This window comes from Camelus bactrianus, chromosome 3, assembly GCF_048773025.1.
Source record: "Camelus bactrianus isolate YW-2024 breed Bactrian camel chromosome 3, ASM4877302v1, whole genome shotgun sequence".
NCBI lineage: Eukaryota > Metazoa > Chordata > Mammalia > Artiodactyla > Camelidae > Camelus > Camelus bactrianus.
Window position 1 is genome coordinate 28,798,184 of NC_133541.1, and position 60,948 is coordinate 28,859,131.

At 42.7% G+C, this 60,948-nt stretch overlaps 1 protein-coding gene across 6 annotated transcripts; it reads left to right on the forward strand.

Annotated features, from left to right (window-relative positions):
- Window positions 1-7,346: 7,346 nt before the first annotated feature.
- On the forward strand, window positions 7,347-59,349 carry OSMR (oncostatin M receptor). Of its 6 annotated transcripts, none has more exons than XM_074357299.1 (18): window positions 7,347-7,943; window positions 21,799-21,884; window positions 33,993-34,165; window positions 39,126-39,297; window positions 40,040-40,315; window positions 41,018-41,147; window positions 41,690-41,841; window positions 43,973-44,115; window positions 44,426-44,579; window positions 47,266-47,342; window positions 48,085-48,307; window positions 49,639-49,818; window positions 50,869-50,973; window positions 52,436-52,612; window positions 53,194-53,361; window positions 56,160-56,241; window positions 56,762-56,834; window positions 57,150-59,349. In XM_074357299.1, exons 1-18 carry the CDS (start codon window positions 7,384-7,386, stop codon window positions 57,723-57,725), a joined length of 3,507 nt encoding a protein of 1,168 aa, XP_074213400.1. In that variant the 5' UTR covers window positions 7,347-7,383; the 3' UTR covers window positions 57,726-59,349. The 6 variants fall into 6 exon arrangements, with proteins under 6 accessions (XP_074213400.1, XP_074213403.1, XP_074213419.1 ...); XM_010957113.3 differs by lacking the exon at window positions 7,347-7,943 and adding an exon at window positions 8,101-8,239; XM_074357302.1 differs by lacking the exon at window positions 52,436-52,612.
- The last annotated feature ends 1,599 nt before the right edge of the window (window positions 59,350-60,948 follow it).

Here is a 60,948-nt window from a genome sequence, read left to right on the forward strand (position 1 = left end):
AAAACAAATGGTAAAAATAAAACTAATCTGCACAGACAGGTTTAAATGAAAAGTACAAGCCTCCCTTACACACTATCCCCCCTTCTTAGACCCTCTCCCCAAGAACAACCATAGTCACCAGTTTCATTAATACCATTCAAAACATGCTTACATATAAAACCCACAAATAGCAGCAAGTTAAACAGACGCATGAACATACCATTTACACATTTCTGATTCTTACTTTTCTCACTTAATTATATTTCTTGGACACATTTCCAAAGCACCACATACAGCACGTACTCTCCCTGTATTTGAAAGGATGAATCATAAGGAATTTTCAGTCTCCTATTGCAAGATCTTTAGGTTGTCACTAGTCTTTCCTATTATAAACCATGTTTTTTTCCTACCGTGTCCCCATTCCCCCCACAATGTTCTTCTAGTGAGCATCTGTGCGTGTGTGTTATAATTTTGCAACTGTGCATGTAAGTCTACATTTCCAAGTAAGTGAATAATCTTTATTATTATTTCTTCTTTCTAAGAAGAAGGAGCATTTTCAAAAGATATTGTCTATTGTCATTCTTTTCCAAAACATTTATATCCTCATCTTTAGGCATCATGTTCCAGTAATTTCTAGGAAAACAAGTACTTGTGATTATTTTTGCTACAATCCAATAACATAAATTTCATAACATCTCTCCCCTTCTTACTATAAGTTTTTCATCTTATTCTAGTTTAGCTTGGTTATTTTGTGTTGAATTTGAATGAATATTACTACCTGACATGTTTCCCACAAAATGCCAGTGGTATGTGGAAATTACCTGAGTATTATTCCAAAGTGACTAAGTATCATCCGATAATATTTGATAATGGATAAAATAATTGCTGTTGTGTTAGAATTAAAGAGGCTACATTTAAGGAGCAGAAAAGACAGAATAAAGAAGGGAGTGCCTTTAAGAAGTTTTCACTTCAGTCTAGATGAAATTAATTTAAGCACAAATGGAATCACAAAGATAAAGCTGTAGCTTACTGTTAATTCCCTCAAATAAACTTTGCTTGTAGCATTTGAACAAAGTTCACAGGAAGTTCAAGGACTAGTTTGACCAATCCTCTTTTTTGCCTAAAACTCTTTTCTTAGTAGTATAGTGCTATTAATACTCATAAATCTTCATTCTAAGCTGCTGTTTAAGATAATAGATTAATCTTACATGATTTCAGCAGGTTTTCATCAATTATCAGATTGAAGTCTAAGGCAAATATATTTCAATCTTTTGAAAAACCGGATTGTTTCAGAAGAATATTTAATTAGAGAGAAATCTAATCTAGCAAAGAAAAAAAAAAAGAGAAAGTTCCTACTATTTTCTCCCAAGAACCCAGTCACTTAGCTCTTCAAAATATAGTGTAGGGAGTGTACTTCCAGTCACAGCTCCTATTAAACTGCCTCTCCTGCTTATAACAGTAAAAAAACATTAGAAACTAGGAAAGAACATTAAAAAAAAAAAAAAAAACCTTAAAAGCCATGGAGAATTGACAAAAGCACAAAGATTCTGGAGAAGAGTTAACACTTGGAAGAAGGGAAAGAGTATGGACTGAGTTTTCCCACATCTTATGGCCTTTAGCCCGAGACTACCCAAGTCTGCGAGTGTGGGGCTCACTAAAACTCAGAAAGTACACAATATTTCTGGCTTGAAGAACCAGAGGTCAGACTTTGAGGCAACCACATCCTTTGGCAAGTGAGGTGGGAAATAGCAGAAAAGAGAGAGCCAGAGAGGAAGAAGGTTATATTCTATGTTTAAACTCTACGTCATAATCTCTGAACCATGACTGTACAAGGCAGACTCAAAGTAGCCCACCTAAGGCCAAAAAAAAAAGAAGAAAACAAAAATGAATTTGGTTTTGGGGTGCTACTACTACAATCAATATCATTTTTGTAGTTTGAGTCTAACCACATTAATTACCCATTTAAAAAGAAAATCAATGTCATTGGAGGAATACAACAGAATCTGGTTTTTATAATGTAATATTTAAACATCCAGACTGTAATCCAAAATTACTTCACATCCAAAAATAAATAAATAAATAAACCAGGAAAATTAGATCTATTCTCATAAGAGAAATAACCAATAGAGACTGACTCTAAGATGTCTAAATGTTAGAATAACCAAGCAATGCTTTAAAAGCCGCAATTATAACTATGCTCCATGAGGTAAAGGAAATATAACCATCATGACCTAAAGGTTAGTAAATATCACTAAAGAAATAGAAAATATATATAAAAAGGAAAAGTTCAAGAGCTGAAATACACAGTCATGCAAAATGTAGTGGATGAATTTGGTAGCAGAATGAAGAGGAGTCAATAAACTTAAATATTGTTTGCTAGAAATTATCCAGCCTGAAAAACACAGAGAAAAAAGATTGAAAATAATTAACAGAGCCACATGAGTGTTTAGGGCTATATGAAGGAGTCTAACATATGAGTAATTGGATTCTCAGAGAAAGATGAGGAAAATAATGGGGCAGAAAAAAAAATTTGAAGAAATACTAGCTGATAACTTCTCAAATTTGGTAAAAGACAGATTTGCAAATTTAAGAAGTTCAACAAATGTCAGGCCCAAGAATAATAATAATAAAAATAATAATAATTTTTAAATCTCTAGGCACATCATTGTCAAACTACTGATAAACAAAGAGAAAATATTGAAAGCAACCAGAGAAAAATGACACATTATCTATACAGGGGAACAATTATTTGAATAATAATAACTGATAATTTCTCATCAGAAACAACGGAGGCCAGAAAACCATGGAACAACATTTTGAAACTGTTCGAAGGAATAAGCTGTCAACCAAAAATCTTATATCCAGGAAAAATATTCCTCAAGGATGAAATCAAGTAAAGACATTTTAAAATAAAAGGAAATTAAGAGAATGTATCTCCAATAGACCTGCACTAAAAAAAAAAAAATTCCAAAGATCTTCAGGGTTTGGGAAATGAGATTGGATGGAAACTTACATCTTTGGGAGGACTGAAGAACACTGGAGTAAAGGGAAATATGTAGGTAAATGTAAAAGATTGTTTTTCATCTTAATTTCTGCAAAATGCTATCAAATGCCAGGTTTACCTTGTCATGCATATAATACATTTTACAACTGTAATGTAAAGGGCAGGAGGTGTGGTTAAATGGACCTGGTAGATGAAATGGCACAATATTATCTCAAATAAACAATAAAAAATTTAAGTATATATATTCTACTCCACAGAACACACACCAAAAATCCTGCAAAGGAGAATAACAGAAACTCAAAAGGCAAATTGAAAATAAAATTCTAAAAACAAAACAAAACAAAACAAAACACATAATGTAATGTAAAAGAAGGCAAAAAAGGAGAAACAGAAGGACAAAAAGCAGAGGGAACAAAACAGAGAACATATAGTAAAATGGTAGGTTAAACCCAACCATATCAATAATTGCCTTAAAAGTAAGTGTGCCAAACACTCCCAATCAAATTAAAATGCAGAGAATGTCAGAATGAACTTTTTCAAAAAGTCCCAGCTACAGTCTATAAGACATGCTGTTTAAATATATACATGACTATAGACTTATTTTAGGTCAAGCTTAGCAAATCGTTTTCAAAAATTCCCGAAGTTCCCACGTAACTCTCACCCAAAGCACTTTCTAACTCGATTATTGTTCTATTCTGTAATATTAATTACCATAGTCATTTTTATCAACCATAATCATAGGCCAAGAGAATAAAAGCAGCTATCCAAACCAACTCATAGTCAACATCGTCCCTAAAGCTCATGCAGTGAAAAAAGAAAAAGAACTTAAAAAGTTCTCCCCATTGTCTGGTTTCTGATTTCTGGAATAAGGTGTGAACACAATCGCAATACCCAGGAGAGGGTGGAATGTGCAGAATCAATCAATTCATCAACCAATCTTCCAGGAATCTCTATTTCAAACAAGAAACTCCTTAGAACTATTAAGGATGATGGTACCCCTCCCTTAAATTCACTTAACAGATATTGAAAGGAAAGCAACTCAGACTCAAGTACTTACAGGGAATCCCCTGAAATTATAAAATGTGAAAGTTCCATGTGGCCCTCTAACACTCAACACCTTGCTTGGTCATTGTTGGCTCCCTTTTTTTGTTTGCTTTTGTTTTTAATAGATATATTTGAAAGTCATAGATTTCTCTTAACTAATCAAACTTTATGATATAGTTTAGATTAGAAACTTTTCAAAAGGCTTATTTAGTTTTTCACAATACAAGAATACATTTACAAAATAACTAATTTCCATTGATTCCTTAGAAATAATGCCAATATCACCAGCACTCATATGCACAGAAACATGCTAAAAGTGTATCTTTAAAATGTCAAATGTGGTAATACGCCAAAAAAAAAACCAGAGAATTCTTATCCATGAGAGTAATTGTAAAATCATCCACTACTTACTTGATGAAGCCTCTTTCTTCAGAAAACTCCGAATTCCTTCAAATCCATCAGTTTGGATACCAAATACTGCCAAACATTTAATTATAGATATTTGTAGCAGTTGAATAAATAGAATCATAATTATATTTCACAATTTACATAGCTGATTTCATATACTTATGCCTATAACTATATCCATAGCCATATCTATGTAAAGTTCCTGACATTTATAATATGATATTTCCCCTGAGAAGTCAGATGGGGTAGGGGTACATCCCACTCATGCCTCCCCTGTAATAGTCACACATATGAGACTTTTCTGGTGGAAGATGGAGGGAGGATGGATCAAGAGTCATTCCTGTTTTTTTTGATTTGGTATCTGAATTAAAAGATTGGGCTATTCACTTAATGTAAGAGAATCAAACTGGGAAAAGTGAAGAGTTTGAACTTGGACATATTGATTTTGAAGTGCAAATAAGTTGGTTTGGAGTTCAGATGAAATAATTGCAATGGAAAGTAAGATTCAAGGGTCATCGGCGCACAGGTGACCATGGAAATCAGGAGCATGGGTGTGATCACTCAGGAGGCTGTGTGGATTCAGAAAGGAGTGTCAAGGATGGAGCCCTGGGACATGTCAACATCTTGGGGACAAGTGGAGATCAAGAAGGGGACAGGGAAGAAAGGGAAATGGTGGGGGGAGTGGAGAGAGCTGTGCTACTGAAATCAGAAGGTACAGAGAACCTCGGGGAGGAGTGTGAAATGGAGCACAATAAATATGCATTTTTTCCCAACATAATCTTCTCAACACTAAGCAAGGAAACGCATTTCAGCCCTTAGCTTCATAATCCATTGTTATTTTCCTCTTTTCCATTTCAGCTATTTTCAGGCTAATTTTGGAAACTAACCTTCAGAATATGTATCACACACATACCTATATATCAGTTTGCCAGGGCTGTTGTAACAAATTACCACAAACTCGGTGGCTTAAAACAGCAGAAATCTATCCTCTCAGGGTTCTGGAGCCCTAAAAATCAAGGTATTGGCAGATGAGTTTTTCCTTAGGGACTCAGAGGGAGAATTGTTCTGTACCTTTCTCCTGGCTTCTGCTGGTTATCGGCAATCCTCGGCATCCTTCGGCTTGAGGCAGAATAACTCTAATCTCTGCCTCAGTAGTCACATGGTGTTCCTCCTAGGTATCAAATTTCCCTTGTCCTGTAAGGATAGCGGTCATTGGATTAATCCAGCCTGAGCTCATCTTAACTTGATCAAATCTGCAAAAACAGTATTTCCAAATGGGGTCATAGTCTGAAGTTCTGGGTGGACATGAATATTTGGAGGACACTAGTCAACCTAGTATACATCCTAAGGGTATGGTCACAGATTTACAGGTGCTATAGTAACTAGTCTCTAGAAACAGGAATACTTTCAAGAAATTAGAATGGTGCACAAAATAAATGAATTTTATGTGGGCACCCATTGGAGGAGGTCACTGAAAGGATACGACCTCCAGTTGACCCTAGAACCCCAGGCAGAGGCTCCTTACCCCCTCCCCTGTCCTTGAAATGTACATTCTGCCCACTGGTCCTATACCAGGAGCCACTTTCCAGGATGCAGCCTTGAGAGAGCAATGTGTCGTTGAGCCCATCTGAACTGTTCACATGACTGAACCCCATCAAGGCCTCTATGTAAACTTTCAAGATCGTGGCAGGCAGGTGAGGAGAAGTATTCATCGTGCTGCCGCTAGAGACAGGCCTCCTAGGTAAGTTCCCCGCTTATCAAAACTGCCACCTACCCATCTGAACTGCTCTGCCTCTTTCTTCAGTTTCTCCTTGACCTTTGTGTAAGGAGGCCAATTTAGAATTTCATGGGGTAGGGTGGGGGGGGGAATCCCTGAGGTTGTGAGTAAACCAACAGCGCCAAATTTTTTGCAACTTAGTTTCTTTCAGTTGTTATCAGAGCCCAAAGTAAGTTAAGACTCACCTTGTAGAAATTCTTCACACTCAATATTTTTTATTTGGCACCTCCTTTTCTCTAAGAGACATCCCTCTGAACTGTTTCTGCAAAGAAGAAATTAACTTTTTTCCCACCAGCGAAGTACAGAATCAGAAAGCCTTTCTGCTAACCCTCTAAGATCTGGTTTGACAGAAGTTCCATAGCTATGCAGATGGCTAAACTAATGGATCCTTTAAAACTCTCCAAGTAATGAGAGGTGTGACAAAGGACCATACATTTCTTTAGACAAAAGTACCTTTACTTCATTATTATCAGCTATTTACTATATGCACCACAGTCTTCGTGGCACCATGAGATATTAAGAGTTTTTATGCCTAAAAAGAATTCTTTCCCTGGGATGACACTGAAAGGAGCAAAAAATGTGGACAAACATGAAAGTAATATTTGGGCTGATTCTGACATTATTTGGAGCCATGCAGTCAATTCAAGAAGTAATTCTAAGATACAATTCATGGGTGATCCTTCTTGATCACTATTGGTTCCCCTCCATCCCAATCCTTGCCATCTGCGGCACTCTGCAATACCCGAACCCCACCAGGCTCAGCTGACCCGGAGCTAGGACCCATGGACATCTCTGCCCAACACTGGGGACCCACGACTCTCCTCTCTCAGTCCAGGGCTACCACGGTAGCAGCATTATTAAGATGGTTTCCATACCAACTCCAAAGTCGACATGGCTTTAGATAATCCATCTAAAATACGTGTTTCAAAGGTCCTGTAGTTGAAACATGTATTTCAAAGCCTGGGTGGCATTTCTCAAAGGAAAAGTAAGACGTGTTGCAGCACACACGGTTCTTTGTGAAACTAAGGTTTCAGGGCTGTTGCTGCAGGCGAAACTGTGTCTGACAGGACGTTTCTAGAGAGGAACGCGACCCAGAATCTTAGAACTCTACCAAACTCATTTTATTGCTCTGAACGCCAAATGCAAACAGTCCGAAGTTTGCCTAGGGAGCATGTCTTTTGCCCAAACATTTTCCTTTGGGGAGAGCAGAGATTCTGTCTCTAGGTTTGGGACAACAAGCTGCCCAGCGAGACCCCACCGGCCTCCGCGATCGCTCGGCTGCCCTCTGGGTCCCGCGGGGTGGCCGGCGGGGGCAGCAGCGCGGACAGGGGCGCGATGCCCAGCTGGCCGAGTTTTCGGTTTCCACTTTTCCTTCCCAGGCCTCGCCCACTTCCTTTCCCACCGGACCGCGCCAGGCCGCGGAGTCCAGGGGCCGCACCTCAGCAGGGTCCCGCCCGCTTTTCCCGTGGACCCCAAGGAGGCGAATTCCTGTGGGTCCAGGAGGGCCAAGAGAGCGCAGCGAGACGGGAAATTGCAAAAGTCCTCAGCCCTCTGCCCTCCCCCGCGGCTTTCCCGTAACTCCCGCCCCTGGGCGCGCGCCCCGCAGCTGATTCATAGCCCGGGCGCGGGGCCGGCCCTGCACGTCCACACACGCGTCCGCGGCGGCCTCGCACCCGCTGCTGCCGCGCCGCCGAAGAGTCGGCCCGGCTCGCGGAGCCCTCTGCCCGCTGGGTGAGTACCTGGCCGCCCGCCCGCCTGCCCAGCGCCTCCCCGCGCCCCTGCCGGCCGCGGCCTCCGCGCTCGGGCCTCCCGCGCCCCGCCTCCCTCGTTGGCTTTTCCGACGGCGAACCCCGGGGACACGGGGAAGAACCCTACACCTTTGCCGGCCTTTCCGGGCTGGACGCGGACCGGAGCTCAGCCGCCTGCTCCTCTGCTCGGCGCAGCCTCAACCCCGCGTCTTTGGCTCGGGGGTTCCCTCTGCCCGGAGACGGCGCTTTGAGGGGTCTCGCCCGAGGCCCGCCTACCTGGTGCGTAACGCAGGGATGCTAATTCTCTCCAGAGCGCACGCTGCCGGGGCCACCGCGGCGGCCCCTACCCTGCTTTTACGTTCGCCGCCCCACCGCCTCTGTCTCTGGTAGTCGGGGAATGTTTGTTGAGTTACAATTCCCATTTGATCAACTTTGGCCTCTCTCCCAGCACTCCACCATGGGAGTTCATTGCTGTCCCCAACCGCCTCCCACGCCCCTTCCACTCACCTGACGGAGCCACTCCTCTTGCAGTCGGCGGTCTCCTCCACCCCCTCTCCCCTTACACCTGAAGTGGGAGGCGCTCTCGCGCAGGTAGAGCGGGAAATCCCCGGGATGCGGGGGTGCCTGGGACACACTCCACGCGAATGGAAGGGGCACCGAGTTGGCCGGTTGAGCGGTGGGAGCCTTGCATTTGTAACCGCCCCACCCCTGACCTTTTTATAGACAAATCTCTCCTAGGCAAAAAGCACGGAGGGGTTCAAGAACTCCTCTGAGACCGTAGAGCTGGCCGAGGTGGCGCTGGCATCACGGAGCCCAGGGCTTTGCCCCTCAGAGAGCCCTTCCCAGCCTGTCCTTTATCCACTCACCCACGCATCCATCCATCCATCCTGCCTGCCTGCCTGCCCCTGTGATGGGAGGCACAGCGCTAGGTGCCACTGAGCGAGGACGCCTGCTAACCGACAAGACTCTGAACAAGTTTATTCTCCAACTCAAGAGGCGTCATCATAGGCAGAGGATACGATAGAATTGAATGTGGGAATTCTTCTAGCTCAAATTAAATAAGACACTTTGGGTCTTATTCCCAAATCTAAACTGACTTTGGGGTTAGGGTCAAGTTAATTTATGGCCTCAGGCTCCATTTCCTCCTCTGCAGAATAATAATGGTTCATACTTACTATGAACCAGGCGCTGTTCTAAGTACTGTACATATGCTGGGCTGTTTAAGCTTCGCCAGTTAGGTAGGTAGTAGTTTTGTCATTCTCTTTATCAGTGAGAAAACTGAGGCCCATAGAAGTCAAGTAACTTGTCTGTGGTCACACAGCTAGCATGGGACAGAGTCAGGATTTGGTTTTGGAGTCTGCTTATAATCTGTGTTGTGCCTCCAACTCAAGGACCCTTTTTGGAGTGACACCCACCCCCTTCCTGTGCTTCATTATTGTCCTAATTTGTCTCTCTCCTGGGATGCTTTAAAATCCACTCAGAGACTAGAAGCTGATGGGCCCCAAACAGTCATACTGGCCAGAGGTTCCCAAACTTCTGTGTCTCAGAATCATTCTTGGAGAGTTTCAAAGCACGAGACTCCAACCTCAGCTACCTACTCAGAATCTTCAGGGCATGCTTAGTTTGGCATCTCCCCTGATAACATTCAGTACTGTTAGAATGCCTCCAATGGCAGGAAGCTCACCACCTGGCATTTCATTGCTGGACAGAGCTCACTCTCAGCTGTAACTTGCCTCCTTGTGGTTCCAGTTCTGCCTCCTGTGGTCCCAGCAAATGTGTCTAAGCCTTCTGTATCAAAGGCCACCTTGAGAGAAAAGGGCTGGTCTTAGGTGTCCAAAAGGGACTGAAGCCACACTGAGGAGAACACTTACACACTGGGTTTCTTTAACCCCAAAGACCAGGAACCCCTACAGGGGTGCACAGAGGTTCCAGAGGCTCTGTTGTTTCTGGTAACCATTTTGTCCTGAAAAAGGCACCCCATCAGAAAGACTATCATGGTTTTGAAAGAGGGATGGGTGGTAATGCGATTTGACAAGAGGAAGGAGTGTGTTTTCCTTGCGGGAACTGGGCTGGAGCATTGTTGGCTCAGATAGAAGGAAAACTTAGTGAGTGTCATTTTGCTCACTTACGGGAACAGTGACCCCTGGCCCTCCTTTCCCTGGGGAAGGAAGTGCACTTTGATTTGAAAAACAAAAAATGTGAAATGGGGGAATATAAGACAAATAGAACACTGTGAAAATACCTTTCACTCCAAGCAGGCTTCCTGGTAGCTGCATAAAGCGAGTGCTTCTTTTCCAGCAGCTGTGTCCTTGCTTTCATGACCTGCTGTTGGTTTTCAGCATTAATTTACTCAAGGTTGTCTGTATTTTCATTTTACGCTTTAAAAATCATACAAATAATAAGCGAATATGTATGGAATAAAATGTAGAAGTACCTTGGTTCCACCTACTCCCACTCAGAAGAAGAAAGGTTCAGGTGGGCACCTACCATTCCCAGATATTTTTTCTTTCTATCCATTGGCATAATATGTATATACACTATGTTTTAGTGTATGCAAGTGAGATCTTACTATCATCATGCAGCTTACGTTTTCATTCCCAAGTCTTAGAGATCTTCCACGTCTGTACGTCCCTCTTTTGTTAATGGCTATGTGTTATTCTAAAGTAGAAATATTTATTCTTATTTAAAGTAGAACTGTTGATAAATCTTTTCCCTAATTGGTGGACATTTGGGTTGTTTAAAATCATTCAGCATTAGCAACAGGACTTCAGGAAAGAATGTGCTTTCATTTTTGTGCTTAAGCCTGAGTATTTCTGTGGAATAGAATCCTAGGAGAGATATTCTTGAGTCAAAAAGTTTGTCCATTCTTCATCATGATAGATAAAAACCCTTTAGCTTGCACCACTGACCCATCCCAGATACTAATTTAAACGCAGTGCATGAGAATCAGTTTCCCTCATCCTTCCTAACACCAGCTATTATCTTTTTTTTTTATTTAAGTTTTTAAATCTGGTACATGAATGAAGCCCAATAAGGCATTTTAATTTGCACTGTGCCGATTGCACTACTGCAGTTGAACATCTCTAAATGTTTATGGGTCAGGTTGTCTCCTGTGACTTACCTGTTCATGTCCTGCACTCAATTTTCTATTAGTTGCTTTCCTTTATTTCTATTGATTGCAGAAGCTCTCTGGGTATTCGGAATCTTCATCCTTTGTCTGTTATAGCTGAAGCAAATATTTTTTCCTAGTGTAATTCTCTTTTTTCCCAAATATTTTGTTGTGGTAAAATACATAATATAAAATTTATCATTTTAATCATTTTAAGTGTACAGATAGATCTGTGTTATTAAGTACATTCATATTGCTGTGCAACCATCACCACCATCCATCTCCAGAACCCTTCATCTTGCAAGACTGAAACTCTGTACCCATTAAACAGTAACTCCCCATTCCCTTTCTGCCCAGCCCGTGGTATCACCATTCTACTTTCTGTCTCTATGCATTTCGCTACTCCAGCCACCTCATGCAAGTGGAGGAATCGTATAGTATTTGTCTTATTCTGACTGACTTACTTCCCTTAGCAAAATGTCCTCAAGGTTTATCCATGTTGGAGCATGTGTCAGAATTTCCTTCCTTTTAAAGGCTAAATAATATTCCATTGTATGCATATACCACATTTTGCTTATCTATTTATGATGCTTTTGGTTTTAACTATCTTTGGCGGCACAGAAGTTTTAAATGTTTGTGTAATCAACTTTGCAATCTCATGATTTCTGTGTTTTGTCCAGCTTAAGAAGGTCTTTTTCGTCTAAAAATTATTTTTTAAATTATCTTATTTTCTTCTAATACTTCCATTATTTTGCTTTTTACATTTAGCTCTTTAAAATATCAGATTTTTATATAAAGTAAAAGTAAAATGTAACTTTTTTCTTAAGTTTTAAGCAGTTGAGCCAATACCGTTTATTTAATCATCCATCTTTTTTCCAACTCATTTGAAATTTTGTTTCTACAGTAAAATAAATTTCTATTTATACAAGGGTCTGTTTCAGGACTCTGTTCTGTTTTGTTGGTCTATTTTATCTCTTCTTCTGCCAGTACCACTTGTGTTAAATGCTGCAGCTTGATGATGTGCTCTTACATCTAGTAGTATATATTTGTGCTTTTTACCCCCAGAACATTTTTTGAAATGGTACTCATACATTTTCTTTTTTGTATAAACGTTACACATATCTTGTCAAGTTTAATAAAATCCTGTTGGGATACTAACTACTGTATGTAAAATAGACAGACAACAGGGTTCTTCTGTAGAGCACAGGGAACTACATTCAATATCTCATAGTAACCTCTAATGAACACGAATATATGTATGTAATGTGTATGACTAAAACATGATTCTGTACATCAGAAATTGACACAACATTGTAAACTGACAATACTCCAATAAATTTCAACCAAGAAAAAAAAAAAAGAATGATGGGAGAAATGGGGAAAAAAATCCTGTTGGAATTTTTCTTAGGATTTTCTTGGATTTAAAATTGTCAGTAATTTATTTATGCCTTAATGTCCATTCTAATATGAGCTCCACCCATGGAGAAAGAAGTGTGATGTGATTGGGGAGGGACTCACTTGGTTTCAAGCTCTGGATGTCAATGTGGACAAGTTACTTATTATAGCCTTTCTTAGCCTTAATTTTTTTTTTAATCTTTGAACGAGAATAATAATCGAATCTCTTTTAGAGGACTGTTGTGAAGATTCAGTTAATAAATGCATGTAAATCACTTTGCAAAGCACCTTGCCGGGAGTTAGCATCCGGTACATGCTAGCTGGAGTGGTTTTCATTTTTTTCTTCTGTCCTACTATGGGCTCTGCAGTGTTTCTATTTAGAACAGCACCCAGTAAATCTTCTCCTTTATGTATCGGTAGTGTCCTGGGAGACAAGAACATGTAATAAATATAGAATATAGTGGAGCTTCTCAAACTTCAGTGTGTGTGTGCATGACCTGGGGATCTTGTTTAAATGCAGATTTTTATTCCACACTTTGAATATATAGTCTCTTACTGGCATTTAAAATTATGCTGCTAGTGATAGTATTTCCTGTTGGGGTAAATGTGACTGGTATAACTTGTAAATTGCTTTCTTTTAATATTATATACTAAAGAACTGAAGTATAGTTTTGCTGTTTCCTTTCTTCCTTCCTCCCTTCTTTCTTTTTCTTCTTTTTCCTAAGGAAAGAGGGTTAGTGAGAGCACCAAATATAATAACAAATTCTTAGATCTGAAATCACTGAGACAATGAACTATGTGGATTATTTAAAGCTGTTGACTTATAATGAAGACAGCCCCATAAAATATATTCAGTCTGAATATGAAGTGTAAGTCAACTAATGGGAAAGCCAAGATTACAAGTGTCTTAGCAAAGAGAAAAACATTAAGACATAAGGAACACTTGGAAAACGTAAGATAAAAAGAACTCTTGGAAAGCATGGAATGTGGTTCCACTGTGTGAGAACGCAGTGCGTGCCAGCTCTTGAGAAGGTGTAAATCATCAGGAGCTACGCTCTCCTGTGAGTAAATTGCACACACATCACGTTATCTCTTAGTCACATCTTTCTACTCTCAGTCTTCTTAACAGGGGACTTTGAGCAAGTTAATTTCATAATGCCTAGTGTGCCCATCTGTCCAAAAGGACATTGGTTACTTTCTGTGTTTGAAAATGCATTAGTAAAGTGCCTGCATTTTCTCAGGACTTGAGAGATCACACTTTTTATAGAGAAACACATAACCCCCTCATGGGGTACTTAACAATACCTAATACAATACCATGCTACAGTACCTAAACAATACCAACCTTTTTGCAGGTCCATGTGACAACTATGGGCAGATTTGAATCACAAAAACACTTTGACTCCTTTAACCCTGTTGGAATATATGACTTAAGTGCAGAAATAATGGAATCGCCACTATTTTTACAAGACTGAACCCAATATATGTAAAACACACGTGCTTTAAAGAAGGCTTTACGTGGCAGAACTTCTCGCCAGAGTTATCCATAATTTCCCTCATCCTGTTCACCCTCCTTCCCCTACCCACGCTTTGGTAACTGTTTGTAGTCGGTTATGTCTTTTAGGGCCAGTGTGGATCCTTCAAATAGAAGGAAGAAGGAAGCAAGGTAGAAATAGATGTGCAAGAGAGCTTTGGGGAGAGCACTTGTGAGGGATAAAGGGAAAAAGGAGCAAGAACAGGCAGAGAGCACCTTCAAACCCACTGCAGGTCGGACCCCCGTGAAAGGGGATGGGAAAGAAGGAAGACTGAGAAGGAAGAGCTTCCAGCTGCAGGGCAGCTCTGGGAAAGTTTTGGCCCGGGACGGGGAGGCTTTGGTCAAAGGTTGTCTATGAGAGGATCCCCATGTCAGGTGGAGGAGACTTGGCTTGATCATTGGCTGGAAGCAGCCTTGGGGGACTGTGGGCTCTGGCGTGGATGTGCAGTGGGTCGGAAGGTGACAGTGGGTCAGGCTGTCAGTCAGCTGTGCTGTGACTCTGAACGGGAACTCTGAGTAGCACAGCTATACAGTTGCCACACTTCTCCTCCAGAGGTGGTTTTCTGCACACACTCTTCTGAAACTTACGTTTTCAGTCAACATTTTTTAGACATTTTTCCACATTAGCACATAATTCTAGTTCATCCTTTTTAACAGCTTCATAGTATTCCTTTATGGAAATGTGCCATAATTAAAGTTTCTACTTTCTTTTGATGGATGTTTAGATTGTTTTTGTTTTATCCTCAATAAAAACAACATTACCATGAACTGAGGACAAAATTACAGAAATAGTATCAAAGGTAACATACTAAAAATTTTAATAGATATTGCCAGATTTACCTTTTTAAAGGTTGTGCTTTTTGGCCATTAATGAGTAGCAATACCTATTTTTTTAGACTCTTACCAATGCGAGGTATTAAGACCATTTTAAGAGTCATACACAATTACTGTTTTAACTTGCATATATTTAATTGTTAGTGACAGTGTCCAGTTTCTTTTTTCTCTTTCTGGTTATTGAAGTTTCCTTTTTTTGTGTGAATTGTACAATCATGTCATTTGCCAGTTTTTCTACAGAGTTGGCTTGTCTTTTTAAAATTGATTTCTAAAAGCTGTTTATATGTTAGGGATTGTAACTGTTTGTCATAAGTCTTGAAACTATTGTTCCCAGTTGGCTTCTGGACTTATAGCACTAACATTTTTTTAATGTTTAGTTAATCAGTATAACAGTCTTTATTGCTTCTGGTTTCATACCATGCTCAGACAGATTACACAAATATTCACCTATGTTTTATTCTAGTAATTTTTTCTTCCATTTTTATTGAGGTATAATTGATATACAGCACTCTAAGTTTAGGGTGTACAACATAGTGATTTGACTTATATCCTTCATAAAATGATTATCACAATATTTAGTGAATATCCATCACTAATATAGATACAAAATTAGAGAAATAGAAAAAATTATTTTCCTTGTGATGAGAACTCTTAGAATTTACTCTCTGAATAATTTTCATGAATAGGATACAACACTGTTAACTCTCTTTATCATGTTGTTCATTATGTCCCAAGCATGCATTTATCTTATAACTGGAAGTTTGCACCTTTTGACTACCTTCATCCAGATCCCCCTACCTCTCCCCCACCCCTGGCCTCTGGTAGCCACAAATCTGACCTCTTTTTCTACTGGTTTGTTTGTTTTTGAAGTATAGTTGACCTACAACACTATGATAGATAGTCCATAGGACACAACATAGTGATCTGATATTTCTATACATTTCAAAATGATCACCATAATAAGTCTAGTCAGCATACAAAGATATTACAATTGTTGTAATTGTTGACTCTTTTCCCCACACTATACATTTCATACCTGTGACTCATTTATTTTGTAACTGAAAGATTATACCTCTTAGTCTCCCTCACTCATTTCTCTCCACCCCAGCCCCTCCCATCTGACAACCACCTGTTTGTTCTCTGCAACTGTGACTCTGTTTCTGTTATATTTGTTCATTTGTTTTATTTTTTAGATTCCACATGTAAGTTAAATCATATAATATTTGTCTTTCCCTCTGACTTATTTCACTTATTGTAATAACTTCTGGGTCCATCCATGTTGTTGCAAATGGCAAGATTTCATTCTTTTTATGGCTGAATAATAGTCCATTGTGTATATATATATATATATATATATATATATATATATATATACACACACACACTACATATTCCACATCCATTTATCTATTGATGGACACTTAGGTCACTCCTGTATCTTGACTTTTGTAAATAGTGCTGCAGTGAACATAGGAATGTGTATATCTTTTCAAGTTAGTGTGTTCATTTTCTTCTGGTAAACACTCAGAGGTAGAATTGCTGGTTCCTACGGTAGTTCTATTTTTAGTTGTTGATAATCCTCCATACTGTTTTCCATGGTGGCTGAGCCAATTTACATTCCCACCAGCAGTGCACAGGGTTCCCTCTTCTCCACCTCCTCGTCAGCATTTGTTATTTGTGTTCTTCCTGATGATAGCCACTCTGACGGTGTGAGAAGATATCTCATTGTGATCTTCTTTGCATTCCCTTGATGACTAGTGATGCTGAGCATCTTTTCGTGTGCCTGTTGGCCATCTGTATGTCTTCTTTGGACCAATGTTTATTCAGGTCCTCTGCCATTTTTTAATTGGGTTGTTTGCTGTTTTGATGTTGAGTTGTATGAGTTCTTTGTTTATTCTAGTAAATTTAATGGTCTTGCATTTGTATCTTTATTCATCCTGGACTTTATTTTGTTGACGGAAATGAAGCAATATCAAGAATGATCAAATTAACATTAATTGGATTTACTCTAAGTAGGCTCTCATAATCTCACTTGGTCCTCATGGCAATCCTGTGAAGCAGGTGATTTATTCTCAGCTTACAGAAAAGGAGACCGACGCCTGGGTAGTCTAGGTAACTTATTAAGTGCCAGAGTAGGGATTTGACCCTAAGTAGTCTTATGTCAGAGCCCCTGTACTTGACCATTACAGCATCTTTTTCCCACACATGTCTGGGCTAGTACATTATTCCAGGACCATTTTTGAGAATAATGTATCTTTTCTTAAATGATTTGAAATATCATCTTACAGTATTTACTGAATTCCTATGTATTCTTTGAGCCCAGAATAGTCTTTGGATCCAGGTTTTCCATTTTCTTCTTTGACTTCACACATCACTTAGAGACTCAGCTTTAATCCTAGAGGAAGTCACAAATTCCAGGGCTCCTTAATTGAATATTGCTTAAAAAAGGAAATTAGTTGTATGTGAGCCAGTTTGGTCTCATAAGCAGGACTGACCTTACAAAACTGGTAGAATATTTAACTGAGTAGGTTTAGAGAACAAGGAAGAAGTGCTTGGACCCGGGGCATCCCCCCCACCGCCCCCGTGACAGATACTTGAGGAGGAAGTAGTGGTGGAACAGCAGCGAAACCTTGTGGGTGATCAATCCTATGCTGTAATGGTGGAGGCCCTTTCAAAGGGGCTCCCGAAGACAAGTGGCAGAGCTCTTCAAAAAGAAACAAAACGAACCGAACCTGAGAAATGTGGGGAACCTCCAGGAAGTGACATGCAACTTTTGTCTGCACATAGAATTCTTTCACAAGGTGCACACAGCCGAGCACACGTCCTGTTTGAACAGCTTCTTTCTTCAAAATAGTATTAGCACATGACATCATCAGGGCACCCAGCCAGTTCTGAAGAGTTTGGCAACACACCCAAGTTCTTGGGAAGCAAGTGACTGATTAAGCTGCTTCTCATGGGGGTTATTTATGGTGGAGAAACTTCCCAGGAATAAATATTTCAGTAATGACAGAACAAGAAGTGCCAGTGAAAAAGGACAGGCTTACATCCTTTTCAAAAGCTGGGTTTTCATTACACAGGTAGTATTCACACTGAGGGGTGTGCCAGGGCATCTTCTTTTTGCAAAGAGACACTGTTTGAATGAGAAGTTCTACAAAATGAATGAGTGATTTTTCTTTTCCTTCCTCTCTTTTTCTCCCCAAAGAAGGAATATCAATGGAAGACTCTGACTTAGGCAATATTTGGCCACAGAAAAAGTAGAAGGTCCTGAAAAGGAATCTATTTGAATTAAAATAAAATTGAAAGCAAAGAAGAGAGAATGTAAGAAAATCAGTACAAGTGTTGATTCATTTATTAGATATTGACTGGGTAGCAGCATGTTCTGGGCAGACAGCGGGGAGTAAGATCCAGGCCTGTCCTCAAGCAGCTCGCAGTATGGTGGACAATGATGGAGAAGACCTGAAAAACAGAAGTGAACAGGTCTGAGAAAGGACCAAGCAGTGGTGCAGATGAGACAGGAGACCCATCTTTTCCTTTCTGAATTCTGCTGCTTCAGATCTCTCTGACTCCCTTTTCCTGCTGGAAATTGGACGTGGCAATGCTCCTCACTCAAAGTTGTGGAGAGAGAAAGCTTGCTGAATGAAGGAAGAGGCTGGGTGGCTTCTTCCAGGCCAGAAGCAGAGGTTTGGAGGAAAAACGCGCGTCTGGGGAGAACGTGCCACGTGGCCGGCTGATGCTGAGGGACTCACCAGCCCTTACCCTTCGGGTGACGTAGGAAGGCCTGGTCTAATCCTGGGCCAGTTTCAATCTGCATAATGGGATGTAGAGTAGGGTGTGGAGCACCCCAGAGTTTCATGCTTGGACCTCTCTCTCTTCTCTGTCTGTGCTCTTGGAGATCATCCAGGCCTATGGCTCTAAGTACTATACGTGTGCACTGAGGAAGCTGGGGTATGTACCCCGGCCAGGACCCCTCCCACGAACTCCACACTATGTATCCAGCGAGCTACTTGACATCTCTGCTGGGACAGCAAGTAAGCATCTGAAATATAACATGTCGTAAATTGGGTCTTGACAGAGCCCACTAAATCACTTTTCTGCTTCTCTGTTAATGGTGATTCCATTTTTCCAGGGGCTCAGGCCAAAATTCTTGGATCCACCTATGACGTCTCACTCTGTCACCACCCTGCACATCCTGCCAGCTCTGTCTCTAAAATCTCACTCGAATTTCACCACCATTCCCGCTGCCCTGCCGTCACCCTGGTCTAAGCCTCCCCTGCACTATTGCCGTGACCTCCACCTGCTGTCCCTCCTGCCACTCTTGCCACCTTCAGGATCTTCTCATTAGAGGGTCCTTCCTGTCCAGTATAAGTCAGACCATGTTACTGCTTTGCTTAGAACTCCCCAGTAGCTCCCATCTCACTCAGTAGAAGCCAAAGTTTCTGAAGTGTTTTCCCTGTCTGTTCTCCCTCCCTGTGTGCCCTCTGGTTCATCTCCCATCACTCACCTCCTGGCTTATGCCAACACCCGTCTCCATGTTTTTCCTTGACTGTGCCCAGCGCTCTGCCACCCCAGGATCTTTGCACAGTCCACTCCCTCACCTCTGTTCCTGGGAGACAGCTGCCGCACTCCGAGTATGATAACTCGAGGAGGACTGATGGAAGCGATGTGGGAGGGGCCACACGGGCTGTGAGCAGTCACCTGGGGCTTGGAAGCAGGTGGCTTTGAGCCCTTGGTGTCTGTGTTTTCCCCACAGCATCAGGCTCTGTGCCATCAGGAAACTGTTCCTGCAGCATTTCCCAAAGAGGGCTCCACGGGACTCTCTGGGATGTTCATCCCTCTGCTGACTCTCATTCTGCAGGTTTTGATGAACTTTATTGGTTTTACAGAAGGTTCTCAGACAGCAGCTAGGACTCGCAGGGCTTCTGCAAAAAGTCCTGAAGTGTCTGAGGCCTGAAACATCAGGAGGGCGGCTGCCTGGTCACAACACTAGACACAGTCACTTTGCTCTGTGCAGGCAGTGACCACTGTGTTCCAGCTGCCACCCATCCAGCATGTGTAAAACTGTGCCCCTCAGAACTGATCAAAGGAAAACCAGGAAATGTGAGTGGCTGCTGGAGCGAAGGTCCTCAGCCTCACAACCTGCCAGGGGTGAGACGGTGGGGAGGGGCCAGCTTCCAGACAAGACTGTTTCGGTGATGCTCAAAGACTGTCCTGAGATACCCAGACCCTAGAAATTCACCCCTCGTAAACACTCACATCTTTCAATTTCATTCTACCACAACTTGTATTCTGTAGTTTCTGGCTACCCTCAAGTGGTAGGTTGCCTCTAACTTCTAGTTTTAAGTTTCTCTGCCCCATGACTTGTTTAATTTTTGCAACATGTTAAGTATTTGATTTACTAGAATGCCACGTTTTTAGAAACATCTTAAATAGTCTTTCAGGCAGAGAACACGAGACAGCATGCATCTCACCCACTGAATCACCTGCTTCTGAATCAAGGGGATGAGCTCTCCTCACAGTGGTGGCTCTTTGTTTTCCTCGGGTGACATAAATTTCAGGAGGATGGGATGGATGTCTAAATGCACGGTGAATGTCAGACGTCTCACTTTGGATTTGCCTTTGCCCTCCCTTTGGTTCTGAGCAGAAACCATTTTCTCTTGGACCAGTTTGCCCTCCTGGCTTTGATATTCAGTTGTAACAGGAACGTTTCTGAAGTCGGCAGGAGAGATTTTAGCGCAGCATGAATGACCTGTCACCAAAAACAGAAGTAGCAGACAGCAGTGCTTAAAAGAACAGGAATAAAAGTTGTTGTTTGCAGACTTTGGCTCATATGTAAGCAGGTTTGACCACCATCCTTGAATGGCTTGATTTACCCTCTTCCTGTCTTCACTGTTGTCCCCATGTCTTGTAAAACGCTGTTTAAAGAAAATGGAGGGGGTGGGCAGTGACAGTGGGTGACCTGGTTCACTGAATTTCTAGCTTTTGATGAAGCCCAGGTGACCAGACAGAGGCAAAAGTTGACTTTGAATTTTTTGTTGCTTCTCTCCATGATGATTCAGAGGTTGAACTAGAAAAGTGAAATTCAGCGCTTCCCCTGACTAACACGTTTGTTGCTAAGCTGAGAACATATTAGCCTTCTTGAGGTCATCCAGGCTCATTCTTTGTGCCCTCAGATTGTCCCATGGTCAAAGGACCTGATGATTCAGTGAAGTGCTTTGGCCTGTAGTCTACAACCCTCTTCCAAGGCCAGGAAACCCGGAAATTATTTTGAACAATGAAACTGTCTCCTGAATGAATGTGCTCATTTTTCTCAGGTGAAATTTTAATGAGGGAAGAATGGAGATGACTCCCTCACAAAGAATTAGTTCAAATTTGGCTCTTCTGAGACTATGGCCATTTTTAAAAGTATTTACCTTGTGTTTGTCTATTTTCTCTTTCTTTACCCACCTTTGCTTGGTCTGAGGAAGTCAGTGGATGCTTTATCTATTGCCACACAGCCTCAGTGGCACATCTGGGAACATCTGCTCTAAGCTGGGTGTGGCTGGCTGCTGGCTGCTGGAGGCTGGCCCCGGGCTGGAGCAGCTCCGGTGACTCAGTTCTGCCTCCTGTGTTGCTCACTCTGCTCCTGGGTCCAGGAAAATAGCCCAGAAATGTTCTTCTCGTGTCAAAGTTGGGAACACAAAAGAGCGAAGAGAAATACATAAGGTGTCTTGAGGCCCAGGCTCCAAGCTGGAACCCCATCACTTCTGCCTCCTTTATGGGCCAAAAGCAAGTCAGATGGGGCAGGGGAATAGACTCTTATGGTGGGGGGCCAGGGGACTCCAAATTCACATGACAGGGGACATGGATGTAGGGAGGACGGGAGAATGGGATCCTTTAATGCCACTGTCTTCCACAACTGGTTCACAGAAATCTGCTCACAGCTAAAATTAAATAAAATTGTTCTTCTCTGTAATTTATCTTTTTCAGAAAACCAGAACCTATGGCCCTCTTTGCAGTCTTTCAGACATCATTCCTCTTGGCACTGCTGTCCTTGAGAGCTTACCAAAGTGAAGGTAAGATGTGGAAAGAACAGTAAAGAAAAAAAAATCACAAAGGGGAAAAACAAGGTAATTGGTGCTTTGGAGAAAGCTGAACAGGTCATTCTTCTTTGGAAATTACTTGGAATTGGTGAGTAGCAATGACCACCTTAGTCTTGACCTTCCTGATCTTGGTGGCTCATTTAACTAAGTTTCCCCTTAACCCTGATTTCCTGGTCAGTGCACTGGTCACTATGGCACTTGCCAGTGGACCTGATCCTGTAGAATTTCATGGTCAATCTATGGTACATGGCCATTACCAGAGGAGCTCCTTCTGTGTTTGCTGGGTAGCGATGGGGGATGCCTGACCAGTGTTAGCCGCAAGGTTAGAACAAATTGTGATGTCCCACAGCTACACTCATGGAGAGGCTATTACCTGCAAGATGATTAATGCTAAGTGCTGAAATGCTGTTTATGGGTAAAGAAATAGTATTTGTCACTTAGCTACTCCTCCAGTGAAGTTATTTTACCACAAATCAACTTCGTAAATAAAGTCAGTGAGCATTTAACACCATTAAAATATTTATGGGTACTTTATTCCTTTGAGACTTGAGAGAGTTCCTGTTGGTTTACAAAGTTTATGCCGCTCTCACCTGTGTTTGGTAAAGTTTTACATTTTCCTCTTTCTATGTTTATTCTTTGCTGTGTACTCCCTTTGTAACAGAGGCTACAGTCGTGTGCTCGTAGTAATTACTCACACAATTCCTGTCCATGGATTCCTGAAAATAATGTTTGCAAGAAATAGCCATAGGATTTTTCTACTTCCCTTGAAACTCTGTTGAAAAGCTATTTGGAAATAAAAGGGAGACTTTGCTCTGATAGTTCTGGTGGCTCAGTTCTGTCTGATATTCTTTGGTTCTGGGTTTATTTATTTATTTTGGTTCAGGGCACTTGAAAAGATGCTACTTTTACGGTTTCATGACTTCTCATTCTATTGACCTCACTTGCTAAAATCTAAGCATGACACAGCCGGGCTGAGTGGGTGATCTGTACCATCAGAATGTTCTGCTTCCCAGACAGACCCATGGCCCCAACTCCAGGAGACCCAGAGAATCCCAGACTTGCAACTCCAAGCTTTTGGCCCAGCTCACTTCCCTAATGAAGTCTCATTATCTGATCCAACAACTATTTACTGTGTGCCTCTGCTTAAAAGGGACTCTGTTCTCGGAGCAGGCTCTGCTGCTCCCCCTCTCAGCTTCCTTTTTCTAGATCAGACTTGCATTTACCTGTTTTTCTCTCCTCCAGTCTTTGTTTCTACTTCCAGCTTTCTCAGCTAAGCATGCCTGCTTTGCTCAGTAATCCCATCTTTTGCTCACCTGCACTTCTTGTCTCAATTTCTGCTGCATCTAACGCAGTACCTACTAAATGCCCACTTAAACCAGTGGGCATCCCACTCAAACTCCCAGGTCTGAGACGCCAGCTTCTCCCGACCAGTGAGACAGAGCCAAGACTCACTTCCCGTCAACCTTGGCTCACCTCTCCATCAGCCAGAGATCATGACTGTAGCATTTAGATGTGTTTTCTTCTAGTCTCTTGTGTGTATGGATGTACAGACAGAGACAGAGATGTGAATGTGTAGATTTTTTGTCTACAGAAGTGAAATTATACTATATATACTGGGAGTATATTAGATCATATACTACAATATAAGATACAAGTATATAAATCTTATGTAAGTATAATATATAATGTATAATATATAAATATAATACATAAATACATAAAGTTATAATATTATATACTATAATATAAAGTTTATATAGTACATAAAATATACTTTTACAGTATATATACTTAATACAGTATATATCATATAAAGTATATATATTATGTGTAGTATAATATATATACTAGGAAATTATAGTATATATTCTTATTAAAGTGTATATATATTAAATTATTAAACTGTATCTAAGTAAAGTATATATACTTTAATAAGTTTAATATATACTTATTAAGACAATCAGTCTTAATAAGACAATCACACCCATGATGTGAGTTTTTACCTTTGATGTTAAATGTTCTTCTAGCGATAACATTATATTTAATGGCTGCATGGTCTGCCATCTCATAATGGACCGCAGTTTACTTCTTTAAGCAGTGTTGGGACCAGACAGAGAAACTGGGTGGGGAGAGTAGGAGGACCATCCAGGATTAAACCCAGGGCTGTCTGGTTCCAAGCCTGCCCTTTTTGGCCACACTGTGGTACAGTGTTACAGAGACTTGGCCCAAGGGCCAAGAGCAGTGGGTTCTGGTTGGGTTGTGTGTCCTTGGGAAAGTCACTCCCCCTTTTTTAACTTCAGTTTCCTCATCTGGGATTAAACTGAACAATCTCCAAGGGCTCTTTACCTGTCTGCCTTTCCAGGGCATTCACAATTTCCCAAGGCCGTCCTAGGTTGCTTTTGACCCAGCCATCTCTGACTGCTGTCTATCAAATACCTGAGTCACTCGAAGCTCGCCGAGAGCATATGTCAATATAAAGAGTTCCCCTTTCATCTGAAGCATCACACAGTAGCTCTCTTGAGCTTCCAGAAGTCGAGTTGGTACACACGGTGACTCACTCATTCAGCACCAGTCACGGAGTGTCTGCCCTGTGACAGGTGTGTTAGTCTTGGTTTCCACGAGCTGAGTAAGATTTCGTCCCACCTTGTTCAGCCCACAGTCTGCGGGGAGGCAGCACAGGGCAGACTGGGACAGCATGCAGCGACCAGGGCTGAAACACGGGGGGAGGAAAGCAGCCGTGGGGAGAAGAGAACCCCCAAGAAGGACAAGCCGTTGGTGAACACCCTGGAGACTGCGTGGCGATCCTGCGCTGTCCTTGGATTCCCACACCTACCACGGGTAAGATGTGGCGCCAAGTGCTGGGGACAAGGGGCCATTCAAAGGTGCATAAGCCTCGGCCTCTGTCCTCCAGGAAGTTTGAATCTAGAGTGAGACCGACAGCAACAAACGACCATACAGGGGAGATGGAAGGAGGGCTAGGCGAGGTGGGGTGATTCTCCAGACACCCTGCTTTCTCCGGTGCTGCTGGATCCACAGTTATTAAAAAGATTTCACCCCCGATTCCATGAGGGATCTGCTCTTTCGTCTTTCCAAAGCTCCCTTTAGTCAACTGAATTAGGCTTGGAAGATACAGGTTTAGGAAGAGGATGAATAACACCTGTTGCCTTTAAAGAATTGAGAGATTTTATTCACAAAGGAGATAAAATCCCTAGCCAAATAACAATAGAAAATGACCACCTTGTGTGGGCTTCGAGTGTTCAGGAATTCCAACTTACTTCATTTACCTTCGAGTGAGTGGGGCCTGATAAATGATTCACTGTGCCCAAACTTGTTAAGAATCAGAATGCTAATTTATTAATTTTCCGTGGGAAGTGTAACTGGAATGATAACTAGGGACCCAGCCTTTTGGTGCAGATTGACTTAGAAGACTAAAGTATGCATTCTGAAGTGGCACCATGGTGAAATGAGTCAGATATCTTAAAGGAATATTTCTTTTAAAATCTAACATAGTATATGGTTCTGAAAGTATAACTGAGAAGGACCGGATGGAGCCTTCTGGGGGTGTGGGGGACAGATCCCTCCCCCACAGCCTCTGCTGTAGGTCATCTCTGAGTTATCTATCCAGATGATAGTAGCTCATGCATATTTCCTGAGGCTAAAACCATCACCAGATGGAAAGAATTAACTACCTGATGGTCGTGAGCATGTAGCCCCCGGACCTTCTGGCACCTAAGGATTGTTCACCTTCAACCGTCATCAACCAACCAGAGAATTGTGCACAGCTGATCACCTGCCCTGGGCCACCCCTCCCTCAATTGGCCTTTAAAAATGCTCAGCTGAAACCCTTCAAGACTTTGGGGTTTGTTTGGGCAGGAGTCTCATTCTCCTTGCTGGGCCTTGCGATAAACCTTTCTCTGCTCCAGACTCTGATGTTTCAGTATTGTTTGGCCTCACTGTGTGGCAGACACGCATGTTTGGTAATAATTCTAGCAAAGCCAGCCAGGAGTCTGTGCCCGCGGCAGATCAACCCCAGCCAGGGACAGCCCCTTCCCTGGGTCCCCAGCAGCTGCCTGAGCTCATTTTGCTCCAGGGAACTGGGAGGGACTATTCCTGGAGCACTGGCCATCCCAGGGCATGAGGCTTTTGGGAGCCAAGAATTGTTTGGAGCTGCGGTCCACATTTGGTATCACCTTGGCGTGAGTGGCTCCAGCTTGCACAGGCTGGGCAGTGAGCCGCTCTGGGCTCACTATGAGCCACTCTGGGTCGGGTTCTCTTTCGAGAGCTGGGCCAATCTGTTTGGAGGCTTCCCTCTGGGGGGTGGAAGTGGAATTTTGAGACTGCACATCCTCTGACTTTCTGTCTCAGTGACCGTAGCTTATTTGTTGTTAACGTTTTTGTTTGTATCATTTGGGAGCTAGCACAGCATAGAAAATTCTACCTCCTCCACCTGAGCTCATTCTCTTCTGGGAATTGAGCCATTCTGGGCTCACTGTGAGATACTCTGTGTCCATTCTCATTTGGGAGCCAGACCACTCTGGAAGCCTCCACCTGGGAGTGAAAGTGGAATTTGGGGGCTACACCCCACCTGATTCTTTGTGAGACCGTGTGTGTGTCTGTGTGTGTGTGTGTGTGTGTGTGTGTGTGTGTGTGTGTGTGTGTGTGTGAGAGAGAGAGAGAGAGAGTACTTGCATCTGCCCGGTGAAACATCTTTGGTGAGTGACAAGGCTAACCTGTGATGACACCAGTTTATCCTTCCCTATTGCTTTGGCTTTGCTTGTGTCAGGGCATCAAATGGGATTTTTCCTTTTAGGACTAGCCTTGGTCATTCATTCAGCTTCATCTCTGATGGAGCATTGTTTGGGGTTCTCCCCTTTTGGACTGACGGGGTATTTATTGGTTGGGAATCCTCCTTTTGGGGGCTAGGGAACTGTGACCCTCAGAGACTGTTTTGAATTGTTGTTTGCTTGATATTTGGTAACACCGGCTGTGCACAATCAAGTACGGATGATCAGAGCTCTGTTCCATCTATAGTCCCCCTAGGGTATATTTTGCAAAGCTGGGAGATCTTCAGCTGTGCTCCCATAAATGAAAGAAAATGTTTTTTATAACACTGTGTGGGCTCAGCACTCCCTGAGATCTGGAGAACAATAGCCCCTAATGGCGCTCCTATTACATTTAAGTGGGCCTTTTGCAATTGCTTAGGCTTTTATCTTGTGGGGGTGTGTCGGTACCTGAGCCCAAATTCTGTTCTTTCCTGGTTTTGCTGAAAGTAAGGCATGTGAATGTGAGCAAATAAGATACATATAGATATAGATATAGCAATATATAGTCTTTTACTGTTATCTCCTTAAACTGAAATGGGTATTTGGGAACTGAAAAAAATCGCTGAAAATAACCACAATGGTTGGGTTTTGTAAGAGCAGAGGAGGAATTTGCATTTCTCTTCCTATACCTTTGAGATGTAAATGATCTTCCTGGTCTCTCAAGGAAAAAAAGAAGTTTTTTTTAAAAAACTCAAGCATAAAAGCTATGAGCTCTCTGGTTCTGTCCGTTTTTATGTAAAAATTGACCTGTAGGTGAGCTTTATTTAATTGACTAAAAAGTAATTGCTTATAAATTAAATACTTCTAAGTGTAAAAGAAGCTGAACAGAACAAATTTCAGGCTCACATGATCTAGGAAATATTCAATATTAAATTAATACCTGATATTAAAGCTAGCGTAAGCTTGTTGGTATAATCAATACGGACATGTCTTCTGTTGTACCTAGAGTTACTGTCGATAAGTTCATGTGGTCTCTGTTGCAGAGTCTGTCAGCAGAGAGAAAAAAATTAACTTGGTATGATGAAATTCTTACAAGTGAATTAAATGCAAATGAGGTAAGAGCTTTTGGGTGAACTCTTTAGAAATAACTATGTTTTAGGAATGTCTACTTAAAATGATTCCTCCAGATAGTTGGTAACTTGAAATTTTAGAGTTGTGCTAAATTTGTTAAATGATGAAAATTTATTGAATAGTTGAATAGCTGAGTAGCTCAGTCATTCCCAAACAAAATAAGATACTGAAATAGTCACTAGAAATAAAGATTTTTAAAAGTTGAGAATTATAATTTGAATATGTAACTAAAAATGATAAGGGAAACATTTCAGTATGCAGTAGGAAAGAGGGAGTAAAAAAAAAAAAAGCTATGAGGAATGGAATTGCAGTTTGTTAAGGGGAAGAAAAAGTGATTTGTTCCTAGAGCTGGCTATTTCTTTTCTTTTGGGGAGGAAGAGGGAAGGGCAATTCGGCTTATTTATTTATTATTATTATTATATTTTAATGGAGGCATTGGGGATTGAACCCAGGACCTTGTGCATGCTGAGCACTCTCTACCACTGAGCTATACCCTCCCCTCTAGAGCTGGTTATTTCTAGATGGGAAATAATAAGGGACAAACTAATATGGAGACAGAAAGTTGTGCAAAGTTTATAGAAAGGGAGCCCTAAAAAGGAATTTTGTGCATGGTTGGGCTGTGATTAAACTTAATTAGGTAAGTGGATTTTGTTACTAAAAGTAAGCGGATGCAGGGCTAGATTTGGTTCCTCTCTGTTAAGAAAACAAGTTTACATAGAATGCTTCTGCTAACAGATTGTGTGAAACTTTTTGATATTTTTTACGAACTTTCTATCAAATTCCAGTTAAAGTTCTTTTGACTTCAGCTAACTTTGGGATGCGTCAGAGGGCCCCTAAGTCATCTCAGAGAAAAATATTTAACTAGGATTGGGTGCTATGTTAAATTACATGGGAAGCATTGTCAACTGAGTGATAAACCTCCTCAGATTATACGGTATGGATAAATGTTATTAACACAGCCGTTCTAGAAACTAAAGTTTCTGAAATTTTGATATGTCCTGGTATAATGGCTACCAGTCATAATTCTAGTTGTTGTCTTAATCTTGTATGTCACAGCATCTTAAGCTTCTTTGTCAAAAACATTGTAAATCCGCCTTTTTAAGTCTTTCTTCATTCATAGTTAAGCTGATGCTTTGCAAAGCTGCTTCATTGTCAACAAGACTCGTAAAGAGGACTTTTTGACAAGTACGCGTTTCTTTTAAATCATACTGCTAAGCTGAGTACAATGTCTTAATTAAAAAGTCTAATGAAAACTTTGATTTTATAAAATTGTTAGTAAAAAGATGAATTACATAGGGTTGAGTAAACTGAATATGGTTGCAATTTTTTGGTTCTGTCTGAAATTGTCAGAGTGTAACTACTCGTGATGTATAACAGTGCTTTCTTTAGGTCTATTGCTAAACGCACATGTACGATGCTTGTGTGACAACTGGGTATAAGTGATCAAATGCATGGCCTATGAAGTGTTTACCCATTAACATACCTCTGAGCCTGTTCACAACATCTGATTAGTTTTCCCTGAATGTGGATAACTGGGCAAATGTAAAGGAGGCCTAGGACCAAGGGACATGATCTAAACCTGGGGCGGGAGCCACCACCCCAGCATCGAGGGACAGATATTTTGATCATCAGTGCTTTCTACTGATGTATTTAATCAAAAAGGGAAACGATGGGGAAATCTGTACATTTTGAGGTATTGGGGAGTCATTCTGGCTTATTCATGGTTCGACTTAAACTTTACTGACCAAACCAGTCTGTTTTATGGCCTTTTGGATGTGCATTGTACATCTTTGGCCTTGAGGAGTAGCGGTGTTTCATACATCTTTTCAAGGTAAAACCAGGTGGCCATTGTGGACATGATTTCAGGCACACTCCTATATTGTTGAGAACTCGAATTTTCTGAGCTGTGTCACCCTCAGGATGCCACCAGCCATTCTCAAAGCAGTGTCTGCTGGCAGATGGCAGCTGCAACCTTATGACCTCAAGGTCTCCTCTTGTAGCTATTAAATTTTTAGACACTAAACTGCTTTAGATCAGATGTTAGCAGAAAAAAAGGAGACATGTATACTGGCCAATAGCCTTTGTTTTACACACATATATGTAAATACTACATCAAAAATTAAAACCTACTCAGATAAAAGTAGACAACTGGCAACAAGTTTCCCCTAGAGTTCCAGGTCCAGACTGGTTTTCAGGCTTAATCTCTTGAATTCCTCAGGGAATGAAATCTTAATTATACGAGACTCAGTTCCAGGACTTGGAACTTGGGAATATTTCCAACTTGGTGTCGATTCCCCAAATCGAGGTGGGACTATACCCCATTGCAGCAGGAAGTAGCCAGAGAGGTAATCACCCCATTCCCTGAAAGATTGAAGAAGGATTAAACAGGACTGGAGAATGAAATCGAATTCCTCTGCCAAGTTGATGGATAACCTCTCTCTCCAAAACGTCATTTCCCTTCTTGTCCAACACATCTCCTCAAGATTGAGGAGTATCAAAAAAAGGGGGGGGGGAATTATAATTGAGAAGGACCCCATGGGGTCTTCCTGAGACAGAGCCCTCCCCCATGTCCTCTGCTGTAGCTCCTCTCTGAGGTACCCAGATAATAATAGTAGTTCATGCATGTTTGCTGAGTGTTTGAGATGCTAAAAATCACCACCAAAGGAAGAAATTAACTACTTGATGCTCATGGGCACGTAGCCCCCAGACCTTCTGGTGCCTAGAAATGATCACCATCAACCAATCAGAGAATTGTGCGCAGCTGATCACATACCCTGGACCGTCCCTCCCTCAACTGGCCTTTCAGAATGCTCAGCTGAAACCCTTAGGTTCTCGATTTTTGCGGGGACAGGAGTCTCTCATTCTCCTTGCTCAGCCCTGCAATAAACCTTCCTCTGCTCCAAACTCCAATGTTTCAGTATTGTTTGGCCTCACTGTGGGTCGGGCACATGACTTAGCATTTGGAAACAAACGTAATACATGCTTTTTGAAGAACATTCACAAAATACAGAAAAAGCATAAAAAAGAAAATTAAAGTCACTCAACCTCACAATCCAGAAATAGTAACTGTTAACATTTTAGTTTTATTCCTCTTTACCACTTTTTAAAAATAACAGGTACTTCAAAAAATATAAAGTGGAGTGCATAGTTCAATAGGATTTTTTTCAAGTATAAGGAGAAAATCAAGAAAAACGGAGGATTAAAACTTGGCAATGGAGTGAGAGTGGAGTTGGTAGGATGGTGGGGACCCAGTTTCTGTATTATTTGAACATTTTTATCATGATCATGTATTTAAGAATAATTTGTATTGAAGTGAAATTCATATAACACAAAATTAATCATTTTATGGTTAAAGTGAACAAATCAGTGTCATTTAGTACATTCAGAATGTTGTGTAATGATTAAACTCTATCTAGTTCCGAAACATCTTTATTACCCTCAAGAGAAACCCAGTAACCGTTAAGCAGTTACTCCCGATTCCTCCCTCCCTCATCCCCTGGCAACCACCAATCTGCTTTACCTCTCTGTACATTTACTTATTCTGGCTATTTCACATCAGTGGAATTATACCATATGTGACCTTTTGTATCTGGCTTCTTTCACTTAGTGTAATGTTTTCAGAGTTCAGCTAATTTGTAGCATGTATCAGTTCTTTGCTCCTTTTTATGGCTGAATAGTATTCCATGTAATAACACTCCATAGGTACATACCATAATTTGTTCATCCACTCATCTGTTGGTGGACATTTGTGTTGTTTCCACCTCTTGGCTATTGGTGAATAGTGCTGCTACAAACATTTATGTACACGTATTTAAGTCTCTACCCTCAGTTCTTTGGGACACATACCCAGGAGTGGAATTTCTAGGTCAAATGATAATTTTATTTTAACTTTTTGAGGAAATCCTAAAATACTTTCTACAGTGCTGAAGCCATTTTACATCTCCATCAGCAATGTATACAAGGGTTCTAACTTCTCTACATCCTCGCCAGTGCTTGTCATTTCCATTTTTTAAGTTATAGCTATCCTCGTGAGTGTAAGAAAGTGTCTCATTATGGTTTTGATTTCCATTTCCTTAATGGCTAATGATGTTGAGCATTTTTTCATGTGCTTGCTGGCCATTCTGTATGTCTTCTTTGAAGAAATACACATTTTAGTCCTTTGCCCATTTTTTAATTGAGTTGTCTTTTTGTTAAGTTGTAAGAGTTCTTTATGTATTCTGGATACTAGGTAAGTGATTTGCAAATATTTTATCTCATAGGTTGTTTTTCACTTTCTTGACAATGAATGTTCTTTGCAGAAAAAAATTTTAATTTTGATGAAGTTCAATTTATCTGTTTTTTATTTTGTTGCTCATGATTTTGGTGTCATATCTAAGAGCTCATTGCCAAATCCAAGGTCATGGGAGTCCATACTGAGATTTTAGTTTGTACTCTAGCCATCCCCAGCATCACATGTATAAAACATCACAAGAGCTGGGTAGATAGCCATTGATGGCTAATAATTTGCATTTTATGGACACTCTTGTTAATCTCACTTCCATACAATGGATTTTCTCATATTTTCTTCTGAATTCTGAGGATAATGCCTTACTTGGATCCTGAATCTGTCTATCATGTGGACCATTGACATGAAGAACTTCATGCTTGCATCCACCAGGGATTCTTCTCAGCTCATGTGGCTCCATCCAGAGCCCCATCCTTATCGTCTGTATCCTGAGCTTGGCAGGACACTGTGGGAGCCATGCAGCATACTTCTCAGACATTCCATTCTATGTGACCTTTGATTTGGCAAGATGTTCATGTCTTAACAGTTGGGGGACAGTGCATTAAAGGGGAGCACAGGTTTTGGGGTGAGAGAGATCCATACTTAGACCCCATATAGCTATGTGTCAGCTTATTGAGCTTCAGCTTCCTTATCTGTAAACAATTACTGTCTCAGTTTTACAGTGGGACCTGAGACAACATATGCAAAGCACCCAGCGCTGTGCCTGGTAACTGATACGTGCTCAATCTCATCCTTGCTGTCACTTTTACCTCCCTGTGAGAAAAATTGCACATGTACAATGGCAGTTTGGGAACATTTTTTTCAGTACTGGAGATGACTTCCATGCTAGTCTCCACAGGAGGTAACCCCCTGACCTTTTAAACTAGGTGCCAGAGGGTTTCAGATCACTAGGCGAAATTCCCAAAGAACTAAAAAAAAAAAAAAAAAGAAGAAGAAGAAGAAGATAAAAAGATAATATCATGGATTTTATCAATAGTTTTAATCTTTCTAATACCTTTGCACTATTTGCAGTTTACTTTAGACCCCTCAAACCAACAAATGAAGCCAGCTGATTCAGCAATATACAGTTCCTTTTGAATCCCAGATCGTGTTTTGTCCACTTAAGTAAAACATGGTGCTTTGTTCTTCTCCAAGAATTAGCAGTGATCTCAGTCACTCCGTCAGGGCCCTTCCTCTCTCCGGGCTGTTTCTGAGCTCACTGGCCTCGGTACATCTGTTTTGTGTTTGAATCTCTCCTCTTTGACAGACCCTACCACGCTATCTAGACTCGCACTCTCTTGTTATTTCATGTGAGTCTGTTGTGTCTGTCCAGCTTGGCTCCTTGCTTGAGCGAGTAACCTTGTCACGATGATTTTATTTCACACTAAGTACCTACCTAGTATGTTGCTGGTCTCATCCAAAGAATTCAGTGATTTCTTACCAGAGGTGTTTTAAGTTCAATGCATTGAGATATAAGCAATAATGTCTAGAGATGGGATGGCTCCCACTTGATAGCTGTTTAATAAACTATGAAATACTGTCTTGGAAAATGAAAACTTCATTTTTGATTTCCAGAAATATGAAATTTAGAACAAAAAGTCTTCTCTCTTTATTCAGCCTTGCTATAGATTTCTAAACCAGTTAGATTGTTCAATAAAGTATCCTTTTGTTTTATTTAACTATTTATCAGTTCATGCTGGTTATTGTTGAGCCAGTTATTTCATTCATCTAGGGCTTAATTTCTTCATCAACCAAGTGACTTCTAAATCCCCTCTAACTTCTCGGGGTGTCTAATTCTATGATGCACATGTGAGCTGTATTTCCCCCAGCTAAACAGCGATGACATTGAGCAGTTTAATTATCTGTGACTATTCAATCATACTCCTATTAAATGTTATTTCATATCTTGTTTTGATCTTTCAGTCTTGGTTGAACCTTTGCCATTAACTCCTGAATCACTGAACGTTTCCATTGATTCTGCACATCAATATTTGAATTTACAATGGAGTGTCCACAGCCTTGCTTATTACCAGGAATTAAAAATGCTTTTTCAGATACAGATCAGCAGAATGAAAACATCCAATGTCATCTGGGTGGTAAGTATTTTTCTTCTGGCTCAGTATTTTAAAAATCCTTTTCTGACACTGTGATATACCTTTTATAACATCCGCCCAATCCCAATATGCAAACATTTTAGCAACTCAGAACAGTTATAAATAATTGCATTTTTATGTTTTTAGTTACGAGGATCTGGGGCAAAGTAACATGACAGTTTTGGTTTGGTAGGTCGGCTAGGCTGTGCTAAGAAAACGGATCATTTTCTCAGTTCTGCTCTGTCCCCAGTGAAAGCTGCTGGGGCTGTCCTTGTGAGTACTGGATTCCAAAAATCTAGGAAGATCAACCATCTTATTCATCTCCTTTCTTTCTTCCCTTTCCCCCAGAGATTTTCCTAAATCAGATGTAATAGTTGGGCAGCATTGTGCATGCAACTGTGGCTGCCAGTTAGTCTCTTTGCTGCTACTGTGCTGAAATGCAAGGGGGAAGAAGTTCTTGCGTTTTCTGTTCTAGTCAGCAAAGAGGTTCTCCATGGACCATTTTGGAGAGTAACCTAGAGTGTCCTTTGTTGCCTCATCTGTGGCTTTTTCCACAACAAATTAAGTTAAGAAAATCCTGAATTTCACACTCTTTCTGCCTTTGAGTTACTTGGGATAATTTTTCACTTGTCTTGGCTTACATCGTTGTTGTGTCTGTTTTGCGTGACGCTTCCTCATCTAGTGCATTGGGACACTTTCGTGGTTTTTTTCCCCAGTTACTATTTGTGGTCTGGGAAACCTTAATAATCTATGCACACATCATGTTGATTCATTTCCATGGGGTGTTGAAGGACAATGAAATGTTTTCTCATTGAAGGAGAACAGAGAATTTGTTTGTAGGAAAGGAAACACAGGCATGTGTCATTCCTGGGGACCTCCATTTGCTAGTGGACGGCCACTCCTCTCTTGGGCGGTAGAGGCACGGGTGCAGGGATCCAGATGTTTCATTCCTCTGGCAAAGCACAAAGGCCACTAGTTCTGAAGCCTCTAGTTTCTTTTCTTATCCATCACTGCATTCGCAATCTGAGTGAGTAACCTAAGTTAAATATAATTCTGACTATCAACTGTCTATGATCCCACCCATCAAAGGGCAGTTTCCCAAGTGGGAGCTGTTGAATGTCTTGATTTTAAACAACAGCAGTGCTTATGGACAGCTGTTCACTCCACCATCTGCCCATCTCTGCACTATCCCACTCATACTAACCATGTGTATTTTCATATCTTTTGTATTGTTGATGGACACATGGGTTGTTGATTTGGACCCAGTAAATCATTGAGCAAAGGCCATGTTGAGGCCACGAGTTATCTAAGGAGAAGAAATTTGAGAGAAGGGCTGGGGGGATTCACGGGAAACTCGCACTTAACTCCATGAGTGAAAGGAACGCTAACCATAGACCAAGTGACTTCCATTCTTTATTTTTCTAAAAGACAGTTCTTTCTGTTATCATAGTAGAGCAAATAATGTTAGCAACATCTGAGCAGACAGCTGTTTACGCCTTTGATCCGGGCAGTGGTTCTCTTTTCAAGGTAGAGCTGCTTGTGGAACCTCCCCACTGAGGCTGGAGATGTTTGAGAGCAGAGCTTTGCCTTGTCCGTTGCGTTGTCCCCATGCAAGGGTCCCAGCCCAGCCTGATCCCAACAGAGGGGAAAACTGAGGCACACAGAGGTTTGTGGTACTGCTTTCCCCTCCTTTTTTTTTTTTCTGTTATTTATTCATTGGACAAGAGAGAATCACACCTGCTTATGCCAGATGCTAGGAACAGGGAAAGAAAAATCAGCTTTGACCTTGAATAGCTGACAGCACAGTTGAGAAGACAGTCCAGGACACACACAGCACACTCAGAGGGGAACTTAAGAAAAACCGAGATGGCCTCCCCGCAGCCATACACACACAGAGCCCTCCCCTCAGGCCTGAAGTCGAGGACAGACCCAGTTTTCCCTCTGGCTGAGGGGCAGCCAGCCAGCTGAGAGGCTGCTTCTGTCTAGACAGTAACCTCCCGTTCATAGGGCCGTTCCCTGTAACGCACCATCACTCGTGCCCAAGAACAAGCAGCTTTCTAGACTCACGCCTCAGATTGCTGTGTTCCCAAACAAGCCAAAGGAAAAGCATGTGGACCCAGGTGCCGGCAGCTGGACCAAGGACCCTGAGCTGCCTCCCGGATGGCACCAGCCACTCAGGATGCGGTACATGGTCTCACCCTGGACTGGGTTTTGCCCTTGGCCTCTCCAGCCACTCACTCGTGGTTCCATCAATGGCAAGAGAAGGCAGTGGAGAGTTAACAGCTCAAGCCTGGAAGGAGGCCTGCAGCCTGAGTCAGAGAGGGATCAGCTCACACCTCAGGAACAAATCTGGGACTTCAGTTGGACTTCTGTGTAAATGCCAGTTATTCGTGACTTACTCATGTCTGCCAGGGCCAAATTAAACTTGCCACTTCAGTGAATGAAAGCAGCCCAAACACAACTCATCACATTTTTAAAGACTGCTGAATTGATGCATTCAAGGGAAGTTTTATCTCCTCCACTACTGGGCTGTAAAGACCACAAAGCACAAGTTGTGGTTACACAGAATCCACACAAACAGGGTCTGGGAGAAGTAGAGCTCCCTGCACATCAATGAGCAGCTGACGTCGTTTAGCACGGAGTTTTAGACTGTGGGCTTGGGCGCAGGCATTGTTCGAGGCTGGGGCTGTCAGTGCTGAGTGTGAGCGAGGAGTCGGACACACGAGGGTGTCCTGGGCGTGATGAGTGCCGGCAGCTCGCTGACAAGGTGCTGCAGGGTTGAGGGTAGGCAGTTTGAGGTGAAATAGGAAAGAAGATGTGAAGCTAATTTAACCTGGAGGGTGGGGAGGAATGTTCCAGAAAGATCTAGCTGGTGTGAGCAGAGGCGCCCAGCGAGAGGGGCCAGGAGCTTTCAGGCCTGAAAGTGTGGAGCAGGCGGGGCAGGCGGGGCAGGCGGGGCAGGCGGGGCACGGCCCGGACCAGCAGGGCCCTGGGGGCCCCTCCCGATCCTGGAAGCAGTCAGAAGGCCAGTGACGAGGCAGGGCTGGGAGTTTGAAAGAAGCTCACTTTGGCCACACAGTGGAGAGCAGTCGGGAGAACTGGAGGAGGTGAAGTCTGACCAGTATGAAGCGGGCAGTGGGGTCAGTCTGGAGGAGGGGGCTGGGAGTGGGTGGTGACAGTGGGGACAAGAGATGTGGCTGAATTCCAGAGATGGAGCAGGTGCCATCTAGTCCGTGCCTTGTTGACAGTAGAGCAAGATCACTGCTATGGACGTAGTTCCTTTTTTTTTTTTTTTTTTTGTATTGGCTCTTAAATAATCTTTAACAAAATATACCCAAGACTGTTCATTTTAAATAGTAAAAGTTACATGGCTCGGGGTTGCAAAACTTGTAGTTAAGTATGTTTTGTAAACTAGGGATAAAGAAATACAATAAACTGAAACAACAAAAACATTTGACAAATTGGAGGTCTGCGCAGAGGGATAAAGATGTGCGTGAGTGGATGCCATTCAGGGACCAAGCTCTTCTCCCTCCGGGACTGTGTGTGCTTCTGCCAAGGGCCTTGTTTCAGCTTGGTGGCCTGGGAAGGGGAAGGGCATCCGTGGAGGGAAGTCCTCCGAGTTGGGCAGCTCCAGGGCACGTGTGACGTGTGTGTTGCCCTGTCCTCTTCACTGTAGGCCTTGCCATTGGCCCTTAGAAAAATGGATGCAGACTCAGTTTTCCCCAGGAAGGGCAAGGTTTTTGTTGTCCCCATTACCCAGCTGTGGGGGCAGAAAGCAGGCGCCCTGGAGGGGCCCCCCGAGGAGCACGGGTGCCAGGAGCTGTGGGCACACGAAGCAGAATGAAGCTCAGTCCCCGCTCTCCTGGCGCCATGCTCAAGTCCAGGACACAACCACAGATGCAAGGCCAGCAGCTACTCCCAGGGTGCAGGAGGGCTTGGGGGAAGGGAGAGGAAGCCAGAGGAAGGAGCAGGAAAGGCTTGATGAAGAAGATGAGGTGTCACAGGGGCTTGAAGGTTGGGACAGATTCCCAATTCAGAGGGAGAGTGGGGGACGTGAACCCAGGGGCACTGTGCAAGCAAACCCCGAGGTGGAAGAGCGTAAAGCTCTCCAGAAGTGTGGGGAAGACCACTGTGTCCAGAGGGAAGAGTCCTGCAGGGGAGAGGCAGGTCGGAGTCAGACTGTAATTGGCCTTGGGTGACAGTACAGTATAAAAGGAGCCGTTGAAGTTTATTGAATTAAAGAATGAAAATACCAGAGTCTTAGAAAGCTTAAGACTACAATCTGTGCAGGCAAAAAAATTTTCAGTTCAGCTTGGACAAGCTTTCCGAGAGCACAGTGTAAGGCATTCCTACATGGTTGACATCTCTGGGGACTAACGATTCTGACAGAGGGAGCTCCAGGGAGGGGGTGTGGTCCTCATGGCTACCATATCTGAAAAGACAAGAGACAAAACAAAACCAAGGGAGGAGTGAGGAGCCACCAGGAGACAACGGAACTTCAGGGTACCATGAAGGGCTCCCAGCTCTCCTGAGATCTGACCATCTTGATCTGATGAGTATTAAAAAATTCTCATTGATCTTGCTTATTTTTAGAAGAGTGACTCAATTAATTGTCTAGTTTATAAGAATTTTCTTAGCAAGTTCTATGTAACCAGCACTGTGCGTACCTTCTGTCTCTGACCTTTTCCCCCAAGACTCAAATAGCTTCTCTCACTTGCTCCACATGAGCCCCCTGGAATTGGAGGGCCAGAGGGATTGGGAGCCAAGTTTTTGAAAGGCAGGAGGCTGTGTCTGGCTCCTTGCTGGGCTGTCAGAGCACAGAGCTGGCTGGGTAGGAACAGACGGCACGTGCACATATCCCGAAGTGATGGTGGACTGTCCAGTGTGGCTTAAGGATGAGTCCAATCAAGCCATTTTCCCGGACTGCATGGCTCTGTGTCCAAGTGTTTCTCTTTATTTCTAGGGGAACTACAGCACCGTTGTGAAGCGGGACCCAGTCCTGCATTGGAGCTGGAAATCCGAGCTCCCTTTGGAATGTGCGACCCACTTTGTAAGAATGAGGAGTAGGGTGGATGATGCCAAGATTCCCGAGCCGAGGTTCTGGAGCAACTGGAGTTCATGGAAGGAAGCAGATGGTAAGAAGTGAAGCGATAAAAGAGTAAAGGGGTTCACTGTCTAGTATTTTTCAGGGATCAGTACAGGCAGTTCCTGGGGAGGCCTACTGTGGAGGAGTGGGTGGGGAGGAAGCAGGGGACAGGCAAGGGGAGGACAGTGAGTGCCCGGGGGAAGAGCCTTGAGGGTCTTATTGCTGATGGACCATCCAGAAGGAGAGACGGAAGCAAAGGGAGACATTTAGGTGACCGGCATCTTAGGAGTGATCTACAGGACAATTTAGAGATTATGAGGGACACGTGGCTTTGGAGCTGGGCAGACCTGGTGGGTGTGAACATGGACTTATCACTTGCTGGGTTGAGGGAACTTGAGCTCAGTCCCGCCTGTCCCGTTGGGTAAGGTTGGCAAGGTAAGGATGAGAGGAGAGACTACACATAGCACTTAGCACAGGGCCGCCCACACGGCTAGGGTCAGGAGAGAGCAGCTACCGCAGTCGTAACCGATCCCTGGCAATAATACACTCACCCACAGGGTGGCAGTGTGGCTGCCATCTCGGTAGTAAGAACGAGAGCCGCCGTATTACCGTGACAACAGGACTGATGTGCTTTGTGTGAACCAAAGTTTATAGATTTACTGTAGAAATTTAGTTCCTATTTTTTCCAGGAGGTAGAAAGAGCTAAAGTTATCTGTTGAGAGTGAGACAGGAGGGGGCTGGTTTGAATTTTGAGGCCAATTCTGACCGAGCTGTCTGTTTTTTCCTTGCAGCACAAAAGTCACTTGGACGTGATCCATTGTTCCTTTTCCCTAAAGATAAGCTGGTGGAGGAAGGCTCCAATGTCACCATTTGTTACATGTCTAGGAACCAACAGGATAACATATCCTGTTATCTGGAAGGCCAGCAGATCCATGGAGAACAGCTTGATTCAAATGTGTCTGCATTCAAGTTGAATAAGGTTTCTTTCATTAGGAAAACAGGGACAAATATCTTTTGTAAGGTGGACCAAAAAGACGTTATAAAAGGCATCGTTCTCTTTGTCTCAAGTAAGTGTACACATTCTCTGTGCCCCCCCTTCCCATTTCCTATGGAATAGATCAAATCTCCTTTTACCAGAAGACAAGTAAATATTTCTACTTGTGGTCTCAGTTTTCTTTTGTTTCCCAAGTCTTCTAGGGAAAACTCTGGAAAAGAGATTCTGAAGCAATACTTGGAGAAAGGATTTCCTGTTGTTTTCTTGAGCTTAGCTGACAATTTTATTCCTAGAAACCAAGAGTATTAAAGGGGAGAAAGTTCAGGTCATGACCTGGACTACTGTGAAAATACCCTGCTTTGCATTAGTTGTGCTGGAATTGCCCCAGGATGGGGGTGAGGGGTTGAGGGGGGAGTGCGGTGCTGCAGGTTGGACCCTGCCCCAGGAGGCAGCCAAGGTGGTGGCCCGAAGACCTGGGTTCCAATCTTCTTTCCACGGCTGGGCATGCCGTCTTGGCCAAGTTTCCTAGCCTCTCCCAAGTTTCCTCCTCTGTGATCAGGCACAGTAAGATTGTTGTGAGAACTGACGAATGTGATGAGGCACTGGCAATGTGACTTTCTGGAGCAGCTGATGTGTTGGCTTCCGCTGAAGTGAGCCTTTCGTTGGTCCGAGGACCTCTGTGGCCTCAGACCCCAAAGAGAGCTTTCCACTTCATTTGTCTTTCAATAAAGGGCTTCAACTAGATCTTTCATCTGCTTTTATTCTGTACGCACAGAAGTACTTGAGGAGCCCAAGGACTTTTCTTGTGAAACTCAAGACTTCAAGACTTTGACGTGTACTTGGGATCCTGGGACTGACACCAGCTTGCCTAAACGGTCTTCCCAAAGCTACACTTTATTTGAATCGTAAGTGAGCTCTGATTCTGTGAGTGACAGATTCTTCCTTGTTTAAGGTACCTTTGACAATATAACGAAAGCCACATTTAGATGTTGCCGAAGATTTGAACAAATATTTTCAAACCACCCTGCCACAGTCAGGAAGAAACCTTTAAGTGGTCACAAGTGTGTATAATACTTTCTACCCGAGTTTTGTTTAAAAAAAAATGTAGTGTAAAAATGATAAGAAAGACAGTTAATGGTGAATCTTGATGTGAAAATAGTTGTCTATCCTGATGTAGACCAACCTAATTCCTAACTTTTTAAGAATATCCAAAGTGAATTAAGGAGAGTTCTCACCACCCGAGATGGGAAGTCAGCTATTCATGCACATAAATCAAACTTCCTGAAACAATATTTCCCTCCGTGGTATTTGTTGGTGATAGTTTGATGCTGTAGTGTGGAACACAGTTTGAAAGCCAGTGAGTGTGTCCCCTGAGGAATTCAGGGGAACACATCTGCACTAACAAAACTGGAAATCCTGAAATTGTTGTGTTGTTTTGTTTTTAAAGATTTTCCGGGAAAAAGATACTCTGTGAACACAAAAACTCGTGTAATTGGCAAGTAGATTCAGACTCGCAAGAAATGTATAACTTCACACTCGTGGCTGAAAACGCCTTAGGAAACAGAAGTGTCAGTGTTCTTTTTAGCCTGACCCATCGAGGTGAGACTCGCGTGTCCTAGCCCACTGCGGTCACTAACGCACCTTTGTTTGACACACCGTGTGATCAAGTAAATCCGCTGTAGATTTGTGCCTAATCCACATCCTGAGTGACAGTTTTAGCTTATAATTCTTGTTCACGCCATGCTTCTCTTCACGGATGCAAGCATGACCCCTGGCCCCCACTGCTTGTTTGTTTAGATAATGTAATAAGGGCCCGTGAGGTTACTACTCAGCTTCAAGCTGGAAATCTGACAATGACGCGTTTCATCTCCCATCCCACAGCCCCCGCCCACTCCTTCCACTGCGATAATGGCAGATTTAAATCATGTGTATGTGTACGTGCGTATGTGTTCTCCTTGTGTCATCCCCCAAATACTGTTTTTGTTTTGTTTTAATGTATGCAAAGGACGTCAAGTTCTATGTAATAATCTAGTAAATGCTTTTTACATAATATTAATTTGCTGATTTTTACTCATATTGCTGAGTGTGGCTGTGGTCCTTCCATTTTCACTGCTGTAGAGTATTTCATTACATAAATAAACAGTATTTCATTCCTGCATCTCCTCTGATGGATTTTCAGATTGTATCAAGGATCATGCGCTTGAATACGGTGTTAATAAGAGTGTTTTTATAGATGTATTCAGTACACACCAAAATTGGTTTTCTTGTGTATACACCTATATACCTGAGTGGAATTGGCGAGGACTCAGAAAATGTGAATGTTCAACTTGGAAGATAATGACAAATTAATTTCCACAGTGGTTGTACCAATACATTCCCTCAAGTTGATATTGTCACCTTTTTCGTTTTTGTCAGTTGAATGGGTGTAGAGTGGTACTTCACGATGGTTTTGAGCTACACATCTCTTAAGCTGAATATTGCTTCAGTGTTTTGACCACAACCCCTCTTTCATGAAATGCAGACTCTTTTAACATGTTCATTTTTTCTGCTCCTCCTTCTCCTTTTACCTTCTTAATTCCTACACATCGTTCTGATTTCAACTTAATCATCACTTCAGTCAGTCAGTTAATTACCAGGTGCCCCCAGTGTGGCAGACACTGGAGGCCCAGCAGTGAACAGAATTTGAGCACCTTCCCCTAATGAGCGTATGTGCTGGTGTGTGTTGAGGGAGAGGGTTGGGAGCCGGGAGTGGAGACACATGGTAAACATGTAAACAAGTTAATAAGCATTGCTGAGTCCTACCAAGAAGATAAAGTTTAGGTAAGCGGGTAGAGAATGCCTGGGGTGCTACTTCAGTTAAGATGAAGGTGTTGATGGACAAGAAGGCAAAAAACATCTAGGGGAAGAGCGTTGGCAGCCAAAGGAACAGGATTTGAAAAGGTCTTGGGATGTGAACATGCTCTGGGTGTTTGAGGGACAGAAAGAGTGTCCTTGTGTCTCTCCTGTGAGAGGAAAGAGACTGAGGCAGTAGGCAGTGGCCACGCAGCACCTGTGCAAGTGGGTAAGACAGAAGATTTTTTATTTCAAAAATTCTTTAATTTTTTTGGTTCTAAAATTGCCACTTGGTTCTTTTTTTTTTTTTTTTTTAATAGTTTCTATTTCTCTATGGAGAAGTGTTTTCCTTATGTTCTTTTCAGATGTATTTACTTTTACCTCATTTATCTGTTTTAAAATCTTTATCTAATACTTGTAGCATCTTCAGGGAAATATCTTGATGCATGGATCATCTCAAGGTTGGCGTCTGTCTTTTCCCATGGAAATTGGTGACACTTTCTTTTTCTTTTTCTTTTTTTTTTTCATTTTGGACTGTAGCCTTCACATTGTTAAGGGTTATTTTGGTTCGACTCTGGCTTCTGTTATATTCTCTTTGAGGATCACTTCTCCACATTTTGACTCCGTTCTACAATCTGCCTGCTTTTGTTTAATTTTAAGAATCTCAGTTTCTTTTTATATTTTGTTCAGATTTCTAATATAATCAGTGAGGAGACACAAGGCTATAGTTGGCTTACTCTGTCTTGGCTATCAGTCTGCTTTTGTTTGTCACTTTCTCAAACAATAAACAAAAAAAAATGCTTATTGAATAAATCAAGGAAGAAATGAATTGTCTGTTTGCCAAAGGCTTTTTGGATCTGCGCTTAAATGTTTTTTATGTTTTAACCTTTTTTGGCAGTTCATCCAAAGACTCCCTATAACTTATTCCTCAAAAATGTCAGTGGCACAAAGGCCACCGTGACCTGGAAGGTGCACCCCATTGGGAATTACTCCACACTTTTGTGTCAGCTTGATCTCCTTGGTGAAGGAAACGTGATACAAGTAAGAATACTGCTTAATTTTCTATTTTCAAAAATTTCTTTATGTTTGAACAGAAAGGCTGCTGAATACAATCTCTTTAAACTCTTTTTCCTATGTGGGTTCAGATGGTGTGGGTCATCTGTGAAAAAGGTCCAGGAAATGAATCATCAATTTTAAGAGTCAGGAAAAAGGCCTCAGAGTTTTTTTTTTTCCTCTCTAATAACTAGTCTTCCTCCAAATCAGGATGTTCCATGTGTGGTTTGGCTTTACAATAAAGTATGCTCACCAGTACTTCTGTCTTCTTTTTCCTTTTCTTTTTTTTTAAATCAAGCAACACAATGTTTCCATCAAGGAGAATGGTGAGTACCTCTTAAGTGAACTGGAGCCGGACACAGAATATATGGCCCGAGTACGCTGTGCAGATGCCAACCACTTCTGGAAATGGAGCGGATCGATAAGTCAGAAATTCATCACCGCTGAAGCTGGTATGTGCAACTCTCTGCCGTCTAACCAAGGGTCTAAACTCACTCACAGGAGGTGGGTGGGCTTCCTGGAGAACTTTTGGTTGTACCAAAAAACTACGAGGAAAGTATTACAGCAGAGGCTGGGTACCATCTTTAAAAGACAAAACAAATCTTGAATTAAATGCCTTATGAGATGTGAGTAGCAAGGCGTCTACCTTAAATATTTGCCATCCGAGATATTTCTACTGGACCTTTTCTTTCTCATCTTTGATTTTGTGAAAATGGTTTCTAAGCTACTGGTATTGCTGGATTCCCATTGGATCTGGGGCTGTGTCAATTAATATAGACTTTTAATTCAGGATTAGGGACAAACAGTAGTGTTCCTGCTGAGGAAAGCCCTGATCTCATACCAAACAGCCTTGGGCTGTGTTTGGAAATGTAATGATATTTGGAACCTTAAATCACTATTGTTGAGTCGTTGATTCCAGTGACAGCAAACTTCCCGTCATGCTCTCAGAGGTCGTTCCCTCAATATTCATGGAGCTTTTCTCCCAAATAACTATGTGTAAGGCCTCAAATAGACCTCAGGAGGTTAAATGGCCCAGCCCTGCTTTCATCTCCTTCCAATTCCAGGTAATAAAGTATTACACTGTGGCCCTGTCTACCTGACGCAACTTGGGCCATAGACTAGGGAGACTTGCCCGGTTGGCCAAGTTAATGAACAGCAGAGACCTAACAGTAGTACCAGAGTGGTTCCCATTTACTGAGTGTGTAGCATGTGCCAGACAAGCTCCCAGGGCTCACGGTGTTCTCTTTAATCCTCCCTGCATGCAGAAGTTCCCGTTAGTCTCCTCACTGGCTAGATGAGGACATGCAGATGAGGAGAAGGAGTTTAACTGCCCGCCAGCCAGTGACTGAGCTGTGACCGTGGCTCACACCGGGCTGGGCTGTCTGACTCTGAGCTCCACCCTCAACCAGACTGGGCTCTGCGTTTTGTCTCTTGGGGGTGTCATTACAGCCTTGAGATCTTGTTGATTCAAGTCCTGACAATTTTACTGCCTAAGGAAAGATTACATATACTTATTTTATTTCCTCTTATTATTTGTTTGTAGGCTGGCAGGGCTCTTTGTGTTTCTGCCTGGAGGGACCATTTTAAACCAGCGACTCTGATGGGGGGGTGGCACGAAGTGCATCAAAACCTACACCTGGGGCGGGGCCGGTCACCAGAGGCGCTCAGCCGGCCTCCTCTCCATGTCTGCAGTCCCCACCCACCCTCATACCCCACCAAGACCCATCCCTTTCCTCAGGGGTGTAGACCCCTCAAGAATCCCTGTGACTGAGATCCGTGTTCCTGATGGTGACGTGGTTTATTTCTTAGCTGTGTTTTATTAAAGAATGTTTACTTTATCACTACTGCTTTGCTTTGGGATTTTTTGCAAATTGCTTCCAATATTATACCTAAAATTTAGTGCAAGGGGAAAATGACAAAAGGGTAGTGTTTTTAGTAAGTTGTTTCTTTTAGATTATAGTCTAATAAACTGAAAATAACAAGTGTGCATTTGATGATGACAAGATGGTGAATCTATAGATTTTTTTTTTAACCTCTGATAACACTTTGCTTGATGCTGGAAATGGCAGAGTTTATGTGTATTATAATCCTGCATAAGCAGAGCCATAGTGGGCAGAGCTAAGTGACACCACGGGAGAAGTTATATTGACAGAAATGTGGAGCACCGTCAGCTGCGCTGCTGTTCTCTTTTCTTGCAAGTAGCAGTTTATAAACCAGCTGAAGATTTTGCATTGAACTTGGGATTCCATATTGTGCCTGAGTATTTCAATAAGTTTTTGACTTAATATTGGCTTCTCTGATGGCTTATACAGCAAATTGAAATCTGCCTTTCACAGATTTTTAAAACAGAGGGTCACCTTTAAGTCAAGTAGAAAGTGTCAGCAACTAAATGGAAAAAAAAAAAAGGACTGACTTAAATTTCAATGATTGGAAATTGCAAACTATTTTTTTTATAAAACAGTTAAGTCTCTATGTGTTATGTTCCAAAATCAACTCTTCCTGCACAGAGATGTGTTGAATCAAATCACAAATCACTTGTGCTACAGTTTACTGGCAGGAAAGACAAGGAGGAAAGCTCTTCTAGAACAACAGAGTGATGAGAGTCATGACTGGGGGAGGCGTGTAGCCAGTGCCCTGAGGGTCCACATGCAGGCAGCTGCCCCAGGCTCAGGCCGGGAGCTGGGGGGCGCTCGTCCAGCTATGACTCCAGCAAGGGGCCAGCCTGTGTGCAGGGCCCGGGCTCCCCGATGAAGTGCCTCCATTACAACCTTCACAAATGGGGCAAGGAAGTGGTAATGGTCTGCTGCTCCTAGAAATTGCTAAACTGGGAAATTAACCTAACTAACCTCCTCAAATTGGACTGATACATGATTCCAAAATTCCTTGGTAGCTTCCAGAAGCTCTGAGGCTTGAGGTTCCTAAAGGCCCAGTGTGATGTCCCATTCAGATGTAGCAGACCTTTTGTAAAGCACCTGCGTGTGCCCCGAGTGAGGCGTAGAAGCCACAGAGTGGAACAGTGAGAGGCAGGCCTCAGCTGGGACAGGCCGTCGTCGCTTTGTCGACCGCACCAGGGAAAGGTTGGATGTATTGCTTTACATGCATATTGTGACCCAAGAGCTTCTCTTTGGTTGATTTCAGCTCCCTCAGAGGCTCTCGATGTCTGGAGAAATGTGAAGTCGGTGTCAGGACGTCCTACTGTGACTTTATTCTGGAAGGTAAGACGCACAGATTCAAAAAGACAGGTTTTTGCTTAGTGCTGTGTCTTTCACCGGAACTGGGTATTGGTGCAGCCTTCTGATTAGGACGGAACTTCACACGCATCCAATAGAATTTCCTACCTTCCCCACATCCACGTCCCTGCTAACTCCTTCCTTGGCCGCCCATGGCCTGGATGGCCAGCTCTGATTGTTAGAACCCGCATCTCCGTCACCTCCCCTCAGGCCTGCGCCTGACATTTGCAGGGCCCAGGGTCGGAGGCTAAGTGGAGAGGCGCAGACCACACTTACGTGTCATGAATATTTAAATATGTCAGAGGATTTACATTTAAAAGTTGTAAGTCAAGCTGAAAACCTGTAATATAAGATCAGTCTTGTCCTTCAACCTTGACTAACGTGCCTGCATGAGACCCTGTTTGCTTAATTACTTTTTCATCTTTTCTGTCCCTCAGTTGCCTTACACACACACACACACAGAGCAAATTAAAATAGTTTAATAGAGAAAATAACCCTCTAAGCCAAGCTTGAAATCAGACATTCTATTCTAACCAAACTGAGTAAAAAATAGGACCGTTTTGGGGTGAGTTCAAAAGGAGATTGTGTCCAGAGAAGAGGGACCTAGGCAGAAATCAAGAGAAAAGGGGACTCCTTAGCCTGGATTTGAAAAAACACTCGGTGAGAAAGCCTTCCCATTAATTAAGAAAACTAAGCATTTTGAAATGATTATCAATATCTTTTTCAGCCCCTATCAAAATTGCACGCCAACGGGAAGATCCTGTCCTACAATGTCACTGTAGAAAATCTAGACAGACTATCCGGGTTAGAGGTCCACTCCGTTCCGGCCACGGCCAACGGCACAGAACTGACCCTTGACCAGGACTCCTACCAGATCCACGTCACAGCTCTCAACAGTGCGGGCCCGTCTCCTGCTTCTGTGATTGTCGTTTCTGGGGACCCTGGAAATGGTGAGTTTGTTTTGTTTTGTTTTGTTTCTCTAGGAAGACGTGGATGGTGTTATGAGGTAGAAATGGAGAAATTGGAAAGAGTATTTGGGGAGACAAAAGATCTAGCTGGCAAACACTGACAGTTATCTGCTTTAGGTCCAGGCATGTCCGCGGTTTCCTAGGACAGTCCTCAGTGTGGGAAGATTTCAGTCGTAGTTCAGGACATTTCTGCCCCGGAGATTTGCCCACAAACTTGGGAAGTGATCTCAGATTTATTCAAATAAATGTAACATCAACACATAGTCCTAACTGAGAGTTAGAGTTGGTCTGAACATGCTTTGTGGCTTACGAAATATGATTTGCATTTATTAAATGGGGAACCCCTTGCCTTATACCTTGGGCTACACATTCCTTTGGGTGCTGCCAGCTGGACAATTTGGTGCCCTAAAATATTTAGTAGCACCTGGCTTTCATATCAATGTTCAGCATTCATTAGAATTGCCAGATAAAATACAGGATGCCCAGTTAAACTTGAATTGCAGATAAACAACAGGTAAATTTTGAGTGTCACCCTTTTTCTAATTGTCAGATCTTAGGAAAACTGCCCTGGCACATAAAATACACTGAGGTGGCGTCCAGGTCATAAGTAGCGTGCCCATCCTTGCATAATCCGACTTAGTCCACCTCTGAAGTGTTTTTTCTTTTTTTCCTCTGCAGTCACCTCAGTTTCTACCCCTGACATCTCAGAGACAGCAGTTAGTTCAGGGGCAGCCAGCATTATGTGGGGGAGTTAAGCTGAATTAGTCATTCATTCAGCAGATAATTTTTTAAAGCAGATCAAGTACCAGACACAGCCCTTGGTCAAGGATCAGCAACCTTTTTGGTTTAAGGGCAGATAGTAAGTAATCGGGGCTTTGTAGGCCAGATGTTCTCCATTCCATATTCTATATTCTTCGTTTGTTTGTGTTTTTACAACTCTTTATAAATTGTAAAACCATTCTTCGCTCAAGGGTCCTATAAAAACAAGCTTTGGAGGCTGGATTTGTCCTGCTAGCGGTGGTTTGCTGTTCCTTGTTTTAGGGGCTGACTTCCCTTTGGGTCTCAGCAGGTCAGAACAAGGGCATCTGAAGGGCAGGTGTGAAATTCTGCTGGTAAGTGAGAGGCAGAAAAACACTCAGGAAAAAAAGAAAACCTGTCCCTCCCGCCTCCACCCCAGGCCCCGCAGCAACTGAAGTGGTAGGGCTCTTACCTGCTAGACAGACTGCTTGTTCAGATTTCTTTTCTTCTTTCGATACTTTGGCAAAATGTACAACAAATTAAATCTGAAGCATTGCCCTATTTCTAATGTACAGAAGAGGTTGAAGAAGAAAGAGTTAATGGTACAGAGGATGGATTTTCTGTGTCTTGGAAACCCCAATCCGGAAAGGCCATTGGCTACGTGGTGGAGTGGTGTGACCATCCCCAGGATCTGCCCTGTGATCTCCAGTGGAAAAACCTCAGCTCCAATACCACAAGCACAGTCATCAGCTCGGGTAAAGAGAACTTTCCGTGTTACCATCTCGCTCCATCCACCTGGCAGCAAGTTCAACTAGGATTTCTGGACCATCTCAAAGATACTTTGTGCTCAACCAGTAAAACTGAAATTACACATCCAGCATGGGTCCTAGGAGTTCAGATTTTGCAATGATGTGACCTAAGATTGCATCTTTAAATCTACTTTTACAGAGAATATCCAGACCTAATGCTGGGATAGGTGTTCACGATGTTCTTGAATTTGTTCCTCTAGCTCAGCAGTCCCAGGTGAATGGCAGAGAGACAGCATAATAGTTGTCCTGAGAGCTCTTACAAAAGCAAAGAAGCTTATGGATTTGGGAGACGTAGACGTAGACCTGATGGGAATCGATCATCAAGTCTTTTGATTTCAGTGGAACGCGTAGAACTTGGTCTCCTATCTCCCACGTTAGATTTGTAATTTCAAGATTGCTAGTGTAGCAGCCAGAGGAGCCTGGGTTTGTGGCTTCAGCAGAGGGTTGGTGGCGCCATCTGCTGGGCTTAGATAAAAATGTGGGTATCATCTGGTCCAGAGGGTGGTTGACAGAGGCCACTGGAAGGCATCCAGCTGCCCTTGGGGAGTGAGGAGTCTTGGCTTGAGCAGTGTCAGTGGCCTGGTGGGTGCTGAGGGTGGACTGCAGAGGCGCCATGTGAGGGATGAGTTTGCGGAAGCAAACCTTCCAGATGCCTGGCCTTCATGGGAAAGGAGAAGTCATTGGCAGGGGATTTGGAGTCAAAGGAGAGTTTTACAGGACTTAGTCAAATTCTGCACCCAGTTTCCTACACCTGGATAAGGGCGTGTCTCAGAGCTCTTGAGGAGAGGACGATGTAAAGGACAGCCCCCAGGTGTCGTCGGAAATGATGGAGAATTCCAAGGCTCAGCAGAAGGAGGGAACACAGTGGGGATGAAAGGCAGAAACCTTAAGGAGGAAATTATTACAAAGACACAAATTCATTTTTCACTCTTCTTCTCTTCAGAAGTAAAGAGAATGTCATTCTGTGTTACTGAAAATCTCGTTTTCCTTCTCTAGGTGCTTTTAGACCAGGGGTTCGTTACAACTTCAGAATTTATGAAATTTCTACAGAAAGGATGGCTTATTTATTGGAGAAAAAGGCAGGATACTTGAAGGAACTGGGTAAGTTTAAAGCATTTAATGTCTCATGGGCAAACTTGTTCAGAACAATCCAGAGACTCTTTGCTTTGCGTTTAGGAAGATTTCAACACCTTTCCTAATTTTCAGTGTCCCATTTACTCTGATAATTGGAGTTTATTTTAAAATTATTTTTAATCATACAACTGTAAAACATTTTTATTAAAAATATAACTAATATATTGTAATATAATATATTATAAAATGTTATACAAAAGAAGACAAAAACCATTGCTAGCTTTGTCACCTAAAGGTAAATATCCAGAGTTAATAACATTTTATGTGTATCCTTTCTCTGTACAGATACACATTTTAAATAAAAATGGGATCTTACTCTGTACAGTTTGTAAAGTGCTTTTTGACTTGTATCACTAAATATTACTTAACTGTATCATTTTTTATGACTGCACGTGCCTTGTGGTTTGCGTATGTCATAGGACATTTAGGATAATTACAGTATTTTTCAACTAAAAGCTAAAATCCACCCTCAGTTATCTTCCAGTCTCAAATACTCAGTCTTTCTTTTTACTTGGTTGAATCTCTCATACCCTGACTACCATCAATTTAGTTAAATCTTTGTCCATTGCCACGATAATGGTTTTTAAATGAAGTCTTAGAGGTAGAATACTTGAGCCAAGATGTTTGAACTTCTTAAATACAATTTTACAATTTTTAAGACTTTTGATAGATACTGTTACATTGCCGCCCCCAGAACCTGTGCCACGATGCCACCAGCAGCGTGGGGGGCGGGGGGGCTAGAGCACCTTCTCGGCATCCCAGAATCACGCCCCCTGGAAGCCAGGCGGCTGGGTCCTCCGTTGTCGCGCACCGATCAGATCAGGTCTCGGGGTTCCCCGTTTGGTAGGAGCTGCCCGAGACAGGCGGGAGGGGTGTGTTGGTGCGTGTGCCGGCGGCATACGCCAGGTGTGCACCCGCGTCTGTGCGGACACAGGCTCGCGGAAGCCTTCAGGATAAACGCGTCCCGATTCTTCAGTGACGCTCTGACAGCGGTGCGTTACCACAGCCTGAGAACTAGAGTTCTTCAGATCCGCCCTCACCTCCTCCAACATCACCCTTCCTCCCCCGCCCCGTTCCTTCCACTTGCAGTTCGTGCTCTCAAATACTGTTTAGAATTCAGGAGAAGGGTGAAGTCTAGGAAAGCCTTTATTCTCTTTCTCGCTGTATGACTTCACACAAGTTACTGAGCCTCTCTGGGCATCCATTTCTACATCTGAGAGGCAAGACTTAAGACGCTTACCCATCCCCTTGCCAGCTCCCACCCACTACGTCAAGGCATACCCCTCCCGCGCCCCCAGAGAAAAAGATGGCTCCTTCACTTGGTGTGAGCATCCCCGGGCTTGGCTGTGGCTCCGCTCCTGGTTTACATGAGTACTCTGAGACTGTTTCCAAACCCTGGCTCTTACATCATCGCCACTTCCTTCCCTAGCTCCTTCAGACAACCCTCAAGTGGTCGTGAGTAACTTGACCTCCCACTCTTTCACTCTGAGTTGGAAGGACTATTCCACTGACTCCCAGCCCGGTTTTATACAAGGGTACTATGTCTACCTGAGATCCAAGGCAGAGAAGGAGTGCCACCCGGGGTTCAAAAAGGCAACTCTTCCAGGTAACTTTTTTTAGGTTTCTTTACAGTTTCAAGATCTCATTATTTGAAATCATTGGAAAGACTGCCTGCCATCCCGTGGCCAGGATGAACCCTACGCTCCTGTGCTTTTATGGTTGAATGCTATTCTTAAACAGATTAGTAGGGTGGACAAAATGACGGGGGCCAAGATTTTTTCCTTAAAGACAATGTGGCCTGATATTTCTAGAAGCACTTGAAGCTCCTTAAGAAAACTTCCCACTTAGGAAATTTCCTGGCTAACCTTATTTTCTTTGACTTTGTTCAAACTTACCACAATGCATTTGAAGTAGCTCTTGCAAGTGATTACTCTCGCTTGCAGATTTGCGTGCTCCCCGGGAAGAGTGAAATCCTTTGGTGGAGTGTTGGCTTTCCTTGCTCTCTCCTGAACACTTGGCCAGTGTCCCCGGTGTGATGAAATTAGGATTTCATATTGGAGGCTGGTTTAGAATTGTTGGCAGTGCTGAGTCAACATGAGTATCAGTGCCCAACTCTCTCACAAGATTTCTAACACACTCTTAAGAATTTTTTCTTCTTGAAAAAAAATTTTTTTTTGAAAACCACAGATAAGTCAGCTTGTTGCCAACACAGAATCGACAACCCAGAACAAAAAACATTTGTTATGGAAAACTTACAGCCAGAATCCGTCTACGAGTTTCTCGTCACCCCATACACAAGTGCTGGCAGCGGCCCCCTGGACGCCTTCACAAAGGTCACGACCCCAGATGAATACTGTGAGTTTTTCCAAATCAGAACTCTTCCTTTAGGGGTTCCTGGGAAACTAGCACATGGCCGTGGGCTTTGTCTAGATCAGGAATTTTTAAACCTTTCTTCTCTGCCTTTCTGTCTTTGTCTCTTTCTTTCTCTTCATGAAATTGTTTCGCAAAAGAAAAAAAAATGCGACACAGAATCCCACTACATGAAACAGATGAGTGAAGCTAATCCAACTGACCTATGACCTGGGAGCTTCCTCTTGCTTCTCACAGTGGCCCCTGAGGCACTTCTCTGGAACTCAGTCCCGGAATAGTTTGAAAATCACAGATCGAGTATTTTAGTGTTGACCTCGGAAGAGCCCTGTTCTGTCTTGCGAGGGGGCACGGGGTGGGGCAGGGGTGTTTTCCTGCAACCAGACTTTCTGGCTGGTGTCCCTCGGTGGTGAATGACTTGGTAAATTACTTGCTTCCTGACTTTGCCCCTTGGGGGGCACTAGATGGTGCGGTGGGGCAGGTAGTGTTGGTTCACAAACCCTGGGTTTGCAGATTTGGTGGAGAAAGGGTGAGATAAAGAGAGCCATCCTTTCAAAACGTATTTGGCTTGAAAGATGGAGAAAGAAGAGGGAGGGGGAAGAATGGCAGAAACTGGTTCCTGGTCAGTAAGATTCTCCCAGAAAACCCTGACCACCAACAAACAGGAAGGTGGGGGAGGAAGCAGGAGAAGGTAGGTGGCAAATAGGGACTCATGGAAGGTCCACGCAGGAAGGGACCTTTTGAGATAATCCTCCGTGAAAAACAAACAGGCTAAAATGTCTGCCTGAGTTACCTACTGCCCTCCGTGCAGGGTGGGGCTGAAGGCGGAGCTGCGGGGATAGGGTGGCCCCTCTAGGCACACAGAGCTGCTGGCCCTGGGTGCCCTGACTCGTGATGAGGATGCTCATGACCGCAGTGGCAGCCTGGCGCCCTCAACACTGATCACTGCTAGCCTGAAACATCACCTGGGGGCTCTCAGCCAAAGGCCAGAGCTCTCAGAGCCAGTTCAAGATTTTGGTCAACAATTCATACTACTTGAGCAGGCTTACCATTTTGGAGTGAATTTTAAATTTCCAGGCTATTTTTGTTCCAGCTTTGGTATTTACTCGGCTGGTAGAGGTGTGTGTGTTACACACACAGACACACACACACAGATAATACATATAATTACCTTTATCCCAGGTATATTTTCTGGGTTTCATTTTTCTCCTTTATTCACACTAAACCTCCTTAGCCTTGGCTATGACTCTGTTGACTACGTTGATTATTATGGAGAAGGAAAATAAATTGCTGCCTGATTACAGCCATGAGAGTGAGGTCCACAGCTACACAAACAGTGCGGAGAAGTCACAGGGGCAGTGCCGAGTGACAGAAGGCAGGCCCGCCCTCGCGGCATGACTCCGCGTCTAGAGGACAGGAGACGAGGGCCATCTAGGTGGCTGAAGGACAAGAAGGGGGTTACCTTGGGAGGGGAGAATGCCTGATGGGGACGCCGGGTGCTCCCTGGGGAAGCTGGACATGTTCTTTTTCTCGATCCAAGTACTGGTTACGGGGGGTGTGTTTAGTTTGTGGAAATTCATCGAGCTGTACACTTAGCACATGCTGTGCATCAGTAAAAAGTTGAGCAAAACTTTGAGGTTTGGAAACTACTAGGGTTAGATCCCCAGCTTGTTCTCAGATACATTATAAATCCACGGTTTAACCAAATGTTAAAACCAACTGTAGGCATCAGAAGTACTGATCTTGAGAGCAAGGTATTTATTCTTCAGTGGTGGCGTCAGGAGGTTCTGGCCCCCTCCCTGACCAAACTCTGGCGTTACCCACCACACCTGTGTCAGGCCCCATTCATGCCAGGGCAGCGGGGTTGGGGCTGGGGAGAGGAGAGGGCAGGGTGGCAAGAGGATTGAACAGAAATACTTGTCCATGTGAATGACTGTCAGCCTCCAACCCCCATCCCCTATGCGGTTTGCTTTTGTAAAAGAGGGTGTTTTCCAAGCCAGCTGAACTATTCATTGGTGGACTTGTGGGCCATGGGAACAGGAAGATGGGCATTAAAGAAAATGGAGCACAGATTGATGTATCTGAGAAATACAAATGGAATAATTATCTCTGGTTAGGACTTATTTGGCTAATTTTATCAGAGATTAACAAGAAAGGGGTGCATTAGTCAATTTGTGACGTGTAACAGAATACCTCAAAATCTCAGTAGCACACAAAACCCAATCTTGTTTTTGATGCTCCGGGCTTGGCTGATGTAGGGTGGGCTAGGCGGGACTCCAGGCTTCAGGCAGGTTTAGGTTTGCTCCTGGCAGCTTTACCATGGGGTCTCAGGCTGAAGGGACAGTGGCTGTGAGGGACCACCTCTTCTCAGGGTGGCTCACAGGAGCACCAGAGAGAAAGCCAACTATAAGTATGCTTAAAGCAGCTACCAGCATGACAACTACTCACCTTCCACTGGCCGAACCAAGTCACGTGGCAGAGCCCCCACTCCCCAAGGGTGTGGAGTATAATTCTCCCACAGGGAGGGAGTGAAGAACTGGGAGTGATGATCCAATTTGTCAGAAGAGGTAATGCATTTGGGTCACAAGTGTTGAGGGCAAATGGTTCCCAGAGTTGGTTGGTTGGTTGGTTGGTGTCCCCTTCCCCTCCCCCCGGTCAGGCGGAATTCATATTGAATCTTGCACAAATAGAGTTTGAGGATTAATTAACATGTAAAACTTACTTACTTGTATTCCTTTTAGGAAAAAGTACTCATGAAAAACATCCCTTTCTTTCTCCTCCTCCAGCCCATATACTCATACGCATCATCCTCCCCATGATCGTCTGCGTTTTGCTCATCATGATCACTTGCTACCTAAAAAGTCAGTGGTAAGTGTGTGGGGAAATTTTTATCAAGAGGAGAGTCAAAGAAAAATATAGAAAGGAGTTTAATAAGATAGAACTCACACTGGATAATATGAGGAAAAGTGCTGAAAAGGAAAGGACAAAGGAGGATTAGATAAAAATATGAACATTTAAAAATCCTTATTTATCCACAGATAAGCAGTAAGTTGATACACAAGGAAAACAACCACTTAAAATATTGCAGAATGGTTTTGATAGCAACAGCTAATGTTTATATTTCACTGACTATGTGCTTGGCAGTGTTCTAAGTGCTTCACATATAATAATTCACTTACCCTTACAGTACCCCCATAACCACCATCATCATCTCCGTTGAACCACGGTGGAAGTTAAAGCACAGAAGGATGAAAGAGCTTGCTTAAGGGTTACACTGTTAATGAGCCACAGCGCAAGGATTAGAACCCAGGAATCCGACTCTAGATTTCTCGCTCTTAACCACTCCACTATATTGCAAAATTCAGTCTAATTCTCACTGCTTTCCTAGGATGAAGGAGAAGTGTTACCCTGACATTCCAGACCCTTACAAGAGCAACGTCCTGTCATTAATAAAGTCCAAGGTAAATGTTGGGAAACTGTATGGAGACAATATTAAAGACTAACCCAGGGTTGGGGCTGTAGTAATCATACTTTCCTAGATCTCAGGAAGATAGAACAAAGCAAAAGCCACCTCTGTTCCCATAGCCATGAAATGGGTGAACGCAGCTCTGATTTCCTCTGTCAGAGGGTATCTTTTGGTTTTCAACACCACCTCCAATTAGCTTGTGACCAGGATAAAACACACAAAAAATGGAAGCTCTAAGTGCATGTCATGTATTTCATATACTGTGATACACACACACATTACCATTGCGTGTTTTTTGTTTCTGTTCCAGGAGAACCCTCACCTGACAATAATGAACGTCAGCGACTGTGTCCCAGATGCTATTGAAGTTATACACAAGCCAGAAGGGAGTAAGATACAGTTCTTAGGTGCCAGCAAGTCACTCACGGAAACAGAATTTACTAAGCCTGCCTATCTTTACCTCCTCCCAGCAGAGAAGAACTACTCTGGCCCTGGACCCTGCATCTGTTTTGAGAACTTAACCTATAATGAGGCAGCTGCGGACTCTGGTTCTTGTGGCCATTTCCCAGTAACCCCAGAGGCCCTACCAGGTCAGCCGGGACCGTTGACTTCACCTGAAAATTTACTAAAGGCACTAGAGAAAAACTACATGAACTCCTTGGGAGAAACTGCAGCCGGAGAAGCTAGTTTGAATTATGTATCCCAGCTGGCATCACAGATGTCTGGAGACAAGGACAGTCTGCCAGCAAATCCACCAGAGCCAGTACTCTGTTCAGAGTATAAAATGCAAATGGCCATTCCCCTGGGTCTTGCCTCACCTCCCCCAGCTGAGAACAGCGGCCTCTCCTCGACTACCCCTTTAGACCAAAGTGAACACTACCGCTAATCAGTGCCCCCCCTTCACATGCTTATGCTACACAGACACTAAGAGAAGCGCAGCCGGCACCATTCCATCACCAGATACCTCGGTGCTTAATCCCAGTGAACTGTCACCACTGGCAGGTCTAACTTATATAATCTTCCTAGGTTTCAAAGGTCAGAAGCTGAGGAACTTAACATTCCTCCTTGGAGCATGCGCACTGTGGAAATGGCAGGATCAAGGGAGAACAGGTGTACCTTGCTGCTGTGTGTTCCAGGCTCACCTTTGTAACAGCAGGCCTGGCACCTGGCATAGGGATAGACCCCGTCCACTCAGTACTGGACAGGGTGGCTCTGGTCCTAGAAGTCCAGATTTTAGCAAGAAAGTATTTCCATCTAGTTTTACCCCACATTTAGTTATCTTAAGGGTAAAGGAACTAGATTTAAGGCTTTAATAAAGGCCACGGAAAATGTGTTACTAGAGCATAAGTTGTCAATGTTAATTTATTCTGGATGTGTTTAATGAAGTCACAGATGTTTAAGACTGAAACACATTTTAGACTTGCCTTGAAGTGATAATTTGTAGTTCACTGATTCAGTAAAATGAACTCTACTGGGGGCCTAGACCTGACCTAATGGATAAGATGTGGGAATGAGCCAGTGAGATCCCCACGACTGTCCTGTTTACCACAGTCAAAGAGTGGAACTGGCAAGGAACCCCGGCCTTAGTGGCAGGATTATAGCACTCCCACTTAGTCGATGTGTCTTCTACCACGATTTTTGATGACTACCTCAGAATAGAAGAAAGGAAAAGATGTTGTTAATTCCATTCACATTTTATGGTTCCTCTTCTTTTCAAGAACTGTAATATATAAATGACCTATTTTCACTGAGCATCCTTTGGACTCTGCAAAAGGTTGTCTGGGTCAAGGTAACACCTTCACTGCCTTATATTCCTATGATACTAACAGAATGAAACCTCATTGTTGGACATTGTTTAGATGTAGCTGTAAGAAGCTAAACAGCGGGAACTTCTATAATGGCTCACAGCAGCTCTGTCTCCTAGAACAAATATATGCAAAGCACCTGGTGCGTAACGGGTGTTCAGGTCACGTTAAGAGTTCCTTTCTCTTCTTTCTCCCCATCAACCCTTAAGAATTTCTCACATTTCTAAACAAGCACAAATAGGAGTTTCTTTTTCTTTGCTGTGGTGGAAGTGACACTGCCTGTGTACCAAACACCCTGCCCCGTGCCTTCCACACTGTTAAGAAAGAGAAGGACCACAGCTTAAAGGAAGGTGGCTGTCAACTGACCTAAATATACACAAATCAGGATTCTGTTCAGGCTTTTCATCTTTTTCCTTACATGTAACTAAGCCTTTTGCTGGAATAATTCGCTGTGTACTAACATAGTTTCAAACAAGTATCTTGAGTCTGATAGTTTCGAGAAGACTTTAGGGCCAGTATCGTTATCATTTAGCCTCTTTGTGTTGCTTTGTCATGATGCAACTTTAAAAGTACACAGAGCATCAATGATAGTGATGACTGATTTGTAAATAGTATCCTTTGTAAAGATTTTCTTTAAAAAAATGCACAAAACCTTGAAGTCATTTTTGTTGCAATGAGCCTTAATTAAAACATTTCACCATAGCATTATTTTGTTTTCTCTACCTGAAAGAAATGGAAATCTAACAATTAGTACGGCCAATAAATCACATCATAAGCATACTAAAAATGTAAATTCCTGGGTACCACTCCGAACCTCCTCACCCTCTGTGACACAAGGCCTGGAATCTCTATACATTTCATTAGCTCCCAGACATTCAGATGTATACTCAACTTTGAGACTCACTGGCCTAAATCAAACGAAGACGTCTTTCTGAAATGTAACAACATACCAACAGGAAATGCTGGGCTACACCTCAGCTTTGTGCTTATATCACATTCCTCTCCCATGTTTGTAAATAACCAAATAACTCAATACTTAAACCCTATATGCCATTTACAGCATTGTTTTAAGAAGTGTTACTCAGAAACTTTGAAATCTGTATTCGTGTGTCAGAATTATTAGGATTAAAAAAAAAAACACATGGAGAATTTCAAATATACACAAAAGGAGAGTTTAACAAACCATCATGTACTATCATTAGCTCCCACAGCCACTAAATCATGGCTGTTTCAACCCATTCATACCCTTATTTACTCTCCCTCCTGATACTGTTTTGAAGAAAATCACATGATTTCATTTGTAAATATTTGTGTTTCTCTAAAAGGGCTCTATTTTTTCTAATATAGCCGTAATACCTTCTAGAAAATCACACTTAAAGTCAAATTAGTAATAATTCCTTAAAATATCAGCATATTTTAATGGTGGGCAGGACTGGCATTAATAACCTATAAATTATACTTTGGCCTAATGACTGGTCCTCAGCTGCAGGTAGACAGGCTGGGACAGTCCACACAGCAGAGCCATGGACCTGCTGAAAGTGCCTGTTGACATCCAACACCTGACTCATACTAATTCTAGTGACACTGATTCTCCAGTAGAATGTGTATTTATTAAGAAAGTCAGGTCGAAAATTCAACATCCATTTATGATAAAAAACAGTCCAGAAAGTGGGCATAGAGGGCCATAACTTAACATAATAAAGGCCATATTTGACAAACCCATAGCTAACATCACACTCAATGGTGAAAAGCTGAAAGCATTTCCTCCTAAGATCAGGAACAAGACAAAGGTGCTCACTCTTGCCCACTTTTGTTCAACATAGTTTTGAAGTCCTAGCCACTGCAATCAGAGAAGAAAAAGAAATAAAAGGAATCTAAATTGGAAAAGAAAAAGTAAAGCTGTCACTGTTTGCAGATCACATACCCACAGAAAATCCTAAAGAAGCTACCAGAACACTACTAGATCTCATCAATGAATTCAGTAAAGTTGCAGGATACAAAATTAATATATAAAAATCAGTTGCATGTCTATACACTAACAATGAAATAACAGAAAGAAATTAAGGAAACAATCCCATTCAACACTACATTAAAAAAAAAAAATACCTAGGAATAAACCTACCTAAATAGGTAAAGGACCTATACTCCAAAAACTGTAAGACACTGATGAAAAATTGAAGACGACACAAACAGATGGAAAGATACACCGTGTTCTTGGACTGGAAAACCAATATTGCTAAAATGGCCATACTACCTAAGGCAATCTAAAGATTCAGTGCAATCCCTATCAAATTACCAATGACA

Excerpts from the sequence above, each read along its gene's own strand:
- OSMR (XM_074357299.1), top strand. The coding sequence starts at position 7,384 with ATGTCTTTTGCCCAAACATTTTCCTTTGGGGAGAGCAGAGATTCTGTC. Across the intron at positions 52,613-53,193 it reads CAAAAAGGCAACTCTTCCAG|ATAAGTCAGCTTGTTGCCAA; the intron begins GTAACTTTTTTT and ends TGAAAACCACAG. Across the intron at positions 56,242-56,761 it reads TGCTACCTAAAAAGTCAGTG|GATGAAGGAGAAGTGTTACC; the intron begins GTAAGTGTGTGG and ends CTGCTTTCCTAG.